This window comes from Populus alba, chromosome 17 (genome assembly GCF_005239225.2).
Source record: "Populus alba chromosome 17, ASM523922v2, whole genome shotgun sequence".
Classification (NCBI taxonomy): domain Eukaryota; kingdom Viridiplantae; phylum Streptophyta; class Magnoliopsida; order Malpighiales; family Salicaceae; genus Populus; species Populus alba.
Genome location: NC_133300.1, coordinates 5,753,721 through 5,804,298, shown reverse-complemented (window position 1 = coordinate 5,804,298; position 50,578 = coordinate 5,753,721). Strand labels below are relative to the sequence as shown.

Here is a 50,578-nt window from a genome sequence, read left to right as displayed (position 1 = left end):
TTGTTGATAACTCGGGGCTTCCTAGTATAGGGAAGATTTCGCTGAAATTTTGGTAAATTTTTTTAATGGAACCTGTATATAAAAAAACATTTATATTGAAAATTTTCAATGTATCGCAAAAACAATTGAAAAAAATTGGGGTTGTTACAAAGAAAAAAAAAACCCTACTAAATTTAAGGTCTCAAGATATGTTTTTAGATATCAATGAGAAAACCATAATTTTTGTGGTATTGAGTTTTTTATAATCCTTTTATTTAAAAAGCCCACGCAGCTTTAGACAATTTTTAGAACCTTGATGCATGTTTTTGTATGTTGGGGTGAAAACAATAAGTCATATGTAATTCATTTTTTTATAATTTTAAACTTTCAAAAAAATATCTGCCAACTTTAGGCCATCTTGAGGCATTTAAGCATCTGTTTTGTAGAATTGAGGTTTTTTTTATTTTTTATTTTTTAATTTTGTGCTTTAAAAAACATATCAGTAAACTTTAGAAACCTTTTACGATCTCAAGATACGTTTTTGCATCTCGATATAAGTTTTGTTTAATTTGTTTTTTTAATAATTTTATGCTTTGAAAAACCCATCAGCCAACTTTAAACATGTTTTAAGATCTTAAGGTTTGTTTTTGCATGTTAGTGTCAAAACCATAACTTTTATTAAGATTGGTTTTTCATAATTTCATGCTTCAAATCCCACCGGCAACATTTACACATCTTTTGGAGACTAAGGCATGTTTTTTAATATAGGGGTGAGAACAATAAAATTTGTGGAATTGGATTTTTTTATAATTATGAGTTTTTTTTTTTTTTAAAAAAAAAATACCTCTATCTTTAGGCTATATTAGGGTTTACAAGCATGTTTTTTTGCATATCAGAATGAAAACCATAAGTTATATGATGATATTATGTAATAATTGAATTATGCATTATTATTTTGTGAACTTGAATTGTATGATGTTATTGAATAAGATGTGTTGTGTTGATGATGAATAGTTGGATTGAGATCTAGGATAATTGGATTGGATTATGAAATGAAATTGAAAGTGTAATATGATTTTGTTGATAACTTGAGATCCCCTAGTATAAAAGAGACTTTGCCGAAATTTTGGTAAAAATTTCGATGGAACTTGTATATAAAAAGAAAATTTACACTGGAAATTTTCAATGTATTGTTAAAAAGGATGTAGAAAATCGCGATTAATATAAAAAAGCCCCGACTATTTTAAGACAACTTTTAAGGCCTTAAGATACTTTTTTACATGTCGATGCAAAAACAAACTTTTTCTTTAAAAAGCCCACCCAACTTTAGACAACTTCAGGGGCCTTAATGCATGTTTTTGCATGTTGGTGTGAAAACAATAAGTCTTGTGGAATTAAATTTTTTATAATTTTAAACTTTCATGTGTTAAGTTAACAGGTTTATATTATATCAACTCTTATATGATTAAATTTTAAATCCAAATTAGATAACCTTATTAAATAGTTTACTATGACCTGAATGCTTGTTTTTATTTTTTTTTTAATTAAAGTAAGTTGTTCTACGGCATTGTAAACTAGTGTACTAATTCTATAAAATTATAATTTTTTAAATTTTCATAAATATTTTTATTAGTACATGAAATTCTTAAAGCTAATAACAAATAATTTGGTTAATAATAAAAATTAAACACATTTCATTTTGTATTACTGATTGTTGTTTAGAACTCGGAACAAAAATTTCCAGCAGTAACAAGAAGGTGAGAAACTTGGAGGGAGATGACCTCCTTTTTCTTTATTTCATCCCCCCTCGTCTTCTTGTTTTTATGTTAGGGTTTTTTTTTTTTTTTTTTTTTTTTTTTTTTTTCATATTCCCCCACCTATTTTTTCCTTTTATTATATAAAACATTTTTTATAATTTTATCATTTAATATTTACTAAATTTTAATTTGAAATTTATCTTTATTTCACTTTGGTTTATATAAAATTATTATAAACTCAAACAAAAATATCCTAATATTTAAGCTATCATATAATTCAATAAAAATAATAATTTTTTTAAATAAAAAAAAACAAAGTTTTTAAATCTAATCATATTCATCATCTATAATTACATCTATAAGTGCGAGTTAAGCCACAAATTCTAAATCTATATAATACAGATGCTTGGTCAAATGCCTATATAATATATATATTCAAAAAATATACTACAATTTTTTTTTTTTTTTATAGTCAAGATGAGTTGTTTCTTGTTTCTTAATGTGAGATAATTATACTAAGACTATATAATTTTTTTATAGCATGCATGTAGAAAACAAAACTTCCAGCATAATTTTTTTTTTATTCCCATGACTTGAACCTTTGGCTGGATTAATCCGGTCTGAATTTAATAACTATGATAATATGCAGGTGAGAAACTTGGAGGGACTTGCACAAGTTGAAAGAATCAGAAATCCAAACAAGCAATTTCGATGAAATCTCAGAGATATCTTGATCAATCACATCATATGGGAAGGTCCATGGAAAAAAAGAATTTGAATTTTCCATTGATGATGATATATGACGGTGATATTCAACATTAGTGTGCTTAAGAACTTTAAAGATGCTACTATATCTATATCTTCCTCGAAATATTTCTCTCGCCGGAACTATATATATATATAGCTATACAAAGCCTATCAGAGGGAAAAGACTCACTCCCTTGAATACTGCATGAGCTCAAACCACTGCACCATGAAGGAAAAGATAAAAATCAGCATGATTAAAAATGTGGGTGCTTCTATAAAATAAGTGTTCTCCAAAAAAAAAAAAAAGTTACAAAATAAGCTTACCTGTCTTAATAAATCGGCAAGAGTCCTCGGAAGAGCTTCGATGTTCTTCAGTACAATATAATATGGGAAGGGAAAGGAATCAAGGTATTTTGTAAATTTGAGCACTCTTTTTTCACCTTCACCTACAAATGATGCTTCCTGGCGACCAGATAAACAGATCATGGAGTATGCATTAGAGGAAATGCTTGTCCAGTGGCTGTGAATGACAGTTTCTAGAAAACAAAATAAAGACTTACCATCTGGTCCATGATCGACTCCTGCGGGCTGTCCAGCACCAGAAATGCCACCATGCGCTTCCGACTTAAAAAGTCCCTAACACAACGCTTCAATTTCTCCTGTATAGATATACATACATGGTCAGCTTCTGTAATTACACAGCTAGTGTTACATGAACCATCAAAGATGTGTGACCTTACCCTTCGTCCCCCACTCTTTAGAATAGCTAGGTAAAGGAAACGTACCTTTTCATGGAACCGACCATCTGCAATAATCAAGACAAGCTGTTGCAGCGGGTTCTGCCCAGAAGGAAGTCGTGCTTTTGCAACTGCAGCATCCAGCATGTTGTTTAGATACTTTAAAAGATCTACAACTGGTTCATCTGCAATGGTATTCTCTTGCTTGAATGTCAAACTGGAGATGATCTGTTCCAACCAGAAAAATTAAGTAAGAGAAATTTACATCTTCTTGACTACTCTTCAGTGATATGGAAAACACTGCCAAAAGAAATAAATATCCATTCAAGCATAGAATTGAGAAAAACAAAACACAACATACCAACAACTTTCATTTATAAGTAAAATCTCAAATGAGAAGGATACGTTACGGTGAGAACACTAACCTTTTTCCCAGCCTCCCCTGTGAAGGGCTGATCAAAATCATGCAGGGATCTTATATTTCCCTTCTTTCCAAAACTTGCAACAGCCATGTTACCCATTTCCAATTGAGACATGGCACGACATACTGTCACTAAAGCTTCAACGGCGACATCCCCACAGCAACTCTCAGACATACTACGAGAATCATCCACAGCAATGACAACTTGGTAATCACGTTTGTTAGGCCGAGTTCGCCTCAGCCATATTTTATCTTTTCGGTAGTGACTTGCTATGTAAGGAATTACCTAATTATTTTCCAGGCACAGCAAAGAACATCAGGAAAACACTAAGAGAAAGTCAAGTACAATTAAAACATCCAATATCAGTAGTGAACTACAAGTCAACAATGTGGTTTACCTTCTTCATGTTAATTCGTTTGCCAGTCTTATAATCCCCTTGAAGCTTACTGGCTACAGTAGGTTCCAAAACAAGACGTAACTGTTCAGCCAATTCTTGGGACAACCTTGTTGTGCGCAACTCGTATCTGCTCCAAAGAGCAGAAGCACTACTTTTTACATCAAGAGGAACTTCTTCAGGACCCAGGGCTTTTCCCAAGTCGTTGTCATCTACATGAAGATTATCGGGTTGATATATGTCCTCACTCAAATAAGACTTCCTAACAGAAATCGCACTCTCAGGCAGATTTTGTGGATCACCACCATCATGATCCTGAACTTCAGGGGATCCCTCCTTTTCTGACTTAAAATCTGAGATCTGCAACTGCTCTTCCATCTTATTTTTTAGGATTGAGGCAGAGTGATTCAGATGCCATTCTTTAGCATCGCTCTCCTCAATCTCCATCTTGGTGACTTCATCTCTTTGAGCAGTGAGACTATCTTCATCACTCCTATTTACATTGACATTGGACTCAATCTGCTCCGAGGTGGCAGGTCCCAATGCTTGATCTGTTCCCTTTTCAAACTCAGAGACGAAGGCATAGTCATCAGCATTCTTGTCCTCTATCTCACCTGACGCCTCAGTGGTGTCTCCTGGCAGATCAACAGACACTTTGACTCTTTCTTTCCACTCCTCAAGTGCATTCCCAACATTTCTGTAAGGATTTGGTTGGGCTCTCTGATCAGATGATGATTCCCTCTCAGGGAACTGAGCTTGTTTTTTATCATTAGTAAATCCTCCACTGTTTGATGAATCTGAGACCATCAGATCATTCTGAGAAGTATTTCCAGAAGGTAAGCTTCTCAGAGCGAGGTCATTGTGAGCTTCACTTATGTTAGACATGTTTGCTTCTGCTGTCGCATTTTTTGAATCAGATGCCTGGGAGGGACCATTTGGCTGTGTTGCAGATTCTGCACCATGCACATGATCACTAATTAGATCAGAAATTCCAAGTTCAAATTCATCTTTTCTTGGTTCCATTGCATTGGTCTCAGATCTCTCTTCTCTATCCCTCCCTGGTTCATCTTTTACAGATGTTCCATCAACTGGTTCGCTATCTGGTTCTTCCATAGTTTCATCAGCAGAAATTATGTTGTCTTCCTCACAGTTTCCATGCTCAGCAGACTCATCACCCTCTTCTGGACTTATTTCTTCCTTTGAATCCAGGTCACCTTCTTCATTCATGTCCTCATCCATCTCCATATCCTCTTCAGCACCTTGATTTGATTCATCAAGCTTTAATCCAGTTGGATCAGTAAATGCTGTTTCCTTATCCATATTCATGTCATCTGTGTTCTCTTCTCTATCATCAAGATCATCCTGGTTTCCAATTTCATTATTTTGTTTATCAGGTTCTCCAGGTTCATCATCAGCAATAGCAGCAGAATCCTCCTTAGCCCTAAGCTCCCGGCTACTTGTATCGTTGTCCGTAACTGAAGGCCCAGATTCGTATCTTTCATTTGTGTTATTAGGGTTATCATCTTCATCCTTATTCTGAAGTTTCTCATCAACAACTTCACTGTCTAATCCAGCTTCCCCCATAGCAGAATCCAGTTGCTCATCCTCTCCGTCTTCCTCATTCTCCTCTCCAGAGTCATCACTCACACTGAATGTATCAGCCGTAAGATCCTCCATCTCAATACCTTTCTCATTCTTATTTGGAACTTCACCTGAAGCATCTTGTTCATCACCTGTCTGAAGTTGCATATTAAAGGAAATTTCATCAACAATGCACAGTTGCAAAAAACAAGCAAAACCCAATAAAGTAAAATATCAATAACAGTAGACATGCCTTTTCAGAAGTTCCAAGAAGTTGATCTTCGTCAGTTATCTGATCACTGACATCATTAAGTCCAGAACCTTCCCCCATGCCAGTTCCACTTGCAGTTTGAGATGTATCATGACTAGCTTCATCTACCTCGTCTTTTACAGAAATGCCGAAACCCTTGGAGAACAATGAAGCCAAAACATTTGCCAGCTCACGGGTCATTATAGATACCTGCATGCAAAAAAAGGTTACAGAAATAGACAAGATTCAGATTGACACCATTAACAGTTACCCTTGGAAACATGGGGCAGATTCACTGTGACCAATAAATTAAGAGATGCATTTCACAGATGTGATTTGTTTGGCAATTAAGGATCCAAACTTACTGTTTTATGCATCGCTAAAAGATCTTGAAGTAATCCATCACAGAAACCCAATATTAGCTCCAAAAGTAAATGAAGATGCTGAAAACACCTTCCAATGTGAAAAGAAATATGGGAAGTTTCACTGCCAGAATGGTCCACCATTTTTTTCTGATCAAGCATATTACATTAGATAAGAAGGCAATAAGAAATGACCAAACATATCTGATTTGTACAAAGTGGTGATGGGATAAACATACCGCACAAGTTATTATATTGAGAAGAATATCACATAATTCTTCCACATTCAAGCTTTGAACAGATGATTTAAATAAATATTCCCAAGAAGAAATATTCTCCAATGATTCTTCAGATAGAGAGCCTCCATCACCTGGAGAAATTTGTTTTTCCAAAGCCTCCATAACAAGGTTGTGCGCTTTCTTCAGGGCACTGTCAAAATCAGCTCCAAGCTGATAGTTATTTCCACTGTTGTGGTCAACCTCTTCACTTGAATCTCTTGACTGGCTCCTTTGCTTCAGAGCAGACTCAAACTGGTCAGCCAACATCTTCCCCTGCAAAAAGTGAAGTCCATTTTTTGCATTCATTTTGTCAACAAATTTGCAAGAAACTTGTTTATGGAAGTGCCAGAAAACATATATAAGATACCTCTTTAAATACGTCATCAAAATGACCAAGCAGTGTCTCTATGATGAAGCTTCTATTCCAGTCTTGCTTATGGAAATCAAGGAAATGCTCCTCAAACTCCTTAATAACTTGGAAGTTTTTATACACCAACTGTTCCATTTGTTTTGAAATAATGTAAGGACGTGAAGGTCCAGCAGATATAGTAACAACACGGCCAAGTAGAGATTTATCCAATGATTCCTTTAAAAGACTTTGCAGGCCTCCTAGTTGACCCAGAAGATAGTTATCCAATGACTCCTGTAAAAGATTACTGATAAGAATAATACAAAATCTAGCATGCTTAAATGACAGGATAGGAAGTGCAAAACTTCTGCACCTTGGATTTCTGCGTAACTGGGATAAATTTTTCAATGAATTCAAGCATATGATTTGCAGCAGGTCTGACACTTCGACAAGACTTCAAATGGGTGCTTTCCACTGTTCTCAGCAACAGTGATTCCTCAGCCAACAGAGTAGTTAGACCATCAAAAAGTTGCTGGGAAAAATTTTAAAAGAAAAAATATTAACAAGAATTCAGACCGAAAAGAAAATAAAGGATGAAAGTGCAAGCACAATTATAAAGTGGAAACTTACCTTTTGTTTCCACATGCACTGAAAGAAGGCATGTTGATTTTGTACAATAAAGTACTCACTGCTAGTTCTTTCATCAATGTCAGTGCACTTTACGTATGAGTTTTTAAAAGCATATGTACATTCCCGCAAGCACTTCAATTGCTTAGAAAAACCATAGGCAGCTGCACGTTGTGATTGTTGTATAATAATGAGATGGTTAAGAAAAGAGACTGCCCTACTAGCCTGCATGGATCAAGAAATAAAAGTCATGTGAAACATCATGAAATGCATCAACATCTTGTAAACATTTAAGGAATTAAAAAGATGTAACTTAACCAGATAGAGACTGTGATAAAATGCCAAGCAGGGAAGATTTTGATTCATAAGTTGACTAGAACTATTTGAACTCCAGCCACAGAAATGTACCTGATCATAAGTAATATCACCATGGGGTTTCAGGCATATCCTTTGCATAAACTGCACAGATGCCACACTTTTGAAGTAAAACTCATTGGCTGATTTCCACATAGTATCCACATAGTCATCGGGCAAACATTGCAATTCACTGGAAGTAGAAACATCAAAAGCTTCACCAGATAGTCTACTTGGTGTCAGCAACAAATGCTGTGCATTGTATGATGGTTGAATGAACAACCAGTTGGAGCTGTTGGATATCTATTAAGGACCATCATGGGAAGGAAAAAAGATTACTTCATCTTATTTTTCAACCATAGAAATAATAATAAGCACAAGAAAAAAATATCCTTTTACCTTCATAATTTCAAACTTGTGTTTATGCAACCCACTAGTATCTAATAATTTTAGAAGTTCAGATAAAGCCCTTTTCTTCCCTGCACCTTTCCCTGTGTCATTCCAGAGATCATCACAATCCATAGCAGTTTTGAATATCTTTTCCACTGTCCAACACAAAACATTCCACTGTTCATCACGTGATAGGTGAGAAGAATGGGAAGCGAGGCATTGCCTGGTGATACTTGTGACATCTGCATAAAATATTATTTTGAGCTAATAGAATAGCATTTATAACCACGAAGGAGGGTGCAAAAAAAGGAAGGAAAAGACCTTTATTATCAAGAAAACTTAATCCCAGAGTGTTTTTGAAGTGCATGTCCTGCAAAGTATCATTTACTTTTTTCCTCCAATCTGCTAACCATATAGACCTGCACCAAAAACAAAATAGTAAAGTTCAAAGAGCAGGACAAGCATCGATGACAATAGAAGAGGATATAGTAGAAAAAAGCTAACCTGTCTTTTTCACAGAACTGTGTCAGATCTGAAATAGTGTTCTTGTTATCCTTCAAGGCCTTTGGAAATTGCAGGGAATGAATTTTTGGTCCTTTCTGCTGTACTTCTCGGTCAAGAATAAGCATTACAGGTTGTTGCAACAAATCCTGTCAAACAAACAGATGAGAATATATTTATCAAGTAAAACATTCTTTCAAACTCGCTAGAATGCTTCTGTCACTACCAATTGCAATTAAGCTTTATAATATAGTTGCATCCATCAATTGTAGGGAACAAAAGAAAGAAAATCAAAAGAATGTAAAATCACAGTAGGCATTTTTCCATTACTATATTATTGATTAACCATTTTGTGTAATTCGATCACTCTTCAATCTATCATTCTTGCACAATACTCACATCCTCAGAAATAGTACAGAAATGTTGTGAAGTTTTTCACCATCACAGAATTGTATTGTCATCTTTATACACCATACAAAAACCCTTTATATGCTAAGACCAAAAAAGACCTTGTAATCATAAGCAACAAGATGAAGATTTTATTAGAGAAACAAAAGGCATACAGAAATGAACCTGCAAAGATTAGAATGCAGTTAAAAGCTACAAAGCTAAGTGGAAACATACAGAAATGAAACTGCAAAGATTAGTATGCAGTTAAAAGCCACAAAGATTAGTGGAAACTAAGGACAAGAGCTCTCCCAAAGCCAACAGAACCATAGATAGTATTGAAATTAGTAACATCTAGCAAAAATGAACAAAACTGCGTTTTTTGTGTTCCAACTAAACATGACCAGCCCTATTTACACGTGTGTTTTAATCACAAATGTGAGGTGTTAAAAAATAGTTAAAGCTTTCTATTGACTTTCATTATCACCAAATATATCATTATATTGTTATAGTATAATTGTACATGACCAGCTTGATTTGAATTAACAATTGCTGCATAAGGAACAAAAACAGGCTCTATGTATTGTTGTGCTAGGTTAGTTCATCAAGACCTAAAGTAAATTACTTGACCTTGAGTAAACTTGTCTCAAAATTTACAGATTCTCCCAAAAGGAACCACAAGCATGCAAAGAAATTGTCATTTGTATGGTAACTTTGATTTCACTTACTGTGTACTTTAGCATTAGCTTTCTAAGCTTCTGTCGGGTCCTTTTTGAGTTTTCAACAGACAAGCAAATCTCTGTTCGTTCCCAATGGAATAGCTTCAAAATGTCCTTCAGTTCCATCTCAATACCTTTTCTGTTAGCTTCAATGTTCTCCAATATACTGAGAAGAAAGAAGAATATGGTAAGCAAAGAAAAGGCACATGAGAATTTCTAAAAGAGAACAGATATTGAAGGCTAAAGGTACCCACGTCAAGGCAGAATTAGTCCCTGAACTAAAAATTTCAGAATTAACCACCTTCAACTATTTTTCTATTTAAATCTAGCACTTCCAATAATCTTTGCTAAGTTTTCAGACAGAATTAACCCATTGAGCAACCCCAAATATTTTTTATTCATGTTGGTAAATGGAGTGCATGTCTTTCTTTTCTTTTTTTAAAAAAGAATCTAATCTGACTTTTTTTTTCTTATAATCACATGCTCAAAAAATCTATTAACTTGGATCAAATACTACAAAAACTAATGGAAGAACATGGTTTGAAGGAAAAAACAGATGAGGAAAGGCAATTCCAAAGTTCTTTGCACTGGACTAATTCTATTTTGAACAACAGCGGGCACCTTTTAGCCAATATTGAAAATCATTCCCAACAAGGAACTCACCTTGGCAAGAACTGAATGTAGTATCCGAAAACATTATACAGAATCTGTAGATTTTTTTCCTGCCGCGTGCTGTAAGGTTCATTTATAATCAGTACTGTTCATAATTTCTCAGGCATAAAACAGCATTGCTAGCTATTATATAGCCTAGCATAAATCATGTAAGAACAAACAAGGCAGCTAAAGGGTATGCAAATCATAACTGTCTTCAGCACAGCTATACTGTGAAAGATGAAATATCTTCCTCAGAACACCAATGTGCAGAGACATGCTTTACCTTGAATAATTTTGCACTTCTAGGCATCTGCCAACAGTGATTTGACCATGGAGAGAAAAAAGAAGTTGAAGGCGCGCTCTAAATTCACCGATGCTAGAAGTTCGAATGAACTCCTCTAAACTGCAAGATCCAATTGTGTTAACTAAAGGAACAGAAACAGAAGAACATGAAAAGAAGCAAGTAGAATCAAAATGTGTACATAATATTTGGTACATGCCTTTCTATAGTAGATTGCTCATATCCAGCAATATCACCAGAATGACTGTGATGCAAAACTGAAAATAGAGGAAACCACAACTGCAACAAGAAAAACACAAACTATGCGGTCAGAGAGGCAAAGAGGGGAATAACAGAGCATATGAGGATAGAAAGAGAAACTTAAATCTCTAAGAATAATGCCCAAATTGTAACGCATTATCTTTTGCCTAATCCTTTTACTGATGCCTGAAAGGTTTGGTATTATTCAAAATAAGTATCTTATCCACACCAGTTTAATCCAAAATTTTAAATGCCACAGCCCTGCATAAAAGTATCTGGAAAGTGATATTCAGAGCAGAACTAGTTATCCCAAACCTTTGCCTTGTGTACATATGTTTTGGATAAGTTCCATATCAATAGTAATCACATACAACCCTTAGACCCAATTATGGACATACAATCCCCAGTTCAGGTATTATAAATACATTTTCCTTCCATGCAGTTCTCTTAAAGCTCAGGTCATTTGCACTCAAAGTTTCTATTTTTCCACAACCAAAACACCAGACTATAACTTACCTTGCCAGCATTAATGTCATATTGCTCCTGCACTTCGTGAAGCAAAGCGGGCCATGAGTCAAATTCCATCTTTTGCCATGAGCATACCAGAGCAGAAATAGGTTCCAATTGATCTACATGCCAGGATATGAATAAGAATGAAATTTACAAACAATAACATTGGCAATAAACAAAAGTATGCATATCAAGTGTAGATGCAACAGATGACAGACTTGAACAAGGTGAATTGCTCACCAGAGAGAGGGAATTTTGATTCATTTTCCTGTAATGTTCTGGCCCTGTTGAGTAGGAATTGCAATCCCAAAAGAGCCTTAATGCAAGAAAAAATAAAATCAGTGTATATAAAAGCGATAAAAATGTTAAACAAACACAAAGATGTCCATACAAGATACCCAAAAGCAGAAGCATGATTAGAAACACTCATGCAGACGGATCCAAGCATCCAATAAGGTTCTGATAGTAATGTTTTTGGAGCATGTTAAGCATTAAGCTTGGTAGTTGAGTTATGGAAATCAATGCACTCTAATTATTTAAACTAGAAGACCTTCAGATCCTATATATTTGCAACAAATGTTATTTAACCTGTCATGGAAGCATTTAGTTTCATCGCAAAGCAAACTTGCCTGATAATTTAATCATCCAATTTCCAGTTCAATATCTCTCAATCAGTGTAAAAACATTATCTAGATAAACAGGAAGAGTAAGCTATATTTGCTACCTTGGCAAGAGGGGTCTCCACTGGAATAGCCAACAGCATTTGAATGGTATCCATGATTTTTTGGAGACCAGGGTGATCTTCCCACTCACTCAAAAGGCTATGTATTTGCTGTTCAAGATTAGCAACTAACTTCACCATTTTAGCCATCATGGGTGCATTTGAATCCTAGGAAAGTGGAAAAAAATCAGTTACATTAAATGCAAAGACAACTGGAATAGATGAGATAACAACTACTTTGACGCAGGCAGAAAAGTTTTCAGAACCTTGTAAAAATTGTAATTGGCCGATGATTTTTGAGAAGAGACAAGTTTTGAACCATGCTCTAAACAAAGGCGAAGTAAATGCTCTGGTATGAGTTTTCCATCCAAACTGGAGGTTAGCAGACCTCCTAATCCTGGAAATGAAAAGAATATGACAATTTGTGAACTGTAATCTGTAATCACCTTCAAAATACCATACATACACCAAGAAAAGGTGTAAACTGTAATCACCTTCAATCATCCCCACCCCTAATGTGTAAGAGTTGGTGAATGAATGCAACCTATCAGCCTCAACAACATGGCAAGTTCCAGCCTGAAAAAATATTAAATGTCAGTAAAAGCAAGACCAGAATGTCCGGAAGGGAGAGTGATTATAAAAGAGATGCATACAGAAAATAAAATATATCATTTTGGGACTGCCAATAACAGTTTTGCAGCATCAAATGATTCATTGACCAGGGAAACGATGCAAGCATGACTCTTTTAACATTTTCAAAATCATTTAGAGAGATAAATAGTCATAGAAACTATTGAAGAAGAAAAATTTATAAGCCACTTACATATAGAACAAGATTGGTGGACCCAAATAATTGGTTGTGTATGCATATCATTTTCTTCATGATGGTTTCCTGCATAAGGTTCCATTCATCCTGGACACTCTCATGCTCATTGCTAGCTTCCAACTGAAGAGAATAAAAAAGAAAACTTGGAAGATCATACGGGAAGGGAAAACAATGAGGAAAGAAAAGAAGCAAAAGAAGAAGAATCACCTTTTCTAAAGATTCCTCTTCAGAGAGAAACTCCTGCCATTCTGAAAAGCTATCGTTTGGAAAGAATTGGTCAAGAGTAGAAAAATCAACATCAACAATGCTTTTGATCTCTAAGGCACGAGGCCTGAACTTGTATTGTTGAGCATCATCGCCTTCTTTGCATTTTACTTGAACTTTCATATTCATCCACATGTTGGCAAATTCATGGAACATCTTATCCAATATCTAATTCACAAATATGCTGAGGTATCAGAGGGCTGACTTGCACAAGTAAATTTAAAAGTATTCAAATCAATCATTAAAAGAAATATCACCTTGAAAGAAGCATCATCAATCCTCTGCGCATCAGCTACAAAATGTGCAACACGGACAACAATATTCTGATAAAGACCAGTTTTGAGTTGCAAGATAGACCCCTATTACCAATGGAAAAGCATTTGAGCAAATCAATAATTTATTCCATCAAAAAGAGTACAATAAAAGGAACGTTGAAAGATGCCAAAGTAGTACATGAACAGGAGACAGAAGGAAACAAGTCTACAAGGAGTGGATTGCAAAGAAAGAGAACCAGTTTGAGGGATAGATGAAAAGATAAAAAACAAAGTGTACACATTCTCAGGACAAAAAGAAAGAAGTCATGTAGAGATGCATACCATTTTTTCAGTAGTAACATCACTAGAAAGCATAATCAGCTTTTCCAGAAAACCCATTTCACGGTCCCAAAAGGTAGCAGGACTGCCTATGCAATGAGAAGAACTTGGTACAAAGGCACATACACGAGGAAATCTCATAAATGAATAAATTGATTCCTGCAACAATCTCCAAGTCAGGTACTGGAAGTAAATGAATGAATTTTTCCAAAGAACAGTAAACTAAAAAGGAAATGTAGCAGAAGGTAATTTAAAATACCATGACTCTATCCATGTTATCCTCTTTGATTCTATTCAGGACCTTCTTGAGCAAGGCAAATGATAGGACCAGCGACAGGCCCAATTTCATTTCATATACTGCAACTTGAAATGGCTGAGCTAAATCAATGTACTCCTTGTATTCATCTGATAATCGGTCAATAAAAGAGGTTGCTGTTGCCTGAGCAATCCAGAGAGAATTATGATCAGCATGGAAAGAAAATGTACCATGCTATGTCAAATTGAGAATCATCAATGATGTAGCAAAACTTATACCTGCCAATTGGATGCTTGTTCAAGAACTTGTTGTAAATCCATACCTTCAATGTTATCCACCAAACCCACAACCATCCTAGCAGGTTTAAGGAACTCTCCACATTCCTTTCTCAAAGCATTAAATTTTAAAGGATTACAACGGAACACCATCTGACAAAAACCAAGTTAGCTCACTGTCCAATAATTGATAAGAACATGATAAATATTTGACTCAAAAAAAGTTTATATAACAGTGACTATAGTTAAGGAATAGTAATAGCAGAATGTGGATAAACAATGAAGCAAATTCTAGAAGTAAACCAAGCAGTTGCTTTTTTTCAGCAGTTTAAAATACTGATTAGAGTTTGCCTCAGTAAGAAAAACAAAGTTGAAAAGTATAATAAGCATAGCAATCATCAGTATATGGTAACAATACACTATTTGCACAAGATGTACATTAAATATATAGCATCATTTTGCTTCCATTCTTAATACTCATAAGCAATGCAAATCAAATAGAAGGGTGATAAATTCAATGCCCTAGATTTTTTCACAAGGTTCAGAAAGTAATTTGCATCCCATTTCTAGAGATACAAATCTCACAAACACTTCCATAGATCTGAGCAAGAAGTAATCTGGTCCACAAAAATAATTCAATTTTTTGTTTGGAATAGATCATCATTACTTAAGGGTCCACAAAAAATAATTCTTAAGAATACTGGTCACAAAACAGGGAATACATGTTCCAGTCAATCAATCAATCCAGCAGAGTGTTGCATTTATCATTAATTGTTGGCAAATACGATTATTTTTCCAATTATCATAAGGAAATACTTATCCAAGTAAAATGGAAGGGAAAATACCTTTTTCTGAATCCTTCTACGCTCAAATTCAAGCCTTTCTAATGAATCTGCTCGCTTTTTATCAGCCTCTATTGAAGATAACCGCCCTGCAAGATAGTCACATTCTTGCCGCACCTATAAGAAGCCACATCATCAGAAAATATGTTTCAATAAAAAATTGTCACACCAGCAAATGGAAGGTGAAGAAAATTCTAGCATATGGTGGCAATACTACTAACTTCTCATTAAAAAGCAAAAAATCTGATCAATCACAAGTCAAAAGAAGTTTGATGTCTTAGATAAACATAAGCAGGCATTGCCAGCATGTGGTATAAAGTAGAATGCAGACCTACAAATAAATTAACATATAAAATTATATGAAAAGATTGATAATAATACCACCTTTATTTCAAGCTCAAGAGATGAAATCCTTTCTTCTAGTTGAGAGTGCTTGAAAGAATATTTCAAGGCAGGGTCGAAATCATCACAGCTAAGCAAGAGACTAAAACGTAAAGCCCCGATTTTTAAGAATGCATGGCCCATGTTCAAGTACACCTCTACAAAATGAAAAACGCTCACAAAATAAGATAAAATATAGAATGCAACAAGAATTTCATTAAGCACACTAAATAAACTAGAATACATTAAATGAATAAACAAGGAAGACATATAATCACCGGTGGATGAGAAGTGAAGATAAAGCTCCTTAAGTATTGGCTCAATGAACAAAGACACCAAGGAGTTCAGCTTTTGATGGTTTGACGATCCAAGAATTGATACCAAACACTGTATGTCATCTTGCTGTCACCACAAGAAGGCATTATAAACATGTCAAGAGATGTTAATTTTCAACAGAAATAGCATGCAAAGATTCTTATTAAGTAAACACCAGCTCATAAAGGTTTGTAAAGTTGGCTAACAAATTGAGAAACAAGAATGAACTTAGCTACATAAAAACAAATCACAGATTTATTTATCACATGGATAAAAGGAAATACAAAAATCATACCGTTGCCACATTCTTATGGAAGGAGCAAAATATGGACTTGATTGCAGCAAACTTATCAGCATCAAATGCCTTTCTGTGTGCATATATAATCTGGAAACAGAAGAATATGAAGTTTCAATTGCCCATTAAAAGAAAATAATCTGAAATTCTATAATTCACATAAAGCAAGCTACCTGTTGGAAGAGAGAGCGAGTAACAGATAAGAGAAAACTGGATAAGTCCATCCCTGGTAAAGAACTTTGCCACAAGTTGCAAGAAGCAGCTTTAAGCTTCAAGCAGTGCACAGAATAATCCTTAATAGCACATGTTCTTTGCCTGAATTAGAAAATGAAAGAAATACAATGTAAATTACAGAATTGCATAGTGTTTTCTGTATATTGGTCAACAAGATCTGAAAACTGATTGAAGGCTAAAGGCGACCTTTGTAGCCTGTAACTCTCATGAAAGTCTCATCTAATTTTTTTCCACACAAGGATCTCAAAAGGAAAACAAGTTGCAAAACACAGGCATGAATTCACAAAGAGGAAAACAATACAACTCAGAAAGAATCAAATTATTCAGGCTTTTTCCTGCCAGTGATGATCTATGGTGATTGCAAACCAAGAAATGGACAAACTGCTGCTAATTTTTACTTGACCAGAGTTGTAAACAGATAAATGAATTAAAACAATGTGTGAATCTTCAGGCTACAGTTTTACCAAAAGTGTAGTGCATAAACCATTTTGCGCAACATAACATACATAGACATAGGGTAATGTATTTAGACACATGCAACTATACATACAAGGATCACAACATTCAGGAATTCATAAGCAGAAAAAAGGTAGAAATAACAGATCTTACAGAGATTGGACAACAGATGCAGTCCGCACAGATTGAACTAGCATATCAGGCAGTGGAGTATGATAACCATCAACTTTTCCAAAGTTCTGTATCAAAATAAGCTATCAAAACAGATTCTCCTCAAATTGGTATTCAGTCATCAAAATCCACAAAATTATCCCAATACCTCAGAAAAAACAGGGCAATGGCTCCACAAAGACGAATGCCACCAAAACCACATTTCAAGAACATAACTGGCAATTTTTGCATTCACTGAAAGAAAGAGGTGTGCTGAGCATTGGTTTATCATTGAAGAGCAGGTAAATATATAAACAAGGAATTGCACTAACCTGCATCCACCGACATCCATGCATCAAGTGTCCACAAAATTTTTTGATGAGGTATAAAATTTTGGGGAGGTCTTGTTGAAAAGGTTAAAGAATGTTTCATGGCAGACTCTATCAGGTTAGATACACTGCCCAAAGCCTGTCACCAGAGGAAGCAAACAGAGCACACATTGAATCAGATAAAAGGACACGACTGCGTTAAATAAATTAAAAAAGAAAAAAAAAAAGAGAGATTGGAAAACATTGCTGGAAATTCAAGTGAAAACATTAGTTATCAAATGCAAAAACATAAACTGATGGATCACATTGTCATCAGCTCTTATGAAAAAGTCCTTTATCGAAGGATGCTAGATCAATTGTAACACCCCAAAACTTGCATTGACTATAATTGATGATTTCTTTAGAATAATGTAAGATTAGAGAAAATTGGGGGACAAAAGCGAAAGAACTAAAGAAAAGAAGGTTCAAAATGCAATCACTAACTTAACTAGGTGAAGTTGGATAAATTTTGCATGATTAGGTAGGTGAAGGAGGACAGGTTTTGGCATGTCATGCTTGTGAGGTGTCAAAAGGAGGGTAGAGGTGTGCTTTCCTTCAAAAAAATTCAAAAATAACTACATCTGTTTCTTCCATTTCTTGAACCTAAGAGAGAGCTAAACATCCTACAAACTAACACTTCCAAACCATATATCCTAAGAACAAATTGTGAAGTATTAGGCTTAAATTCAATAGAATTGTTAGAAAGGAAACCAAAGATAGATTGTGAGACCATAAAAGAAGGGAAAGAAAAGAAAGTAAAGGAAAAAGGACTATAGCTTAAGGTGAGTGATTAAATTGATAATTAAAAGCTATGTTTTAACCCAAATATTGTGTTGATATAATTCACATGATATGTGAAAAGAGTAAAGCTTGCTTTACATGAAATTGTGGCCACCTATGTGCTTACCATTGAGTAGTATATGGATATGAGATATGGACATTCAATTGTCATACATGTTTAATTGTGCAAATATTATGTCAATATCATGTTGGGCATATATTTGAAAACTTATGAAGTTTCCCAAGTTTTTTCTTTAATCATTCACTGGGTTATCTCATTAGTAGTTGATAAAATTATTTTCAGAGAATCAAAGTGAGATTGAGAGAGGGTTCAGGTGATAGGGTCTTTGGAATCCTAGCTTGATGTTTAACTTATGTAGTGCCATTGTATCTTTTATAGGTTAGTTTTTGTGTATGGGTCATTACACATGTAAAAGCATATGTAAACATATGATGCATGAACTCCTTTAGCGTGTAATTGATCAACATGACAGCTATGTACAAAGATGTAAAATATAAGTGAATGATAAAAAACAAGACAATAAGATATCATATAAGTTTGTTTAATGGACAGCAGGTTGTGTATGCTTACAAATGCATGTTTGGTGGGTAAATTTAATTGATTAGTTAACAATAAGAAGAAATTAGAGAGGTTGGTTTACTTAGCTAACTAAAAGCAAAATTCTAAACATGCTAACTAAGATGATTTACCAGAGTATTTAGGAGAGAGGTGCGACATCAAATCTCTCATAGTATTTTACACATGCATTTCTAATTTGAAAACATGACTTAAACAAGCAAGATCTACCATAGGTTTGCTCTTAGACACGTGCATTGTTTATGTATCGACCATTTTCATCTTCTTTTGGATTAAACAAACAGACAGCCTATTTAGGGTTGACATTCACAGTCAGGGACTAGTTAAGTATGCCAAATTTTCTTCCATATCCAAAGCAACTAAACAGAATCAAAAGCTGTGCTATCTAACCAGTTACAACACAAGAATAGATTACTAAACTTGTACATATTAAAGTTTACAACCAACTAGAAAATGTTGTGGCTTAAGAAACAAATGCCATTGATCTTACCAGCTGACATTCTTTGTGATCAACCAAAACAATCATTGAAAGCTTTTGAAGTAGATCCATGTCAAGGAAAAAACTTGTATTGTCAATAATAGGACACGTTTCCAGCCAACAAGCAAAGCCAGGTTTTGTACACCGTGCTTCAGGAGAGAAATCACAACAAGATATTGAATTTCCCTCGATAGTAGCAGACTCAACAGACTTTAACTTCGCCTCCAATTTGCTTTTCTCATATTCAAATCTCTTCAACAGCATCTAATAGAATAATAGCCAGTTAGTTTAGGATTTATTAAATGCATACCATTTAAGTGTTAGGTAATAGGGCACAAACTTGACTCATGTCCGCCAAATGCAGAGCAACTTCACCACTATCTTCATCAAATCTACTGGTAATATATGCTGACATGCATATACCTACATAGAAAACTATATTAGAAAATTCATGGAGATGTTGAATCAAATGTCAAAGTCACAGTAAGTAAGTGAGAAAATATCATAGAAGAGGTGGGTGAGGGAGAGGGGCGCTTGAGAATAGAAGCTAGCGGATGGCGTGTACTGCTACTACCATTCTCCTTCCAAAACCCACAAAAGATAACAGTAAATATCCTTCTACTAAATGCATACAATTTCTGCCACATATGCCAAGCTCTAGAGCGAGGTGCACATAGATGACTGAGATTCTTTATTTTGGAAACATGTAACACATATTAGGGCTTACAGACTTACAGCCAGACTCAAATCAACCAAAGGCTAAATACTTGGCCCACTGATAATGACTGCAACAAGGTCTAATCCTTGAAACAATGAGCTACCATGTGACTTTCCAAATGAAAATGAAATCACAAATATTATGTGTGATGAACTAGAAAAAGACACTATAATATTAATATAATTGAGATGACTTTAATGAATTAAAAATCAACAAATGAAGACAAATTGCACATTCCAGCCCAATCATTTTCATGGAAATTTTTATCCACAAAATAAACCCCCCATAAGAAAAAAGTGAAAGCTCTACCTTGAACTGCAAGGAAGCGAAGTTCAGGGGTGGAAGATGTGGCCAACTCAACGAGACAATCATCCCCTGCCATGAAAATTTTTACACACATTAGACAGAGACAGATGAAGGGACAAGAAGAAGAATAGAACCAGTTAAACATGATTGTGATAAATGAATCAGAGTAACAATAAGCCATACCTTGATTATAGGGATTTGCCTTTGTTGGCCAAACTGACTCGCATAGCTCTATAAACAACTGCTGCTGCTTAAATAATTCAGCAGATGCAGGTAAAATTGGATGACCACCATGAATCCAGAGCAAAGATTGTTGTGAGTGTTGATTAAGTTTTTTATCTATATTCCCAGCAATCTGCACCGGAAAGTTAAAATTTTAATTGTCACTTAATAAATTACAGAGAAAGGAAAGATGCCAAAATTGTACTGGAATTACCATGAATAGATTGTCAACAGCTCCAGGACAGAAATCCCGCAATTTCAAAACATCCTTCATCAAAGAATGCCAAGAAACAGGCAATTTCTCGAACCGGGATGAGGTAAAAGCATCCCAAAATGTCAAGTGATCTTCAAGAATGTCACTGTATAATTTTATCAGGACATTGTAAGATGGAGATTCAACAAGCATATTAAGAATTTCCTTTTCCAACTCCTGCAGAGCACCCAAGAAAGGTTTGAAATGCTGAGCTTCATTAGTATATTCATGCTCACTTTGAGCATTCCACTGTCGATATGAAAGCCTCAGAAGGTCTATACAGTTAATAGCATTGCAAAGGAATTTATGTGACACTTCTGGCCTGTCATATGACATAGTTAAATCAACAAAATCAAGTGAAAGCAACGGTGTCAGATGCAGGCTAGAATCTGCAGCAGGAAAGGATGCAAGCTCGTGGTAGGAATGAAAAATACACTTCCAAATAGGATGCTCCAATTCTTGTTCGAGTAAATGCAGAAAAGATCTGAAAAAATGATCACATGATTGCAGTTTGGAACTAAACCAGTGAAAGTGGAGAAGATAAAGTTTATAATCGCTTCCAGTTGCTTGTTCAATTGTCCAGTTGGCAGCAAACAACAGCATCCTCTTCGTCAGCTTCATGTCAATTTCTGTGTTCCTAATAGAGTTAGCATTCATGCAGTTCAGAGCCTTAGGAAACATGAGCTGCCCTTTCATGTTCATATCCATCAAACCGTTTCCCTTGTGGCTAGTAGCAGACAAAGCATTGTCCACACAGCTCCTGTTCCTGGAAGATCCTAACTCGTACTGAGACACAAGGTACTCCAAATACATGAGATTCTGTCTGACAGAAGCTTCTTTTGAATACCATATAAAATCCCTCAACTTGATTGGCACTGGCAACCCCCCAGGCAAATAAAATGAAAACCCTGTGGGCAAATCAGATTCTGACAACGTTGCTGTTGAGAAGTAAGCAACTTTTGCATGATTGACAATATCCCATCCCACAGCTTCACCTAAAGAAGATAAATAAGTATGTTCCCAACTTAGTTGGAGGCTCCAGAAAGGCTGGTTACCATTTATGAGAAGCTGATGAAATAACTGGACCCAGTGGGCAAGCTCAAGATATGTGATTTGAACATTAACATGCAAGCCTTCATTCTTGGCATAAACATGAGCTTTGGCCATTGAATCAACTAATCTATCCATAGGAATGCCAGATGAAACAAGAAATCGTTTTACATCCTTAAGTTCAAAGTCTGCACCACTGCAGCCACTTTCATCATTATGTAGCCAGTATGGTGGCATCATAAAGATTTCAACTCCTCTGTTTCGCATTGCTCGGGACACTTCACCATGGCTTGGATTAACTGTGAGGAAAATTCGAAAATTATGGTGTGGATGAAGAACCACTGAGCTTCCATCAACTATCCCACACTCATTAACTGTAATCGAACCACTCGGCTCCACCAAAGAGTTGATTCTATCAAGAACCTGAGGTGAACAATCATGTGAAAAAGCAAACATATTTATGAACTGGTGTTAGGAGACTTATAAATCAAGAATTCAAGAGAATGTAAAAATTACCGTGGGATTGCAAAGATTTGCATTCTCTAGAACGATCCATTCCCCATTTTCTATTGCCTTGATGAGTAATCCTGCCACCCATTCAAACTTAACTGAACGTGACCTTCTTTGTTGATCATCTTGCAGCTTTGAGATTACCTTGATGGTTTTATTTAGCTCTTCAGTTGACCAAGAAAAAGGTAATTCATTTTGTACAACATCCAACTTCATTTGTTGAATGATCTCAACAAGCAAACTAAGAGCGTTCATCATGCTCTCCCAGTTCTCCAGATGAATAGAAGTAGAACTTGCCATGGAGCTCGAATTCATAGTAGATAAGAAAGCTAGCCATTTGGTGATCAAATCAGTTCTTTCACTCATAAATGCCACCTTTGAAAACTCCAATTGCAAGTTGCAGTACTCACTAACATAGCGCTCAACTTGAGCAATGACGGACCTAAAATTGCGAAAGGCATTATACTGCTCAAAACATCCAAGCAACTCAGATATATCAGTTGTAGTTGAAAGGCTCAATTCATTTAGCACATTGCCAGTGAGCTGAGCTAATAACCTTATCAGTGAAGTCTTCCCTGAACAAGGTGGACCAACCAGGATGCACAACCATTGATGTTTTATACAATGGACAACAGCTTCCATGCTGTGGCGAATACTGGGGATAATATTCAATGTACTGTTTGAAAGCTTGGATGACCGTGAAATGTTCCTTTTGATGACAGTGTTCCCCACAATCAAATACTTAGAATTTAGTTGCACTCGTGGGTGAGGATTAATGAATGGTTTAACCCCAAATACCTCTTCATAGATCCGCAGGACTTCTTTGCGGTCAGCAGCAGTACGCATTCTCTGAACATAGAGAATGTTGAGAAAGCAATCAACCTTCAACTTCTCAGGCACACCTAAATTTAACATAGACAGAAAATTGAGCATGATCAAAATAGAAACACAAAAAGGAATAATGAAAATTCAGGCATTGTTGTATTGTATTTCTTCATAGAACTTTGAAAGTGGAATCATAAGCCAACAATATTACATTATTAAATAGCTGATAATACAATAACTAGAAAAAAAAAAATTGAGATAAATAATTAGACCACACCTTCAATGATCTGACATGAACGAATCACATCACGCAAATTGAACTCCCAAGGGGAGCCATCTTGACCGAACTTGTGATGTAACATAGTGTCTTCATGTAGCCTTTTATTGAAGACAATCAGTTTTGAAAGCAAGGGTCTTGGAATGGAGGGATAAAGCGAATTACAGATGGAAAGATAATCACCTTCTACTAACTCATCTATGTACACCTGAAACCAACATTAAGTAAACAAAAAATGAACCATCTGATGCATTCACATCCACTAGTTCTACACATATGAGACTTGCAGAACAGCGATGGAAACATAAAAACACACCTTAGTGAAACGGTTCAGAAAGGATTTTGGAAGGCCTTTTCTACCACCACCTTGAGAAAAAGGATTTTGACATGCAAATATTCTGAAAGATGATGGACATTTAAAGGTAAGGCTAAGCTCTGGAATGAAGACCTCGGCACGATGATCCAGTATAGCATTCAAGCCCTGATAAGAACAAATGTCATCAAATCAGTGTCAACTTGTAAGCAGTATAAAGAATAAGTTGGGGAAAAAGTAAAACAAAAAAAATTAACTAGAAGGGTCATAGTAGTGCCTCTAAGACAGACTGTGGGGCAAGATTAAGCTCATCCAGCAAAACCCAACAACCCTCCTTTAGAGCCTGCAAAGGTGCAATTTCACAATTTCTTAATTAAATATGTTTTCCAAACTACTAGCAATGCAAAAGGCTTTTGAAGTCAAAATTTAGACCTGTAGCAAGATTCCATCAGACCATGCAAATTTCATCCCTTCCTCACTTTCAACAGGTAGGTCCGTTCCCAGCAGATCCATTAGGTCAGTCTGCACCTCAAGCAACAATAAACTATCATTTTTAACATAGTAAGCCCACAAACAGCAAAGGGATGACGTCAAATAATATAAAGATGGGGGATGGTGTAGACAAACCAAAAATTCATATAAAGAATCACAAACCTGCTCAGACAAATTTATGCGGACAACTTTGTGCCCAGAATATTTTCCCAAGGCAATAATCAAGCTTGTCTTACCAACACCAGGACTGCCTTCCAGTAAAACTACAAAGCATGCAAAAAATAAAGTTAAGCATTGCAAAACACCATATGGAAGTATATGGAAGCAGTGCAGTTAACCTTTTTTGTTGACTTGGTTTAGCAGAATGAGTATACAAAAACACGTAACAGTACTGCAAAACATACCAGGCTTTGGAAGCTGCATAGCTCGCAATACACGCAAAGCATTTCTTCGTGTTGTTGGTGTCAAAAATTCAAAACCACCAGCCTCACATTTTTCATAACCTATAAACATAACCCATAAGTTGCCAAGGTATTATAACTGCACAAGGATAAACCCTGACCAGATAAGCATTGATGACAAAAACATACAGCATGCTATATGAAAAAAAAAAAATGAAAGATATAAACTGATTGAAGATTCAGAAAAAGTTTAACAAGATCAAATTGAAGGAAATGAAACAGTTGCAACCCGTTAGAGAACTATACTGCAGAAAAAAATATAGAACAATATATTTGATGATACCTGAGAAGTGTTTACAGGTTCCTCAAAACAATATGGTATTGCAAGCAGATAACATTTCTATCTAAATAAGAAGATAACATATGATTAATATAACTTACCTTTTTCAATGTAAAACGGATCTACACCAAAGCTATTGTCACACTGCATATCATCACTGCATGAAATATTGCCAGTTTCTCCAAGATCACCCCAACCATAATTTTCAATAAATGAAAGTTCATGTAGATTACTATCCTCCTGTGACAGCAGAAATAAAACATCCTTACAACTTGCAGCAGTGGTCACGACATTATCCTCTTGTATAGCCATAAATAGAGACTTGAGTACACAACAAACAACTTGGTAGAAGGAAAATTCATTTGTCTCTTTCAAATTATCACTTGTTATAATGGTAGGTTGTTTTGCTTGAAGGTATCTTAATTGCAAGATCAATTCATTATTTTAGGATTATTTTAGTCTAACCAAATGTTTCAACATAGTTTGTTATTTTATATACAACAATGATAATCATGGATTACCATTGCACCTTTTTCGCTATTTGGTCAATAAAGTTGACAAGTGTAATGATTAACTCAAGTCGTTAAAATAGAATCCAAAATCAAACTCCGAAGAAATATTTTGAAAGCATAACTTATTTGTATATATAAAATATATCCTCAAGCAATGAAGAGGCTATACTTGCTTTTTATGGGTGAAAAAGAATACAAGCATGTGTAATTATTTTCATGAATTTGAACTACTTAATTATAAAAAGAAAATCAACAATGAATGTGTGAGTGAACTAGTAATTAAATTATATAAAGAGGAATAACTTGAAATTTACAAACAAAAGTAAAATTATTTTTAAAAAAAAAAACTTAGATTTAAAATTAAAATTCAGTGAGAATGTTCCACGGTTTTTGTTAGGATTTTGGTTGTTGTCATTTTATATAGACATGTATAATAATAAATTAATTTGAAGGTTTCTTTATCATCAAATTGTAAATAATGTGGAATATCCATCACAACAATTAAGTTTTATTGTAGTGCTTGAGAAAGGTTAGCAAATGCCATCTCTTAAAAAAATATTATTCAAATTTTTGGATAGATCATTATAAGCATATGAAAGGTTACCAAATGCCATGTGCAGATGTCAGTGATGGAAATAAAGAAAATGAAGATATGCAATATTTGCACTAATCACTAGAGAAGCCAAATAGGTGTTGTATTCAGCCAAAAGCAACCAGTACTAAACGCACCTTCAATTCTTTCAAAAGAAAAGACAAGCATGTCTCTCTAAATAATCCTGCCTCCTTTCTGGAAATACCAGTACCTGAAAACTCAAACAAATGGAAATGCTATGAGAGGACAACAGGAGGGAATTGTGACACATTGATTGTACAAGAAATGCCAAATAATGTGAAGCCTAGCCTCTTAGAAAATTGAACAGAAAAAAAGATCAATTGATATAAATCAAAAAGAGCAAGTGAACACTTTCAAAGTTTTGACTTCACAGTTGAAATATATAAAAGATTTGACCCATGTTATTTCCCCTATCTAGTGGATTGAAAATACTACGATGCTACTACACCATGCTTTCTAACTTTGACAGCTTTGCTTAAGTGTAGACTGTATGAAAGATATCATAATTAAAGGTTAAATCACTAGTTTTTGAATAAGCATCAGTAAAAATATAATTTGAATGAGATTCAATTGAAAATGTATAACAGATTAATAGAACATTATCAGCAGCTAAAAATTACAATTCCTAACTTGCAAACTAGGTGAGGTGTGAGGTTAAAGGTTAAAGGTTAAGAACAAACTAGGTCTTCAGTTTAATTCTTCCCAATGAACCAAAAACAAAATGGGATTTCTTCTCTTCCTACCCAAACCACCAAATGAAAACCATTATAATCAAAAGAACGGCAGAACAGCATATAATTGAATAAAAAAACAAAAGAAAACATTAAAAGGAAATTTAAGCCTTTCAAGACATATCAAGGGAACATAGAAACAAAGTTTAGTTCACATCACACTATAACTATTAAAGTAAGAGTCATTATTATTTTGTTCCTTTTCTGAATATGAAATGAAAAGTTATGAATTTCAAGACTATAAACCTTCTAACTAGACCAACGAAGAGAAAATGCAGTTGACAGAAAAAAGAAGGGACTATCTTGACAAATATTCAACCTACTACCTGGATGAAGAATGAGAAAACACAATTGATATTCGCGTAACAAGAATTACCTAGGCTTATTCCATCAAGTAAAACAAGGAAAAGCCCATGGAGGAATGCACAATCAGGTCCTAAACCTTCTTTAGTCACCATAATAAACTGAATCCAAGAGAGGAGATCTCTCACAGTGAGCGTCCTCCCTTTCTCTAGCTTGTTGAACCACTGTAGCAAACATGAAATAACTATTTTAAATGAATATATCATTTAAAGTAAAATACAGAAATCAAGATGTCAAACCATCATCTGCATACTAACCACAATAGCATGAAGCCAAACAAGAAGCTAGAGCAAAAAACAATAAGCAACTCCACCTTCAGTTTAAAAGCATGTAAAGGCCATTCAAAGCTATATAGATTCATTTAACTAAAAAAGAGTAGCTGCTATATAGAACAGGAAAAAAAAAAAAAAAAAAAGAGGGAAAACTCCTAAAAACTACAAGTCAAGCACCATCTCAAGATTTCATGATAGGAAAAACTAAAATAACAGCCATAACCATATGGCAAAGTTAAAATCAATCCAGAACATTTCACTGATCCGGGCAACCTCATCCCAAAAAAGAGAGAGAGAGAGAGAGAGAATAAATTACCAATAACAAGCTACATGTCTGAAAAAAGAAGCAGCGGAGAAACCCATGTTCATAATCATTAATAAAATTTGTCACCATACTAAGTGGAAACTCTAAAGGATTTCTTGGGAAAAAACACAAGCACAAAGTCTGAAGTTGCTGAATCTCATCAAGTGAAAAACATAAAAGAAACCTACCACCTGAGCCACAAATATCAAAACTTTCAAGGTATTAAGACCAATCTAAGGAGATGATTTTCTCCAATGCAACAATATCTTCCAAAATGAAGAAATGGTATCTCTTCAATTAAAGCGGTTTCAAGTGTCCAACCCCCACCAATAGGAAATGGCAATGTACAACACACACAGAAAGAGTAGGGGTCAAATTGGAAACAGAAAGCAAAAGTACCAAACTATTCATCATCGGTCATAAGCAAAAACAAAGACAAAGCAGCAACAAGGGTATCAAACAAAAGTTACCTCCCAGAACTTCAGCATAGCACCCACAATGTATGAGAGTTCTGGATTGGAAAATCTGCAGACACGAAAAAAAAAAAAAAAGGGATTGAAATTGAAGAATGAAATCTTTTGATTCAGTTTCGCATGCACCACCCTAGTGGACAACTTTCTTAACTGGACATACCTTTTTGAAGCAATATCTCCAAGTTCATCTAAATCACAAACAGGAGGAACCCAAATTTCGGTGAACCTGTTGCGTAGAGCTGGAGATAATTCTTTCTTACCATAATCCCCACCAGGATTCATAGTTGCAAGGACGAAAAAATTTTCATGAGCAGTTATATTTTCCATGACTGGCCCTCCTTTCTCAGCCAATGACTGCAAAAGAAAAAAGAGGTGATTAGAGGGCTCCATTTTAAAGGTACATTTAGAAGCCTTCAGCAACCAAATATGTAAATTGGATATCTACATGTATCCAATCAGTTCAATGACCATGATATGCATAACAAGAATAAAGAATCATGTAAAAGCATGGTCCTTATAAATCAAATCAGATAAGAACCTGTTGACTTAATCAAAGAAAATATGATGCAAAACAACTTCTAGTAAAACCAAGAGCAAAAATAGCATAAATGAATGATCGATGATGAATAATGAAGAACACTTTTCCCAACAGTTGGAAAGCAGCCAATAGCATGTTGAGGCTTAGCCTCCTTGTAAGAAAAAACAAAAGAAAAACTCAAGCCCCTGATAAATGGATACCTACCAATTTTCTCTCGGGCTCCAAGACACTGTTCAACCTTTCCAATACACTATCATCAGCCAAAGAAATTTCATCGACAAGAAACAGATCACCAGCCTTCATTGCTTGCACTAGAGGCCCATCTTGCCACATAAATATTGTTTGCCACTTCTGATGTAAACATGTCAGGTCCCACTTCATCTGCTCAAGAGTGTTGATGTCTTTTGCACTGACATTAGGACATGAAACTTGGCCTTGTCTATAGCTTGTTATTATTAGATTGAGGTGGTCAAGAGTGGAAGAAGCCTGACCAATATCAGAAGAAAGATCCTGCATCCAAGGAATACAACATGGAATATCGATTCATCAAGGACTACTAAAAGATTCCCATCTATAGCATATACATCATTCAAAAAATTCTCACCAAGTCCTGAGCAAAGTGGGTATGAGCTTTTGAAAGCATCCAATTTTCAATTATATATTTGAATTCTGATGCTAGTCGTGATCTCTCTCGAACAGGAAAGAACCCCTATAAAACATTTCATCAGTCGAATTTCAAAGAGCAATAAAAGGGGATACTGAAAACTATATATCCAAAAACACTCAAATAATATTAGCACAAACCCCAATGAAATCAGATGTTTCGGTATATTGGTGGCAATTCAAGATGTGTAATTTTAACCCCAATGCTCTACTCAGTAACTGACAGACAGTAGTCTTCCCACCACCAGTTTCTCCAACAAGAAGTACAGGTTCACGCAACTCAAAACAACGCTTGACAAGGAAATACAATCTCCTCATACTTTGGGTGAGTATGACACTGCAAAGAAACATATTATAAATTAAAGAAAAATTCAAGAAAGTGTTTATGTTTGAGTTCATAATTTATAAGTTCATACTCGCCCAAACTCTGCAAATCGCTTCCAATTGATTCTGATTCCCTCGCAACTGATTCCTGAACAAATCAGGAAATGCATAAAACAGACAACAAATTGATTAGAGATAAGACTAAAAATAAGAATCTTTGAACCAATCATTTAGGTTAGGGCCCTTGAAAGGATGGAAGAATAGTGGAATTATATTGAGGGAAGCAAAATGCAGAAAACAAGGCAAGTATCCGTTAGGCACAAAGGAATGGAATGAATCACCACATTACCTGCACCTTAATATATGTTGACTATCAAGAAACACAACAGAAACATTACATAGGTAAGAGTCAAAGCATAACACATTAGAAATTTACATGGTTCAGACATTAGGATTAGCAAAAAAAAATCCAAATTCAAGAAGACTCCAATTAAGTCATGCCTAAAGTGTACCATCATTGTCTATGCCTTCATAACACCAAACTTATTGGCTAGCAGGCAGCAAGATTGCAAAAGCATGGAACTTTTGGCAACTATCTGATAAATATTGAATCTAATATGGTCAACCAAGGTTTGTGCAATAAACGTCAAAAAAAGGGTATATGTTTAACAGCAGGTGCAGTGAGGATTTATATGGAAATTTTTACATAATTTGGTGCCAGTGCAGCCTTCTTTCTTAAAGCAAAACAAAGAACTACTTGGATCTAAATCATTTATCAAATCAACTTGAAGTTCTAGTAGTTTCAATACACTAGAATGAATCATTTAAATGCATTCAGCATATCCATGAACAAGTTTAAATGCACTCAATGGAAAGATACCTTGTACAAGTGATCTCCGACAATTTTCACACGAAGACGCCTTTCCAAAACTTCTTGAACCACATGCCTCTCTCTTTCATCCCGCAATCTGTCAGCCAAAAGATAATAACCATGCTCAGCCATGACTTCTTTAGAATCTCCAAAAGCCCTCAAACGATTTGCCCAGCGAAACAAGTCTCGTGGAGTTATGAATCCATGTTTCCCAGCAAAAACTTTGCTACTCTGCCTGTGCAACTGTAACTCCTTCATTACTTCAACCATCAACCTAGCACGGCTTCCAGGGATTTTACACCTTTTCTCTATTATTGTGCTCAACTCGTCATCTGGAATTTCATCCACATGAACCTCCACAAAACGGTTTCGGAAGGCTCGGGAAAGCATTTTACGCCCACCATAGAACGTAGGTGGATTTTGCGTGGCAAAAAGCATAAAATTTGGATGTGCCCGAACAGTTTCTCGCAATTCAGGCAAAAAGAGTTCTCTATTGTCATCTAACAATCGATTCAATGCTTCCAGCACATCTGAAGGAGCAAGATTGAGCTCATCCAGAACAATCCAGTGACCATTGCGAACAGCCTTAACTAATATGCCTTCCTGAAATACAAGCTTCCCTTGAGCATCGGATATATAGGAACCCAAATATTCCTGTAGATCAGTATGTTCATGGTTATTTATCCGTACAAATTCATGCCCAGTTCTTGCAGCAAGATACTGAACAAGGCTAGTTTTCCCACTAGAAGTGGGACCCTGTAACAGAACAGGATATCTCTTAATAAAAACCGCACGAGCCAAGTTCTCAAGTTGCTTCTTAACACTCTTCGTTAGAACATAATTCTTATATAAATCATCAAAACCGGAGATTTTTGTAATCCTCAAGTAAGCATCAAAAGGTACAGGTGAAGGTTTATTTCCTCCCAGCAATTTCCCCTTTATCATCTTTTTCATAATCTTGGCACTAGGTCTGTCCAACATAGTAAGAAAGAACATGCAGAATCCATCATAAATTGCTTTTGGAAATCCAAATTTTCCCTTTGCCTCCCTGGTATATTCTAGTGCACGGTATAAAGACCTTAAACTGTATTGTGGCTTTTGATTGGCCCCATCTTGCAGCCTTTCTTCAGAGTTCTTTTTGGCTGCTTCATAGAAATCAATTATTTTCTTTTCAAGTTCAATATTTGATATGCTTTCCTCCATAAATTTGTTAATAAATAACTTCAAATCATCTCTATCCAACACATCATGGACAAAGTAAGCTGTAAATCTACTCTGCAATGAGTATGGCAAGTCTCGCTTCCCAGCATCAGTTGCAGGATTCATGCATGCAAATACACGGAAACTAGGATTTCTAGGTATATGACTAACATCCCCTCTTTCAGCTAAGCAAAGTGACCCATATTCTCCTTCAAGGACACCAATAACTCTTTGCAAGGTCTCAGGTGGAGCCAAATTCACTTCATCAAGCAAAATCCACTCCCCATTTCTAAGAGCAGTTATAAAGGATCCTTCTACAAATGAAAATAGCATTCCAGATGAAGCTTCGATTTGACGAAGAGCAGCTTCAAGTTTTACAGAGAAACTCTCCCAAGCTCTGATATTTTCATCCAAAGGTTTTTTCCGTTTTTTCCCAGACCCAGATCTTTCTGTCTGTAATTTTTTTTGGAAATTATCAACATACTTTTTAAATCCATTTAATAAAGGTTTCCAGTTCTTGTTCTTCATTTGCTTTTGTAAGTAAGCAAAAATTTTATCATTTTCCTGGACAAGAACATACAAGAGGCATGAGTTATTTATGTAGATGATTAATAGGAAGCAGATATTTTTTCCCTGAAAATAAAAATACCTTCATCGAAAATGTTTTGGAAAATAGAATCTCGAACTCCTTATACAGAGGAATACATATAGATAGTGAATCTATGGGCTTAAATCCCCCCAACAAATCAGCAACATCACTTTGTTGACTCAAGTTCTGGAAAAGAAAACAAACTTTATCATATTATGTGCTATATATAGAACTCAATATTCACTCAGCATGGAGCTTTGAAGCTAGAGAGAGAGAGAGAGAGTCCTCTATGACATACCAAAACAGTAAGCTTCTGACCCAGCATCTTGGCTAGATTTTGTACAAGTGTTGTCTTTCCTGTTCCAGTTTCACCAACCAAGAGAATGGGCTCATTGTACTTAACAGCACAAGCTATTTGCTCAAGCACATACAGAGAACTCCGCATCTCAACAAGTCTCTCTTGGCCATGCACCTGAAAGGATCAAATATATATGTATGTATGTATGTTTGTCAGTAGCGAAGCAGACAACAGACTAAACTGATTGAGACAATTTCAAATTGTTTCACTAACCACAGTTTCAGTGCGTTGAAGGGTAACTCGACCAATTCTTAATTCTGTGAACAAATTCTGCAGTTGACTCCAGACATGAGTGTAACAAGTAGCAACTCCTAAAATGTCAGAAATTAATAGCATCTAAATCAACAAGTACCTGAATTTCAGGTTTACAAGGATATAGGATTTCTGCCTCTGAGATGGGAACTCCCCACAACTTTGCAATGTCTCTCATTACAGTGAGTCGATTTTCAGAAGGGACTGAAAAGGATGCAAATATGTCTACAGCCTAAAGGTAGAAACCAACGGCACTCATTAATTGTAGTTCATGAGCAGGCTTATCCATAGGATACAGATCATGCAATTCATCTAGATAGAAGGAAATAAAAGAAAAAGGAAATAGTAACAAGGAAAGATGCGTTTTACAAAAAAGACCTCTTGATAGATAAGATGGCACTGATAAGCTGTCAGCATTTCCCCATTAAAACCTAATTCTGCTATTCGTTTGCACCATTTAAGGAGGTCCCTGCCATCAGGATCCAAAAGCCGGTTACAATAATCTGATTGGTTTATAAAAGGCAATATATGCATTGAGCAGCAAGCATCATCCATTACCTTAATGAGAACCTGTTAAGGCAGCTTAAGCAGGCAGAACTTCCAGGTGGAGAAGGATTAACTCTTTCCATTGTTTCTGCCAAAACAAAATTACTGTAAGTGATCCATAATCTGGAACTGAAAATCCCTTAACATTTCATGCATCCCACCTATGAGTCTTCCGGTGAGAGGTCCCAAACTTGGATACCATGCTTTCATTATATTTTCCAAGTCATCATTACTTGGCAATCCAATCATCACTCTCCTCCAAAGTGTGCTAAGTGAGCTTCCACCTGCAACTGAAATCTCTGGTTCAGCCAAATGCACTCCAACTACAATTATGGACAGATGGCCACAGAGCATATTTGAGCATATTCAATGACTCCTAGTACAAACCTTCTGCTGTGTGAGATACATTACTCTTGGAAGTGGTGATGGTAGAAAATAGTTGAAAACTCTCCGCCACCCTTATTTCCTAAAATGTCCAAGATCCTCATCATTATTCAAAACAGAGAGAGAGAGAGAGAACAAAATAGGTAACTGAGATAACTAGTTAAAGACATCGTTAAGAAAATGTCTACAAATGACCCTTTAAAATAAACCGCATTTATAAAAATAATAGAAGATAGAGATGCAAAATAACCATATAGCTTATGGTTTCAACTCCTTGGAAAAAAAAATAACGAAGAAGTGTATTTATTCAGCTTTAAAGTTCTGACATTATTGGATGAGCATGAGTTTAAAGACCACTTCTCTGTATGAAAATAACAATGAGAAACAAATAGTTACCTCTCCGTGACTAGTAATGAAAGAGGTTTCACCTTCCAACAAAGGCAACAAGATCGATTGCACATCCGATGGTGCTTTGTCAATGTCCTCAAATACAACCCAATATCCATTCAGAACAGCCTAATGAAATTGGAAACCATATAACACATTACAAGTGGGTAGAAAGTGCATATCACAGTCAAAAGAATTAAACTGTAGGAGTTCTTTGAAAAGAAAACCTACCTGGATAAGTGACCCAGGTTGCCACCTAAATTCACCAGGTTGGTCAGTACACACATAGCTCCCAATCAGTGTTTTGCCATCAATTTGATCATCCATGTGAATAGATAGAACTAAATGTGGGATGGGACAGAAATGGAAACAGAAAGATGGAAAGAAGACCCCAAAAACAATATAAAAAATTAGTGTCAGCAGCGCCAAAGAAAAGGATAGGAGCAGTTCATGAAAAAAAAAAAACAAAGGGACAACAAGTTCCCTATATGCAGGGTGTCAGTATTCTTCCAACAGCTAGAGATATCAAGAAACTCCACACATACAATTCAACTCAAAAGAATTTATTCCAGAACTGGTTAGGACAGGGTACATGAACCCTCTTCTTCCATATTTATCCACCTAATGTCATTTGTTTGATTAATACTTAAAAATTAAGACATTTATCACAGCCATCTCTTGAACTTGAATAAAGCATTTTAAATATAAGAGAATTTTTTTTTCTCTAAGTGCCACATCAACCTTTAAATCAATACAGTTTAAATATCATTCTCTTCTCTTAAATTACAGCACAACTTTAACACTCTCATTTCTTCTAGTGCCATTAATTCCCCACTCTAGCATACAAGGAAAACCCCTAATAAGGACAAACTGTGACAAGATATGTTCTATCATTCCAACCGCTTCCAATGCAAACTAAGCCCCCAAGTACTCTTCACAAACTGGCGCTAAAATGAAAATACACCAAATTGGTATCAATCTTTCAGTTTTTAAAAGAAGAATAGGAAGAGAACGGTCTAGCTTTTAAGAACACAACAATTGAAAAATTACATGCACAAGAAGCATTTCATGCTTATTCTATACTGCAAGACAAGTACTAATACCCATTATGTTGCCATTATAACAGCATTTCAAATTATGAGCAACATATAGTTGATACAACTGCTGTTTCAGTGTATTAGAATCCATTAGACATTATCAAATGACATGCAATTACTGATGAAGCATGACATGATCAACATTGAGAAGTCGGGTTCCTCTGTTTTTAAAATGCAGTGTTACATGGACTAAAAACTCAAGTTAACAGTCCAGTTGGTATGGTTAGATCAAACTTATTATGTTTGGCATTGTTGTCAATTATTGCAGCTTTCCTGGGCAATTTAATACTAGAAATTTTATGTGGCTCTCTTACATGATTCATCTGTTTCTTTTTGTATGTATTCATCCCCTTTTTCATCATATAGTATAGTATTTAACAGCAATACAGTTTGGAACTTCCATGTAACTTAAGACATAATAATGTTAAGGATACTCACAAAGACCTGGTGGGCACCTCAGGAAGGTTTGAACAGCAGTAAGGGTAAGAGGTTCAAAGGGGAGAGTCATGGGCATTTAGCTAGAATAATGCTGCCAGGGATACTAATGTGATTGCCCACACACATCTCAGGAAAGTTTGAAAACCAGAAAGGGCCAGAAGTTCAAGTGAGAAGTCAGTGGCATTTAGCTAGATTAATGCTGTCAGAGGCAACCATGTGATAGCACACACGCATACACACAAATATATAGCACAAGAGGCAACAAAGTTGGGCCTACAACCTTTCTTCACTTTTTTTTCTTCCTCTCTCTCATCTCACCCACTACTTCATCTTATTCCTCTTCTCCTTTTTAGTTCTTTATCTCTTCTTTAATTTCTTAACTAAGCAGATAAATGAATGAAAATGCCAACTTGGGAAATCCTAACTTTAACTAGTTAAGTACCTTGATTCCCAGCATCCTGAGCCAACTTGTTAATGAGAGCAGTTTTCCCAGCCCCAGGGGGGCCATACAGTAGCACAGGCCATTTTTGACTCACTGCCAAGAGCACCATCTCAAAGCTTTTACTCATCATAGATGTTACGACAAATGGATAGGCAGTTGACCTTTCATCCCTGAATTGGAAGAGACCAGTATCAGAAAGTGAACCCACAAAACCTATGTTAAAAATAAATATAGAAATGGTCAAGTTTTTGAACCACAGGGTCCAGAACAATCCAAAATGGTAAAACCAAAAAATCAATGCATAAATTTCTGAAAGAGACTTTAAATAATATCATTACAAAGCCATTACCATTTATTATCACAAACTGATGTAAGAATATTATTGTTGAAAAAATCATTTCATCATGTAAACAAAAGAATAATTTATTATAATTTCAGTTTGGTAAATACCTACCATGTCACCACCCTTCGACTCTTAATCACTGGCTCAATTTGATGACAATGTGATAATATCAGAGAATTAAGACCACAAGACTTTAGGAAGTTTTGTTGACCGAACTTGATGCCTCCAGTGAAAGAACCAAAGTTAGTCTGCTCAGAAGATCCAACACATAAGCAAAACTTCTCTATAGCTACATCCTGACAAAACTCCTCCCAGCTGAAAATTAAAGCAGCAGACAAGCAACTTAGAAGGCTGAAAAAAACTAAACACTTAAACACTACAACATTTACAAGAACCAACCGCAACAAACACGAAGTTGCTTCCTCAGCTCCAACACCAAAATTTTCAACTGCTTTGTCACTCATTCCCAAAATTGTACACAGAATTTGTATCCCACACCATTTTATGTCTGCAACCACCTTTGCATCCTTGGCAACATGGACCAGATCAAGATTTACTAACTTCTTTACGTGGTCCAAAAAACAGGACCAGTTCCACTGTTCAGAAAAGAACTCAGGTTGCATAAGGAGGAGGCGGTATGATATCCTCACAGCAAGTAAGTAATGATTTGCAGCCTGACAGAACAGAAGAAGTATCATATTAACCCAAAAGCAATACATTTTGTGAACTTCTGACGTGAAAAAAATCAAACAAAAGTGCACAACTCCTTTCTTGCAACATAGAAAAGCAAAAACCAAGCCTAGATCCCAGACTAGTTGGGGTCAGCAATAGGATCCTTTCGTGCCATTCCACACCATCATTAAGACTAACATAATTTAAGAAAAATCAATCAAAACTAGGAATACTTATCTAGACATACTCAATTTAGCACAAATCCTAACATGAGAATTGATCACTACAAGGTACAACAAGCTAAGCTTTTGGCTTGCAACAACAAAGAAGTAAATTCAGCTATTTTCATTGGGTTCCACTGCAAAACTGCATATTAAACAAATTAGAGCAACCATTTCATACAAGAATAATTAAGAAGATAAGATTCTCTAAATTTAGCTTCTAATACCCAACTCTTCTATATGACCATAACCAGTTATTACCCATTTCCTAATACATGACTTATGGGATAGAACCACTAGCCTCATTTAGGTGATGTATCTGGGGGTTTTACATGGGTGTTCCTTTTAGATTTCTCTAAGTTTAGCTTATCTCTAGGTCGTTTATTATTTTAAATGATGCCTATGATGATTTTGCGAGAGTATTCATTTTAGATTGCTCTAAATTTATCTTCTCTCTATGTCGTTTACTTTACTAGTGTCTTTCACATGATGCATCTGAGAGTTTTGCAAGAATGTTCCTCCAATCTCTCTGACTCACAAGGGATTGTTGGGGCGTTCCTTTTATATTGCTCTTTATTGTAGTTTCATGCTTCTCTCTAGGTCGTTTATCTATTGTCTTTTAGATGATGATTTATTCTCCCTATTAAATAGCCATGCTTGTATAGGTGTTCCTTTCATCTTAAAAGGATGCCTATGGGCTATTAAAAAATTTCAAGAAAAAAAAATTGCATCAAATATTAAAAAATGCAGAAAATAAACAGTTCATAACTTCCTAGGATATTTAAAGGTGTAATTAAGTTACTAGATTTTTGGATTTTCTCTGGTCAAGGACAAGAGAAGTGGAAATATATCTACCTTCCTAGATATACTCCTTATAGAAGTCTAACAGCTTCAAAACTGAAAAGAACCATTTCAAGACTCAACAGTAAAGCATAGTTAGCACATCCACAATAATTCTTAGTCTACTTATAATAGCAATTAAAATTATTCCAACAAATATTTTCTTGGAATGATATGCAAAAAAACCTAGAAGAATAAGGGATCCTTCTCAATGAAAAGGGAAATTAAAGTCAAAAGCAGCTAATGTAACCATTCTAAAAACCTCTGAACTATTTCAGTTTACAGATGCAAAACAACAATTTAGCATTGAACACAGCATTATTTACAACTCTGCTTTACCATCATGTATATCATGGCCTCATTTAATAAATGACAAGTTCTCTTAATTTAGGGGAAAGAAAAGGCTACACTACCACATAAATGAAGTTCAATAGAGATGCAAGACAACCAACCAGTAACAAGACCTCAAGGATGGCAACTGATTGTTATTCAGAAGCATGTCTTCGATGAATTGAGACACAAACAAAATAAGAGTTTATTTTTCAAACTAGAAATGGAACAAAGAGTTCCGATTGAAAATTGATAAAATATAAATTATGGTAAATACCTGGAACAGTTGAGCCTCAGAAACTACTTTGTTCCTCGATATGCGTTCAAAAGGAGGCGGAGCAAACTTAAAGTAAGTTGTGACAGACCTGCACCAAGTACCATGTCTGTATCTCATAAACCAGCATAACTAAAAGAGCTCTGCAAGTCTCGAATTAGCAACCATATCATATATCAAAAAGTTCTTTAGGTGTAAGTTTACAACAGCACTGCAGCACCAACACAATCCACTTCAGCAGATTCAGCAAAAGGTTCAAGCAGAATAATTACACGAATATTCAGATGAAAAGGTCAATCTTGTACATGAGGGAAATGATGGCAAAATCTGTATTGAGTTATATGGAACACTTGAATCAAACTTGTCTATGGCAAGGCCATAATTACGTCATGTGGGGGGTGTTATCGATATGAACTCATCATTCTAAAAATATGCAAGAGTACAACAAATTTAATTTTCCAGATAGAACTTTTCAATGTTGAGAGTATAAATCAACATTAAGATTCATGGCATATGCTCATACTTAAATACCTACTAGTAATGGTTTCTTCAGTTTTACAGGATGTAAGCCTTTTTGTCTTTACATAATGGAGCAATTAGCAATGGCAAGCTAAAGACTTCATAAACCCTTGTGCTATAAGGCAGGGAAGTATGATACTTGCATCCATTGCACCCATATGAATCCATCAATGACAAAAAGCTGTGGTTATTCAAGCTTATTGACACAATTTAAATATCTTCTAGATTTCATTGGCTAATTTGATTATATTCCTGTTTTCTATACTTTGTCTTTGTCAAGGCATTTTCACGTATACTGCCTCAGTTCCAGGGTGCAGCACCCTGTTGTCCTTCTTGAACATGTGCTTTTAGACATCAAGAAATTGTTGCTTTGTATCATTAATTATTCACGTCTTAAGAAGTGAAGCACAAGAAGACAGTAAATAGCATGTACATGTCCTTACCCCAATAAAGAATGGTCCAAGTCAAGGGCACGACAAAAGGCCAGGCAAGCAAGCTCGTGAAGCTCCAAACCCCTCCCACTCCGTTCATAGTGCTCAATAACATAAAGAACATCAGCATCAACAAAATCCCCTTCTATATCATCTGAATCAGAACTTAGATTGCAGTTCCTAAGCAAAGCCACAGCTTGATCTACTATCATTCGAGCTAACGGCCGAAAAGAACCAATCAAAGGGATAGTATAATTAGGGTTCAGAAACAGCTCTGCCAACAACTTCACCACTTCTTCTTCCGTCACAGTATGCCCCTGCCAAACCCCAAAAAAAAAAAAAAAAAAAAAACCAATACTTTTTGTTTTATTATTCCATTAGCACCCAAAGAAACACATAAAAAACACCAAATTTCATATAAACAAAAAAAAAAACAAGTCGAGTGAAGTACCGTTTCTACAAAACGTTGGAGCTTGTCAATCGTCGAAAGCTTCGGGCAACGAATAAGGAATCTTTCCAGAGTCGATTCAAGACTGAAACTTCCATCCATCGCCATCTGTAAAAATTCACTCAAAATTCTCTCTATATATATCTATATAGTACTTTAAATATAGCAAAAACTGTAGGTTAGTCAAAATATAAATAATCAGCAGCAATAAGAGCAAGAAGCAAAAAACGATATGCAATCCCTGGAGCTTGTTGTAGGCTGTTGTACGCTAAACCCTGAAAAACACAGAAAGGAAGTGATTGATAACAAAAAATAGAAGGGTTTCTTTCTTTCCTTCTACTTTTCGTTCTGTTTCTCTCCGAGAAAAGAAGGGTAGGGTTTTATTCTAGGGTTTAAGGTTTTGAGTAAAGTACACTTTAGTCCTTATAGTTTATTATAACAAACTAATTAATCCTTGCAGTATCAAACATAAATTAAATAGTCAGTTTACCAGTGTTGGTTGGGGGTGTTCAAAACCGGGTTCGGACCGGTCTGGATCAAAACCCAACCGAACCGGTTGTTTTCTAATTTTGCAGATTTCCTGAAACAGGTTCAAACCGAACCGGTTCGGTTCGGCTTTTTTGTCTTTATTAACCGGGTAACAGACGGGACAGGAAGATCACCCGGTTTCACCGCTGAGTTCATTAGGTCATGTGCACCAAATCAATTTCTTTCTCACTGATCAAATTAACGGTGAAGATTGGTCCCAACATATTCGAATACATGACTATTGGTGCAAATAGGATGTTCTATACATTTCCTATTTGACATAATTATAAAGACCTGAACCCTAAACCCTACCTTTCGACAGAGAGGCGGGGGAGACGGCAGAGAGTTTTAGAGAGGCGGGGGAGACGGCAGAGAGTTTTAGAGAGAGCATGGTCAGGGAAGAGGAAGGGCGTGGGGCTGAGAGTTAGAGGTATTGATAAGGGCTTGAAAGAGAAATTTTCGTTTTAAACCTGTTTACAATTAGTTTAGTTTTGCTTGAACCGGTCCGGTTCAATCGGTTTCTGACTTTTGAACACCCCTCCCTCCTTTCCTTTTTTCGCACTCAAAAATCCCTCCAACAAACAAGACAAATAAATAAATATAATCTCAAAAATATAATTATCAATAATCACCCCCTTCCTCCGTAAGTCTCTCTCTCGATCTCAATTTTTCCCTTTCTAATCCATTTTAGATCCAAATCCTCAGTTTCTTCTTTAATTAATCGCTCTGTAATCAATTAATCAACTCTCTCTCTGTGAATTTTTCGTAATCCAAAATTTTCACATTCATCTTGCCGTTGCTGTTAATCACTTAATCCAGTTCAGTACCGTTTGATTTTCTTTTTTAGTTTTAAATTTAGATCTGATTTTTCACTCTAATTTTAGCTTAAACGTTAATCACTGCTTCAGTTATTTAATTAATCATTTAATTTTTCCAATTTTCGCAATGTAGATTTCTTGTTTACTTCAAGCCGCATTTATTTGTTATTTATTGTTGATTTTATCATTGTATTTCTTTTTTTAATATAATTTCACATTTTCTTGTTATTTTTATGCGAATGCATTAACAATTTAGCTTAGATCCAATTTCACTTAATTCTAAGCATTCAAATCGATCATTGATAAATTAATTAATTTTTGTTCGTATTTTAGTGGATGTAGTCTGTTGCTATATTCTTATATTAATTTATAGTTTTTTTTTTCTGCAGTTTCGTATAGCATCAGCAATTAAATCTATGTTTGGAGGTCAAGTGATTCCGCCTAGCAAAAGTCCGCATTTAAGGAAGTCTGGTAGCCGACCTGTCGTCTTTGATCTTGGTAGCAATAATAATAAGATTATCTTAATGCTGTTTTAGATACAGATGTTGAATTTAATCCGTCATTTTTTTATTTATCCGTGTGTTGTTTTCAGAAAAATAATTGTAGATATAATGATTTATCTGTGTGCTGTTAGATAAGGAAGAGGGAAATGTTGAGATGGAAGGTTTGTTACATTCTACGGGGTCGAATGATTTGAAAATTGCTAGTTTACCGATTACTACTGCAGCGATAATGCCTTCTCCAATATTGTTATGGAGATTCAAGGTTTTTGTGGTTACTTGTTTGGCACTCCATTTGCTTTTTCTTGTATTGAGGTGTTTGGAAATGCTAAATGTGGTTAATTGCTTCGTACAGGTACTGTTGTTTTTTCTCTGGGGTTTTATTTGCTGCAAGGTGAGTCTTATGTTCTTTGATTTGCTTATAAGTGGTATTTATTACCTGCTTTCACAAGATCATGCTCTTTAATGGATATTTTTGAATTTTTGTAGATTGGATGGGATTCTGTTATGAGAATGAGTGTGAATTTGCGGGACCTTTTTCTTTACGAGGCATTTTTGTATTACAATCCTCTTCTTCTTGTGGTTAGTTATCTTTGTTTTGAGTGACACTAGACTATATTAATCTAGTTCTTTCTACAGTGAGTAAATATTTCACATGCTTTTGGTTTTGGTTGTGCAGACTATGATGGTTTGGCTTTGGGGAGTTAATTTGTGGGTTTTTGCACAGTCTACCATCAGCTATGCCAAAATTTTTGATCTGGACCAAACTCATCTTACTCACAGAGAAATATGGAAGGTTTTGTATCTCAAAATTAATGGATTAGATCTGTCATAGTTGGAATTTATATAGCATGCTGTGGTTTGTTAATGATCCAGGCTCCAGTTACCTGTTGGATATATGATAGTCAGCACTAAATGATCAAAATGTGTTATGTGGCACATAATGTGTTATTTGAGCAGAAAAATGTCCCCTATAGAGGAATAACTTTTTTTTGTATTGTAGCATGTCTTTTCCTTTTCTTTTCTCTTATTTTGAAATTATTTAGTATGTCATAATTTAGATTTTCTTCTAACTAATGTGATTTATTTTTATTGTTTTGACATGCACTTTCTCAGGAAAACTTGCCATTTTGATCATTGCAGGTTGCCACATGGATGACTATCATCGTCCCTACTAGCATGACAGCATATCTTTATCTATATTCTCATGGAGAAGTGTCGTTGGCTGCATCACAACCAGTGTAATAGATGATCTTATATTTTACTGACAAGTTCTTTTGTTCACTTAGTGATTTATTACGGGTTCTATTTTCATTTCCATCACTGTAAAAAGACTTCTATAAATTAGATTCATTTCATAGAATCATCGAGGTGATTGTTGGTATTCTGATGTCAATTTCATCTTTGTTGACCTTATCACTTTTAAATAGTTTACTAAGTTGTGGAAGTTACTTAAGTATGAGTGCCATAACAATCGAAAGTTTGTCAGTTTAGTTAGCTGTAACAGGGTGGTCCTCTGGTAGTGGTCTCACCTAAACTTGTAATGTCATCACATGCCAAATTATTCATAAGTCACCCATGCATAGAGAAAAATCAGATGAGTCTTTTAGTTTATTCAACTGTAATGTGAAACATGGTGAAGATAATATATGTGAACTTTTAATAGTTACTATTCTGAAAAAACAAACTACTACAATTCACTCAGGCTTAGAGAAAGAGATGAGTTTGCTGAATTGTGAATGTGAAACATGTTGGTTTTTGAATAGTATACATGCGAACTAGGAAAATAGTTATTGGGCTGCAAAATTTGAAGCAGGATTGAGAAGATATAGTTATGGCTTGCCTTTGGTGTAATTTGGTACAAGAAATAATAGTTGGATGACAAGTGAAAAAATGGTTTCTGAATATCATGACTATATGATGAAACAATAACGTCCTACTATCATATATTGCATTGCCAAGAGTAAACCTCCATATTTCTTGATCATCACTGGTATATAGAAAATACAATCGGTTAATTTTTTTCTCTTTTGCAGGTCTTATTATACTGTGCTGTTTCTTTGGTTTTGATATTCCCCTTTGATATTTTTTACTTGTCATCCCGCTACTACTTGCTAAGGACTCTTTGGCGGATAGTTTTCCCATTACAGGCAAGTTCGAAAACCTTTTTGGGACTTCTTGTCTTGTTAATTTTTGTTGTGCTTAATTCATGCCAATTTTCAATCTCATAGTGGACTTCTGTCTGTTTGGTATTGAGGTTGTTGTTGTGGTTGTGGTTTTAAAAAAGTTGTTTTATAAAAAGTACTTTTAGTTGAGGTTGGTTTGAAAAAATATATGTTTGGTTAAAACTGTGGTTGAAATTGAGGTTGAACAAAAAATAGTTTAATGTGTTTGGTAAAAAAATGCTTTTCAAATTGAGGTTATAAAATAATTAAAATATATATATATATATATTAATGATTTTTAATTTAAATATTGTAGATTTAACCACTGTTATTATATCATAAAATAAATAATATTGATATCAAATATTTTTTATTCTTTCATTAAACTATGTGCAATGTCATTACATACGAAATCTATCCAACAAGGACTATATTTTTCATGGTTTCTTAAGCGCACAACAACAAAAACTGAATTTTTTGTTACGTCATTAAGCGATCTCCTTTTAAGTTTTTGAATAAAACACAATTAAAATAAAAATAAAAACTGAATTTCTTTTTATGTAGTGTTATTAAATAATATTAAATACTAGTTTTTCAAGTAAAACACAATTTTTTAAAAAAATTTACAATTTTATTATGTACAAAATTCATTCGACAAGAACTACAGAAAAAATAATTTTTTAAGCGTGCAATAAAATTAAGTAAAATATTATCAGGAATAAAATTGAGATTTCAATACGAGTAAATTTAATTCACCTTAAACTAATTTTAAAAAAAAATAATATTGTTCATGTTCACGTGAACAATGCGAGTAAAATCAATTAATTGCACTAATTTTTCAAGGAAAAAAAAAACTAAACTTCTCGCAATGTTTTTCAAAAAAAATTAAAAAAAAAAAAAAAAACTAAAACTGTAACAGTGCGAGTGAATTAATTCACTCACACTTTTGCAACAGTGGAGCATGGCTCCACTGTTCTGCTTTTCTACCCTACGAGAAGCAGCATTTTGCTGCTTCTCCAAAACATGTGGTGCGGCTAAGAATTTGATGGGTCCCACCATCAAAAAGCAATTTTTTCTTGTTAACCAAACGGCATTTGGCGTGGCTGCGGGTGAACCTCACCCGCAGCCACGTTACCAAACGGGCACTAAATTGAATAATCAAGACCTAAAAAGCTCCTTGAGTAAGCACCAAAAAGTTTGGTGGCTTGTAGCTAATTGCCAAAGATCCAAGTCTTGTCTGATTTTATGAATATTAATTGGGTTGTAACTCCATGGATGCTTGGTAATAGTTGTAGTAACAACTTTATTTGACCAGAATGCCAGACTCCTTAGGTCTTACCCATCATAACCTCCCTAATAGGAAACTAGAATGAGCACTATTGGAAAATTAATTCATTGATATAATGCTTGGGAGAGGATTTTACGCTTTGATTGCAAATGTGGTTCAAGTTTTGTGTTTAAATGTTTTTTATCACACTTATTTATGTTTCCACTGTTGTTACAGGCTATTACATTTGCTGACTTCTTTGTGGCTGATATATTGACCTCCATGTCAAAGGTATGTTTTGTTTTCTCTTATTGCCAATGTTGTCATCTGTGGTGGATTTTAAAATAAGATTTCAGGAATTTAATTGAAAAAGGTTGATGATTGCAGTAAGTGTTCTATTTAGTGTTGGTTACTTTTCTATTTGCAAGGATTCCATATTGCTGGACAATCAGCTTTGAACTAGCTGATGAAGTGTGTAATTTGGATTGCACTGCAGTATCTGTGATGGACAAATTATTCTTGATGACTTCATTTCTTTCCTATCTGGAATCAAATACTTGATTATTATGGATGCATGATCTGCTTGGTCTGGCTTGCTCTTTCCTTTGTCATATTATTCTGAAGAAATATTGGAGAGAATATTATATAGTTGTAACAAATAATTATCAATAATTGATGCTGGATTCAGAGTGACAGATAAGGAAATGGTTTCTTGATGTTTGTTGAATTTTTAAGTGCTGCTGTACTTTCTTGATATTCTTATATATGCCAGCTTTGTGCAGGTGTTCTCAGATCTGGAGCGTTCAGTTTGTCGAATGGTCCATCGCCAGGTCAATGTTTTATTCCTTTGCAAGTCCTGCTTGCTAGTAGATTCAATCTAAAATGACCTCATATTGGTTTTATGAATTTTTCTTACATATTATTTGATTATGTGCATCGCTGTAAGCACACCTTTCAAGCTTTTAATTTGAACTGCCTAACCTAACCTGCAAAATTTAACTTGTAGTGGTTTCTATCCTCTTACAGTGTTATTATGAAAACCACTTCTTACTTTTTTTAATGTTGTTTGCTACAAATGATAGTCCTATGAGGCTTATTACAAGATATTTTGTGTGCAGGTTGCCACTATAGCATGGTTTGAAGCTGACTCTGTTTGCGGCAGCCACTCCATTGGGATCCCTATAGCTCTAGTTTTGCCTTACATTTTCCGATTATTTCAGTGTCTTCGACAATACAAGGATACTAAGGAGAAAACAACTCTTTTTAATGGTGAATTTGCTCTGGAATTTCCTTTCCTTTTCCTCTAATCTATGTGCTAGCTTGTTAGTTGGTATTCAGGCTAACAATTCGTATGGTTTTTTTTTTTTTTTTTTTTTGGGGGGGGAGCTTCATATAAGGCATTTTGTTTCATGGAAACTATATTAACTTTGTTTACTCTGTTTCAGCTTTAAAATATTCGACTGCAGTACCAGTGATTTTTCTTTCAGCCCTTAAATATCATGTCCTCCCGGATAGTTGGACAAACTTCTATAGGCCACTATGGCTTCTCTCAGGTGTCATAAACTCATTGTATTCGTTCTACTGGGATGTGACCCGGGATTGGGACTTGAGGTAGGATGATTGCTTTTGTACCGTTTCACAAATATAATCTGAAATGGTGACTTGCACGTTATCTTGAAATTATATTATTTGAAATTGCCATTGCCTATATTGGTCTCACTTATTGAGAATCAACTCATCCTGACATGCGAAAACATTCCAGAGTTTCTGTTTCTTTTTTGTATTTTGAATTGTATTTGGTTGTCGAGGTCCCTTTCTTCCCAGTTCTTTTGCTGGCATTGCTTTCCATTCAAAAGAGCATGTAGGAACTTTGAACTATCATGCACCCTTTTCTACAGCTCATCTTTCGTACTATTACTAATATAATAGAAGTGGTCTTCATGAACCCTTGACTTTGAAGTTGGAGTTATAATTGTATTTTCAGAGAAATGTTGAGGGATGATTATTTAACTTGTGGATTTTCTTTATTCTCTATTTTCCAACAAATATTTTTATCTGTACCCGTGATGTTAGTTTGCGTGCTTATTAGGCATCATTTTGGAATGTGAGCTGCTCTTGAAGCCATGATAATTAGATTTTCTCTAGAGCTATTTCACATCAAAAATATTTATTGGTGGCCCTGAAACTGAATTTCCTTTTCTTTTGCCAGCTGTTTCACCCGAATTTTCAAATATAACAAACCAAGTCTGTGTTCGTACCTGTTACATGGACGAAAATGGGTAAGAATTCTACAGTTCTTCTACGCACTGCAGTTTTTTTTAGGGTTATGCACCTGTCCAGTCTGTTAAAACAAGTTTCTGATACTTTTGGCCTGGTTCAACAATTCATAAGCAATAAAACAACCGATTTGCCCAGGGACAACTTTGCTTAGCTGGTTGACCATTTGTTTTAAGCAGAATCTTTATATTTATCTTACAAATTATGAATGTAAATCTGGCTACCAAGCAAATGGGTCAGGACTGACTCATTGATGGAGTCAACCCCCTTTCCAAGCGGGATCATGGCAGACCTAGCTGTTCGTTGTTTTATTATCTTATCCATATAAATTTGGAGTTGCAGGTTTATTTTTGGGTGATAGGAAGCAATTTCATTTTGCGATTGGCATGGACATACAAGCTGTCTGCTCACCTCCGCCACAATTACCTCACAGTATTCACAATCACTGCCTTGGAGATGATTCGCCGGTTCCAGTGGGTTTTCTTCCGTGTGGAAAATGAATGGAATAAAATGAGTTCGAAGTCAAATCTTCAGCTGTCTGAGATCTCATCTGAAGAAGACAAATTACTCTCTCCCAATGACCACAATGTATAGATGGCAAATGCTCGTTTCTTGCTAGCTGCATGATCTGCGGTTTTAAACGGTAACTTCCATTTTTTTGCTGTAAAGGCTTTTATCTGTTCCACCTTTAGTCTGTCTGTATGATCCTTCAAAATATGTGTTCAAAAAAAGAAACAGGTTCAAGGATACACAATTTAGAAGATATATATCATTCGTTAGTTGCACAATCATGCTTACCTATTTTATTTGATGGATGTTGATAGAAAATTGAAGCCACTGTTTTCGTCTCGAACTATTCAGCTGCATTTCCTCATATAACCAACATTGCTACTAACGCTAGGAATCTCTGCATCTCTTGTAGTTCCCGTGGGATACAATCATTGGGTGACTTTGCATTGCTCTTTGGCATTTGAAGGATAGTATTCACCAATTGTCAAATGAATATTTGCTCGTTGGAAATGCAGAACGAATTGGATTTCATAATGGGGTGTGTTCAAAACATGGTGGTTAAATCTTTTGTGGCTTGACGGGTTGATTAGGAAAACTTAAGTCTTACCCGGGTTGGGTTTTAAATATATTAATTTAGTGAAACCTAGTTGACTCGGTTGGGTTGACTCGATAGATCCGATAGTGTACTCTTTTCTAGCTCTTTCCTCAAGCTATGGTTCAAAATGTTCTAAGATGTGTTTAGTGAGTAGATGAAACTAAATTATGACAGGACGAGTAAATGAGACTAAACTAGATGAAACTGAAGATGAAAAAACCCTGATAGGAAGTTTTGTATTATTCTGTTTTGAAGAATAATTTAGCTATTTAAGAACACCAAGCTAATTTCTTTTTTCTTCTAAGGATAATTAAGTTTATTACTACGCAAAAAAAGTGAAAAAAACTAATTTAACTATAATCAATTTGATAACAAAAGGTGAACCCATAAAAGATTATTTTGCCTTATAATTTGCACTTCCTAAACTTGCATTGTCAAGGGCAAAAACGGCAATCACATACAATAAGTCTTGATACATGGTTTTACCTTTGCCTATTAGTTTTTTTTATAATAATAATAATATAATTGGTCGTCGTCGCGGATACCAAAGGCAAGCAGCGGTACTTGTTTCATGAATCGTTATTGTCCAAGTAAGGTCCATCTTCGCTTTCTGTCCTCCACCCTGGGACCCCATACCCTAATCCACAACCACCACCTCTCAGATCGCAAATGCCTCCATTTTTCTACAACATCAAATCACATCACCTTGTAGAACAAGGTTGATCAACAATGTACACGTGTCAACAACCCACTAGAATGCAGCTAGAAATGAGGAGCTCTATCTACAGATAAAAATAGTTATTATTATAATTTTAAAACTCGATTAAAAAATCAACTAGGAATAAAATTCAGGTCAGATGTTAGGAAAGTTTATCTAAGTTAACTCAAGTCAACATAAAATAAAAATGATTATTATTATAATTTAAAAACTTGATTCGATAGTCAACTCGGAACAAGACTTGGGTCACAAATTATGAGGATCAACCCAAGTCAATATAAAAATAAATTTTTGTATTATCATAGTTTTAAAACCCGACACATGGTTTAAATAGGGCAAGGCCCGGGTTAGGGAGGGTCAACACGGGTTGAACCAAGTCAATGTATGAATAAAAATAATTATTATTATAGTTTTAAAACTCGATTTGAAAATCAACTCGAGGCAATGTTCAAGTTACAGGTCGGAAGGGTCACCTCGACCGATATTTTTATATAAAAAAAAAAATAGTAATAAAAGTAGTCTTGTTTTGACCAGTTTTTTTTTTTTCAAAAAAGTCAATAGGTTTTTTATTCAAGTTGATCTGGGTTTTTGATCGGATTATGTTGAATCAATCATTTTTTTTATTTTTTTTCTTAAACTCAAATCAATCCAAGTCTCGGGTCAACTCGTTAAGTGAATCCTGATTTT

The 50,578-nt window shown here is 35.2% G+C and overlaps 2 protein-coding genes across 11 annotated transcripts; one reads left to right on the top strand and one right to left on the bottom strand.

The window, feature by feature from the left end:
- Positions 1 to 2,496: 2,496 nt before the first annotated feature.
- LOC118054981 (midasin) lies at positions 2,497 to 40,894 on the bottom strand. Of its 3 annotated transcripts, none has more exons than XM_073405987.1 (77): positions 40,517 to 40,894; positions 40,078 to 40,382; positions 39,119 to 39,206; positions 37,178 to 37,452; positions 36,890 to 37,093; positions 36,436 to 36,605; positions 34,690 to 34,799; positions 34,468 to 34,587; positions 34,075 to 34,153; positions 33,849 to 33,977; positions 33,700 to 33,775; positions 33,520 to 33,610; positions 33,242 to 33,373; positions 33,103 to 33,159; positions 32,830 to 33,003; positions 32,592 to 32,717; positions 30,752 to 32,506; positions 29,964 to 30,019; positions 29,689 to 29,884; positions 29,489 to 29,593; positions 29,089 to 29,394; positions 28,507 to 28,700; positions 28,344 to 28,398; positions 27,311 to 27,461; positions 26,320 to 26,393; positions 25,180 to 25,318; positions 24,742 to 24,840; positions 24,500 to 24,600; positions 24,278 to 24,367; positions 24,123 to 24,188; positions 23,849 to 24,013; positions 23,533 to 23,740; positions 22,437 to 23,332; positions 20,832 to 22,343; positions 20,579 to 20,750; positions 20,399 to 20,464; positions 19,712 to 19,794; positions 19,384 to 19,635; positions 17,480 to 17,615; positions 17,317 to 17,402; positions 17,151 to 17,236; positions 16,481 to 16,622; positions 16,308 to 16,397; positions 15,976 to 16,099; positions 15,701 to 15,855; positions 15,320 to 15,433; positions 14,478 to 14,627; positions 14,203 to 14,382; positions 13,947 to 14,102; positions 13,608 to 13,709; positions 13,294 to 13,518; positions 13,084 to 13,206; positions 12,755 to 12,836; positions 12,527 to 12,657; positions 12,264 to 12,428; positions 11,780 to 11,855; positions 11,546 to 11,658; positions 10,989 to 11,068; positions 10,772 to 10,891; positions 10,498 to 10,566; positions 9,844 to 10,000; positions 8,732 to 8,877; positions 8,549 to 8,646; positions 8,237 to 8,469; positions 7,892 to 8,140; positions 7,487 to 7,708; positions 7,230 to 7,388; positions 6,875 to 7,150; positions 6,469 to 6,780; positions 6,233 to 6,379; positions 5,867 to 6,077; positions 4,040 to 5,769; positions 3,646 to 3,927; positions 3,269 to 3,448; positions 3,044 to 3,142; positions 2,808 to 2,945; positions 2,497 to 2,702 (listed from the first exon to the last, which is right to left on the bottom strand). In XM_073405987.1, the coding sequence occupies exons 1-77, from the start codon at positions 40,619 to 40,621 to the stop codon at positions 2,670 to 2,672; spliced, it is 16,359 nt and encodes a 5,452-aa protein (XP_073262088.1). In that variant the 5' UTR covers positions 40,622 to 40,894; the 3' UTR covers positions 2,497 to 2,669. The 3 variants fall into 3 exon arrangements, with proteins under 3 accessions (XP_073262088.1, XP_073262089.1, XP_073262090.1); XM_073405988.1 differs by having other exon boundaries at positions 33,849 to 33,971; XM_073405989.1 differs by lacking the exons at positions 37,178 to 37,452; positions 39,119 to 39,206; positions 40,078 to 40,382; positions 40,517 to 40,894 and having other exon boundaries at positions 36,886 to 37,025.
- A 342-nt stretch (positions 40,895 to 41,236) lies between these two features.
- Positions 41,237 to 49,449, top strand: LOC118054982 (uncharacterized). Of its 8 annotated transcripts, XM_073405990.1 has the most exons (15): positions 41,504 to 41,684; positions 42,249 to 42,357; positions 42,494 to 42,624; positions 42,715 to 42,753; positions 42,849 to 42,941; positions 43,039 to 43,155; positions 43,503 to 43,598; positions 44,396 to 44,509; positions 46,029 to 46,082; positions 46,574 to 46,621; positions 46,910 to 47,060; positions 47,237 to 47,402; positions 48,001 to 48,070; positions 48,411 to 48,711; positions 48,991 to 49,449. In XM_073405990.1, the coding sequence occupies exons 2-14, from the start codon at positions 42,276 to 42,278 to the stop codon at positions 48,660 to 48,662; spliced, it is 1,413 nt and encodes a 470-aa protein (XP_073262091.1). In that variant the 5' UTR covers positions 41,504 to 41,684; positions 42,249 to 42,275; the 3' UTR covers positions 48,663 to 48,711; positions 48,991 to 49,449. The 8 variants fall into 8 exon arrangements, with proteins under 8 accessions (XP_034922648.1, XP_034922647.1, XP_073262091.1 ...); XM_035066757.2 differs by lacking the exons at positions 41,504 to 41,684; positions 48,991 to 49,449 and adding an exon at positions 41,237 to 41,471 and having other exon boundaries at positions 42,249 to 42,330; positions 48,411 to 48,856; XM_035066756.2 differs by lacking the exons at positions 41,504 to 41,684; positions 48,991 to 49,449 and adding an exon at positions 41,239 to 41,471 and having other exon boundaries at positions 48,411 to 48,856.
- The last annotated feature ends 1,129 nt before the right edge of the window (positions 49,450 to 50,578 follow it).

Excerpts from the sequence above, each read along its gene's own strand:
- LOC118054981 (XM_073405987.1), bottom strand. The coding sequence starts at position 40,621 with ATGGCGATGGATGGAAGTTTCAGTCTTGAATCGACTCTGGAAAGATTC. Across the intron at positions 32,718-32,829 it reads GTCAGAAGCTTACTGTTTTG|AACTTGAGTCAACAAAGTGA; the intron begins GTATGTCATAGA and ends TTTCTTTTCCAG. Across the intron at positions 17,616-19,383 it reads ATCACAAAGAATGTCAGCTG|GCTTTGGGCAGTGTATCTAA; the intron begins GTAAGATCAATG and ends CTCTGGTGACAG.
- LOC118054982 (XM_073405990.1), top strand. The coding sequence starts at position 42,276 with ATGTTTGGAGGTCAAGTGATTCCGCCTAGCAAAAGTCCGCATTTAAGG. Across the intron at positions 42,942-43,038 it reads ACAATCCTCTTCTTCTTGTG|ACTATGATGGTTTGGCTTTG; the intron begins GTTAGTTATCTT and ends TTGGTTGTGCAG. Across the intron at positions 48,071-48,410 it reads TGTTACATGGACGAAAATGG|GTTTATTTTTGGGTGATAGG; the intron begins GTAAGAATTCTA and ends TTGGAGTTGCAG.